The 72089-nt window shown below is 39.5% G+C and overlaps 2 protein-coding genes across 8 annotated transcripts in view; one reads left to right on the forward strand and one right to left on the reverse strand.

Moving 5' to 3' along the window:
• lmo7b (LIM domain 7b) overlaps positions 1 to 2515 on the reverse strand; it is a 24723-nt gene extending 22208 nt beyond the window's left edge. For 5 of the 6 annotated variants that reach the window (XM_047803420.1, XM_047803421.1, XM_047803422.1 and 2 more), the window contains exons 1-2: positions 2279 to 2515; positions 1647 to 1735 (exon numbers count right to left, since the gene is read on the reverse strand). In XM_047803420.1, coding sequence (XP_047659376.1) covers positions 1647 to 1715 — 69 coding nt within the window. In that variant the 5' untranslated portion in view covers positions 1716 to 1735; positions 2279 to 2515. The remainder of the gene's footprint in view (positions 1 to 1646; positions 1736 to 2278) is intronic. The other variant, XM_047803418.1, reaches the window with a different exon arrangement.
• Positions 2516 to 18431: 15916 nt separating this feature from the next.
• klf12a (Kruppel-like factor 12a) lies at positions 18432 to 41796 on the forward strand. 2 transcript variants are annotated; one of them, XM_027179029.2, is made up of 7 exons: positions 18432 to 18729; positions 22055 to 22153; positions 27976 to 28042; positions 30649 to 31240; positions 33365 to 33503; positions 39253 to 39410; positions 40116 to 41796. In XM_027179029.2, exons 3-7 carry the CDS (start codon positions 27977 to 27979, stop codon positions 40295 to 40297), a joined length of 1137 nt encoding a protein of 378 aa, XP_027034830.1. In that variant the 5' UTR covers positions 18432 to 18729; positions 22055 to 22153; position 27976; the 3' UTR covers positions 40298 to 41796. The 2 variants fall into 2 exon arrangements, with proteins under 2 accessions (XP_027034830.1, XP_027034829.1); XM_027179028.2 differs by lacking the exon at positions 22055 to 22153 and having other exon boundaries at positions 18445 to 18729.
• The last annotated feature ends 30293 nt before the right edge of the window (positions 41797 to 72089 follow it).

The raw sequence follows: 72089 nt of genomic DNA on the forward strand, positions 1-72089 counted from the left end.
AGAAATGGAGCTGAAGTACCGTAAATAAGAGAGTGTCGTATCAGAGAACCTAAACACAGTCGCTTCAGTCATCTACTTAACGTGCCACAACAGCAAGCAAGCAGAGAAGAGGTGCAAGCTTAAAAAAGACGAGGAGCAAATAGAAACGGAAACAAGTCTAAGCAGGAAATGACTTTTCACCATGGCAACGCTGCACCACAGTCTGAACCGCTGGTGTCCACATTTAACATGAACCTAAAAAAAAAATGGAACTAGCCTGTGAAGTGCGATTACAAGTTCAAAGGAGAAGCGGTTTTCTGCTCTTTACATAGAAATCAGGTCCCTTTTAGGTACCTTTTATTACTTATCAGCTGCTTCTTAACCGTCTCTTTATTAAATCATGTTTCCATCATTAAAACTCAGATCATACAACAGATCAGAGAAACACGCTCTGGATTCGCACCGTCCCTTTGTGTGTAGCAGCCGATATCAAATCAAATTTTATTTATAGAGCACCTTACAACAACCAAAAGGAGCACAAGGCGCTTTCCAGTAAAACAATAGACAATAAAATAAGAACACAATGAACATAAAATAGCAGTTGAATCAGGGGCTATGTGTTAAAAGCTTGTATGAATAAATGAGTTTTCAACTGCGATTTAAAAACAATCAGCACAGTGATGCATCTTAGGTGTGTTGGAAGTGCGTTCCACAGTTTTGGTCCCTGGACGGCAAATGACAGGCCTCCAAACTTTTTATACCTATACTTAGGAGTGACCAGAGAGGTATGTCTAGAGGAGCGGAGAGATCTGGCTGGTTGGTAGACCGTTATTAATTCGGCGAGGTAGGCCGGGGCCAGACCATTGATGGCCTTGAACACAAACAGCAGGACCTTATACAGTACTCCACCCTAAATTGCACCAATGTGTGTGAAAGATCTCCAAAGCCATAAACATCCACCAGTAACCTAACAAAGCTTAAACCCTGGGAACCTTGTGGGTGTGATGGCTAGAGTGAGAAACATGACTCGAGCACTTTTTCACAGGGTTAGAGAAACTGTGGAGTTTAAGAGCAGAGAATACAAAAGGCTCACTAAAGCCACTGCTAAACCCTGTTCAAACGATACAAAAGCTCCACACTGTGTGTGCGAGTGTGTGTGTGTGTGTGTGTGTGTGTGTCCCCGCAAAACTCTGATCAGACCCCAGAGATAATGAACAAGGCCAGAGTGAATCATGTACAGATTCAGCTGATAGCATCGAGTGTTAGATAAAAAATAAAACTCTACAGCGAATTCTAACTGATGCCAAGTTTCATTTATGGAGAGGTTTAATGTATATGGAAGGAGTCTCCAGTGTCAGTGCATTGTACAGACCACCGCCAGCATCCATAAAGAAATATATAAATAAATAATAAACACATAAAACTAGACTGATACTTGCAGTCAGTGGGTTTGTTTTTTCTGTGGAAAATAAACACGTGAACAAAAACAAGTGAACAAACAAACAAAGGAGTAAGAAATGAGTGAGCAGAAATGTGCATGAAAAAATGATTAGTGCATTCTTCTCTTGTTTCCTGGTAAACAGCCAAACAGCATGTTTTTACCAAGACAAGTTCATTTCGGTTGTGAACATGATGGATCTCGAGGCTGAAGATGAACTCTGTCTTACCTCCATCCATCTCTGTGCTTCGTTGAACGCCACCTCGCATCCGACTGCAGTCTGCTCTCTCCACTCCATCACCAAACCTGCTTTAAGGCCTGCACGATATATCAAGGGTTCATCATTATCATCATCATCTTTACAACTTTTAAGGGGATATGCACTCGGCAGCCATAAACACAACAAAACAGTTGCAAAAAATTACTAGATTCTACACAAGACTGTTCTCTTAACAAATTAGTGTTATTATTATTTTAACAAGTCTCCAGCCTAGATTATTTTGATCATTGTGCGTCACGTGACCACCATCACATATGGCGGCTACAATGTGTGCAATTTTACCGCAATAAGGCATTTTTGCGCAATTCTACAACCTGATAATGCGGTTATATTTTTGAAAGAAAGAAAAATAAATAAATTTTAGCCAATCCGAAATTATTGCGACTTTTAAAAAATATTAATAATTCAATAGTTTAATGTATAAAAATAAAAATTCTGTAAAAACAGCATGAGCCTTGAATTTTGTTACACCAATTGTTTGATGCATAAACCTTCTATAAGCAGAACTGCACAGTTTATAAACAGTTTCATGCTCTCACTTCTGCGCCCTGTTGACTAACTGATTTTTTTTTCATCCTCACCTTAAAAACGCACCTTTCCTGATTCCCCACCAGCATGTAACGATGCAGTCTTTCTTTGTATGCTGTTTATTCTGAACCTTCACACCACTTGTTCCTTCATGTGACCCGAAAACACGAGTAAAGTCCCTTAAAAGTGCTCCAAAATGCAAGCAAATGAAAGACGAGGACTGCAGGTTCCGCTTCAAACTTTTTTTTAGGTAGCGTGATGAGGCGCTACAACGAAGCCACGCCCCTGGTGATAAAGTCAGCACAGACCACGCCCCTTCTTTTTAAACCAAGCGAAAACCACGCCCTCGCTCATCAAGTCAATCGAAGCCACGCCTACGCTCATAAAGTTAACTCAATCCACGCCCCGGTTATTAAACTAATTGCGCTGTGCGGCTTCGACCTTCCACAAGGTGGCGCCATATTCACAGTTTCGACTCAGTAACGCAGGACAGACTGGTGAGGATTTCAGATATACTACTGAATCACAGTTAAGATATCTCTCAAAACAGATTATACAAATATACATGATCAGATTCAGTTTAATTAAGTTGTTCTATTACTTTAAGATGGGGATTATATTCAGTCTTGTATCTGATATGCTTAAAATCGCAGAATATATTTGTTGTTGTTGTTGTTGTACATTTTAATTCTCCTAAAAGTTAATGAAGGTAAACGTATTAGTACACACTGATGCCTGCTCTGATGATTTACAATGTTTCTGTTTATTTATTTATTTATTTATTTATTTATTTATTTATTTATTTTACTCCATCATGTGTGTTTAAAATAAGTACACAGGCAAGTTTTCCTCATACTTCTAGGGTTGGGGTTCGATTCCCACCTCTGCCATGTTCTCCCTGTGCTTTAGGGGTTTCCTCCAGGTTCTTCGGTTTCCTCCTGAAGTCCAATGACATGCGCTGTAGGCAGACTGGCATCACTAAACTGTCTGTAGTGTGTGTGAGTGTGAGTGATTGTGTGTGATTGTCCCATGTCCCATCAACTGGCAGGTTCCCTGTTACCCTGTGTAGGATAAACACTACAGAAAATGAACAGATGGATGAACAAACATTGATTAAACCTTAAATCATTTATTAAATCATTGATATTTTTGTCAGCACCATTCGACTCAGACCAAATCAAAAACACATGTAAATCATAAACACTGTCCTCTTCTCATCCCAGGATTAACAATCTGTATGAGTAAATAATTCTAGATTTAATCCCACTATTTAATGTCATCCAGGGAATGTTTTGGGCTCCTCTCATTTCATCTCAAAGAGATTTTCTACTCCATCCAAATGTGTAGTTCTGAATGAAATCCTGCAGCCAAACATCTTTTTTTAGACAGTCTATTAAACCCATGATGTTTAACATACCATAGGGTCGAATAAATCTTTTCTTCTGACTTCTTTAAATCATAACAGACTCCCCTCTGTTGATGTTATTGCTGCTGCACTCGCTCCACTGGCCAGCGGTAGCTGAACACATCAGATTCAAAACACTGAAGCTTCCCTACAAAGCCAAAAATGTACCAGCTCACTCTTACCTCAAAGCTCTTTTCACTCCTCACACTGCACCTTGCTCCCTCAGATCAACCAGCACTGCTTGACTGGCTCCACAAACTCAGGGTAAGAGGTACTGTACAGGTAGGTACACATAAAGAGTCTACATTGTTATGGCACTGGGTGGTGGAATGAATCTTAAACCGACAGGTGAAGACCTACATCTTGCTTAAACACTTAAACTAGCTCTTATTTTTCCTGTTTATTTTATTAAGATGGTAAGACTGAAACATAGTGAGCCAGTGTTAATGTATTCATTGTTAGAGGCTTCGGAGCACTTTTCTATGTTGCTCTGTATAAGACAGTTTATCAGCTGAAATAAACACACGAATGCATGAATCATTGGCCTGTCGCTCATGGTGTCCCTCAGGGCTCGGTACTTGGCTAGACATTACAGGTAATCCACTGGTAAATATTATTCCTACACGGTGTCATATGTCGATATTCAGGTGTAAAAAATATGTGTATATATAATATATAATATACAGTAATAATATCAAACATGATAAGATTGTCTCAAGTCAGGATGATATGAAGTTTTAAGAAACAAAGCTGTCGCATACCCCAGAATTACTGATGAGAAATAAAAACAATGATGCGTAATGAACGTGGTTGAGGTGATTTGTTTATTTATTCTGTCCTGGTTATTTTCTTTGAAAAACTTAAATACAAAAAAGAACCTAAATGTAGATTAATGACATGTTTGTGTGTGTGTGGTACAGTAGTAGTGCTCATGTTATGTTTTTGCTCAAACCAAATAATTTATAAGTCAATAGCCCAATTCAGATTATATATAGTATACATTAAAAATCTCTATATATATTTTTTTTAAATCTGTCTAATCTTCACAATGTACATTTTTTTAACTCAACCGTTGTATCTGTCTTCTTGTACACAATTCACTGGGCTCATATGCATAAAGATGAACAACAATCTGTTAACAAGCCTCTAATTCGGCCTAAGATCCTTTTATGTCAGGTGGAGCAGACACAGGAAGTGCTTCACCCAGTGACAGGAAGTTCTGTAACCAGAGCTGGAGCAGCATGCAAGACTGTCTGCCCACTGGTTTCCTGTGTGACTAGCCTGCTGTCTGATAATCATACAGTCAAACACACACACAAACAACTGTGTGTAACATTGCCCTATATTCTTATCACTACATGTGAGACAGGTCTTCACATCAGTTGCATGAGCATCAGTTACTCATTGTTAAAATAAAATGAAAGAAAATAAAAGATATTTTCAATCTGAATACACACCTGGTAAAGTAAAATGTGTGAAATAAATAATTAAATGCCAAATACTGATTCCATGTGTCTTTAAATCTGCTATACCTGTATAATGTGTTACACTAATCTGAAACATGCACAAAGAAAAAAAAATAAATGTCTAAATAAAGGTCTTTAAATTTCAGGCTTTTTTTCTCTTTTCTCCTGCACCACAGGTTTGAGCTTAGAGCTCTTCATATACACATCTTACCACAAAAAATATCATCTCTCTCTCTTTCTCACACACACATACACACACACACACACACTTTCTCTCTCTCTCTCTCTCTCTCTCTCTCTCTCTCTCTCTCTCTCACACACACACACACACACACACACACACACACACACACACACACACACTCACACTCACACACACACTTTCTCTCTCTCTCTCTCTCTCTCTCTCTCTCTCTATCACACACACACACACACACACACACACACACACACACACACACACACACACACATTCCCTCTCTCTCACACATACACACAAACACACACATACACACACACACACACTCTCTCTCTCTCTCTCTCTCTCTCTCTCTCTCTCTCTCTCTCTCACACACACACACACACACACACACACACACACACACACACACACACACACACACACACACTCCCTCTCTCTCTCACACACACACACAGACACAACCACACACATACTATCTCTTTCTCTCACACACACATACAAACGCACTCCCTCTCCCTCACACACATTCTCTCTCTCTCTCTCTCTCTCTCTCTCTCTCTCTCTCTCTCTCTCTCTCTGTGGGGAGACATACTGAGAGACCTGGCCTTTTTTTTTTTTGTTTTTTTTTTTTTTACAGCTAATCACTGTAACATGCTCCTCTCTCTCCCTTATAGCAAATAAGGCTTGAAGTGGGAAAATATCCACGCTTCATTTGTATTCAGGTATGTTCAGGGTCTGCGAGGGTTGGTGTCAGAGGTTTAGATCATACATAAGTAGTCTTCCTCATGGAGAGTCTTCCTTCACAGAACGTCTGTCCTTAATAGCCACATTTAAATATTTAGACTTTTTTTTATTTCCTTTTTCTAGGTAATGCAACACCAGTTAGAAAAAGCTTTTCATAGCAGCTGATACATTTCTCTGTCTAGCTCCATTAAGGGCCAGAGAGTCCAGGATCCTGTGAAAATACTACATGAAATTGTTCCTCATTACTTCTCGGTAACTGAAATTGTGTAGCAATGTAGCTTCAAACATACTAATGCTTACTAACATAAATATCTAGATAACTAATATAAGGCTAAAACAGCTAATTATTATTTTAAATATTGTTTCACTGAGAATCTGAGCAGGTTAGCTAAACATTAACAACTAGCTAGTTTAAAGCATAATGAAAAAACTTAGCTACTGTTACACTGAAACTATAGTAGCTAAACAAATTAATTAGCTAGCATCCAGTGCTATAATAGCTAATGGCTAATATTACACTAAGAGGCTGTCTCATACAGTTCTAAATTAAAATAACAATGCTAGGTGGCTAATGTTACACTGAAACTATAGTAGCTAAACAAATTAATTAGCTAGCATCTAGTGCTATAATAGCTAATGGCTAATATTACACTAAGAGGCTGTCTCATACAGTTCTAAATTAAAATAGCAATGCTAGGTGGCTAATGTTACACCGAAAGTATACTAGCTAAACAAATTCATTAGCTAGCATCCAGTGCTATAATAGCTAATGGCTAATATTACACTAAGAGGCTGTCTCATACAGTTCTAAATTAAAATAGCAATGCTAGGTGGCTAATGTTACACCGAAAGTATACTAGCTAAACAAATTCATTAGCTAGCATCCAGTGCTATAATAGTTAATGGCTAATATTACACTAAGAGGCTGTCTTATACAGTTCTAAAGTAAAATAGCAATGCTAGGTGGCTAATGTTACACTGAGGGAATGACATAAAATAAGGAAATAAACATAGCTATTGGCTAGTTTATACTGAGGGATTGACACTAAAGGGTGCTAACAAAATATAAATAACAAGCTAAGGTAAAGTGCTGTAAAATAAAGCAGTAAATATAGCAACCTGGCTAATACAGAATGGACAACACAGAAGTATGTTAGCCAAAAATAAACAGCTAGCTAGCGTATAACAATATTCTAAAATATCTAGCTACCATATAGTTCTATGAAATAAAAAATAAACATAGATAATGGCAAGTTTACACTGAGGGAATGACACTAAAGTATGCTAGCGAAACATAAATATTTCGGCAACCTGGCTAAAACTGAGTGGATAACAATAGAGAATTTTCGCCAAACATAGCTAGCTAGCTAGCTTCTAACAATTTTAATTTCAAACAAATAACAAAATAAATACAGCTTTTGAGAGATGGAAATGTAAATATGTTAGCTAGCTAGCTTAAAATAGCATACGGTAATGTTTTAAATCTGGATACTAAAGTGATTCTAAACCCTAAGCTTATTGTCTTATTGTGTGTCTAAGATGCATCTAAAATGCAGCACACAGCCACATTTTTCTTCCTCCCTCATGCAAGTAGTTATGAGCAATATTACATGTAAAAATCATCTACGAATTCACTATATATAAATAAATATATTAGACCAATTGTGACATGGGGGGGGGCACGGTGGCTTAGTGGGTAGCACGTTCGCCTCACACCTAAAGGGTCGGGGTTCGATTCCCGCCTTGTGTGTGTGGAGTTTGCATGTTCTCCCCGTGCCTCGGGGGTTTCCTCCGGGTACTCCAGTTTCCTCCCCCGGTCCAAAGATATGCATGGTAGGTTGATTGGCATCTCTGGAAAATTGTCCGTAGTGCGTGAGTGAATGAGAGTGTGTGTGTGCCCTGCGATGGGTTGGCACTCCGTCCAGGGTGTATCCTGCCTTGATGCCCGATGACGCCTGAGATAGGCACAGGCTCCCCGTGACCCGAGAAGTTCGGATAAGCGGTATAAAATGAGTGAGTGAGAATTGTGGCATTCTGATTTTAGGATTTTACTATTTAGGATGGATAGAAGAATTGGGACGCAGGATATAACCAAAGAGTCCAAAAAGTTTATTTTGGAATTTTCTCTGCTGGAAATTAGCGCCGTCATATCAAACCATCATTAAATTTTTTTTTACCTCCAAGGTAAAAGTGATTTGAGCAGAATGGCCGTGGTCAGTTTAGGTTGGGGGAGGAGTCTAAACAATACAAAAGGTTCCGTGAGTGAATTTGTTGTGTATGTATTAACGGACAAAAGCCGTCTTCTTTTGTGTACAGGGTGAAGTGACGGGATTGATTTCGATCTCCGAGCGAATAAACAGGTCTGTGTTGCGTGAATGAGTTCTGTGAACTTGCGTCACAAACATTCGGCGAGTAAACATTTGAATCCTGTGCTGCTTGCGAACATAATAAACATGTCGTATCTGTGGCCTGACCATAGCGCACTGTGGTTTGCAGGAGCTGTATTTCTTCACATCATTTCCACCGCTGTTTATCGTTTCTCCTTCATGCATGCTTGTCATGGTACGCAGACATTTGATCATGACTTCTTCAGTTGAAGTGCTGTGTGTAAATGCCACAGCAAGGACCTCAGGCGCGCGTGTGTATGTGTGTCGTCTCCCTTGTCACATTCTAGTGTTTGTTTCACCTGGAGCTGCCCAGCTGTTTTGTGTGTGTGTGTGTGTGTGTGTGTGTGTGTGTGTGTGTGTGTGTGTGTGTGTGTGTGTGTGTGTGTGTGTGTGTGTGTGTGTAAAAAACACTGTAGCTTTGTCCTAACCTGGCACCAAAGAACAACGGCAAGGGGGGCGGAAGGGGCCGTAACCAGCTGTGTTGGTGTAGCATAGGGCATATTCTGGTCTCTTTAACACACACACACACACACACACACACACACACACACACACACACACACACAGCATATGCCCTCCCTGTAACCAGACCCACCCTAGATTTTGGCATAACCTAATTCGAAAAATATGTGATGACAAGCACATAAAACTGCATGATTCAGAGTTGGTCAATTTTAGGAGCGTTATTTTCTTGATTTCTAGCATATTGGTAATCATAAATGATTGTTACGAGCAGTTGTTTAGAAACTATTCCAACTGCTCTTTTTTGAATTAGTGCATTGAGGATGGTCGTCTGTGTTGAGTTTCGTAAACAGCCGAATAGTCTAATCTCCAGCTGCGGAGCGTTTATTCCAGAGGACTGAACTGATCAGGAGACAATAGCTAGAATATACTCTAGATGGGATGCTAGTTAATGCTAGATGGAATGCTAGTATATCACTACAGCATGTATCATTGTTATCCTCCTAAGCTTCACAAACTACTGAAATGCTGCTGTTGTTATTATTGCAATACTACAGCAGGATGCTTCTACACTCATGAACATCTCTAGTGATGTCATACTGCAGTGATGAAGCATGGTGGCGGGTGTGTGTTGGAATGCTGAGCAGAGCTCGAGGTGCGAATGAGCTCATGGTTTCTAGCCATAAAAAAGAAAAGAAGAAACAAGCTCCCTTTCTGAACAGAACCACTCTGAGACAGGGCCGAGGGCCTCGCCAGGAACATCAGGCCTCGCCAAGCCTTCCCTCCTCTCCCCCAGATCACACACAATCGCCGCCAACCTTTTATTTATCACTCTTCCTCCTCCTTTTAACACCCCTGCTCCTCTATCAGCTCTGTCGCACAGACGGCACATGTAGCCTGGCCTCTTCTTCTCTTCTCTGTTCTTCTCTCTCTCTCTTTCTTCTTAATCAGAAGCTTAATAACATCTCAGCGCTACATATATTATCAGTGCATGTGTTATGTTTATCACAAGATGCTTCCGGTATGCTTACTTCCTGCCATCCAGGCTGATGGCCATTTCAGCCTACAACCATCTGGCTCTTTTGAATGAGTGTCTGTGGATGTTTCTGTATTATTTCTGTACCGTCCAAACATTCGGTGTACATTTAAGTTTCAATATTGTGTTTGGACTGATGCAAACACACAAAGCGACTAACGGTACGTCTGCTTTTACATGCGTCCGATCTGTGCGAACACGATTGTAAAACACACTATTTTTCCTCTGAATCATGACATGTTTCTCTCTCCCTCTCTCTCTCTTTTTTTTTCCACAGACCAGTCAGCACCCCCCTTACGCTCCACCACATGTTCTCATCGTCCGAGTATTCAACCCCGCCACAGATCAGGGCTGTCTCCCATTTTCCTGCTGCATGCTGGGGGCTGCAAAGGGGCCGAAACAGACCCCAAACGACGTGGCAGTGCTTGTGTGTGTGCGTTGTGTGTGTGTGTTGAGTGTGTGTGTTTGCTGTCCACACACACATACCCCACGGCAAAAGTCAAATAAAAATCTGATGGGGATTCAGGGTGGGAAGCATTTCCAATAAATGATGTCTGGCCACTTGGGTTTCTGGAGCGAATTAGCAGAGGATGCTGGAAATCCTTCATCAATGGCTTACTTGGTTAGGGGAGGAATTTCTCAACTACCAAACGTTCAATTTCAAAACCCATAATCAAGTACACACATATGCACGTTCACCAAGTGTGTCAGCGAAATTGGAGCATTATTGATTGTGAAGCACAACAAAAAAAATGGAGGTTGTGGGAACACTGCAAATGAGGAAATGCTGTCTTTCCTATACACACATGCTTTTATATATACACTCGCTGACCCCCTGCAGACTCTCTCTCTCTCTCTCTCTCTCTCTCTCTCTCTCTCTCTCTCTCTCTCTCTCTCTCTCTCTCTCTCTCTGTATGTGGGGGAGTTGATCTCCGAGAGCAGTTTGGCAAGAAGATGCCTTATTCTAAGCCAGGGGAGTAGCGCAACGGAGGAAAAATGCGTTATCTGAGAATTCCAAAAAAAAAAAAAAAAAAAAGCTGGGGTCCAAATAATGTCTGGAGTTTTAAACAATTTGTCTGAATTGCTCTGTTTCCATGTCTTGATAGTCTGCGTATGATTTCCTTTCTGTATGAACACCCTTCCATACACTAGGCACAGAACAAGTATTGATTTGTTCATGGTTGAGTCTAGGTGCCTATTGATTCACCCAGGTTCTAATGATTCACTTATACTGATAATGGTGGATGCTGGAAAGCGTAATAGTGCTGCGATCGAATCATAATCATTTGAAGGATTTTGGAAAGAATGGGTTTCGTGGTAGGACACGTCCTTGGGAAATCATTATCTGTATACAGTTATGAAGGATGCATGTATATATATATATATATGTGTGTGTGTGTGTGTGTGTGTGTGTGTGTGTGTGTGTGTGTGTGTGTGTGTGTGTGTGTGTGTGTGTTTGTGTAGTGGGGGGGTGTAAATATAGAGTGTACCATGGTTCATCCCCAAACACAAACATCTAAATTAGATCACCATGGCAACCCGTGCTCTGCTTGTCCAGTGAGGTTTCAACAATCCCAATACTCCCAGTATAGCTTTTTTAAAAAGATAAATAAATTCATCTTCCCTGTGTGTTCAGATCATTTTGGTGGATCTCACTTATCTAATATGTTTATTTTCACACATCTAGGCTGCACTAGTGAGCAGATTGAGAGCAAAATTAATCTGAAATGCAAAAATCTACCTTCGGCAGTCATTGAAATTTCTGCACTGCTGATGGTTGATGGTGTCAGATAGATTGCTGCGGCTCTATTATAGTTATAGATACACTACATGGCCCAAAAGTATGTGGACACTTGACCATCACACTCATACTGTATGTGGTTTTTCCACAAACTGTTGCAACAACGTCTGAAACACACAAATTTATAACTCGAACTAAGAGACTCAGACACTGTTCCAGCATGACAACTGTTCCGGCTTGTCTTAATAACACAAAGCCTCAGAGCTCCATGAAGACATGGTGTGAAGGTGAAGGTTGGACTGAAAGAACTCGAGTGTCCCGCACTGAGCCCTGACTCTGACTCAAACCCAGTAAACACATTTAACATGAATTGAAACTGGAGTCTCCTTAACATCAGTGTCTGATCTCACTAATGCACTTGTAGCTGAATGATAACAAATCCACACTCTATCCACGCTATAACATCTCTTGGAGAGAAGAGAAGAGAAGAGAAGAGAAGAGAAGAGAAGAGAAGAGAAGAGAAGAGAAGAGAAGAGAAGAGCTTATTACAACAGCAAAGAAGGAATAAATGTTAAATGGGATGTTCATACAGTATGAGTGTGCTCCAGTACTTCTAATCAAATGCACATTATCACTAAGTGCTTGCTAATATTATGAACAGCAGCTACGCTAATTTCTCTCCACTTGCTTCTCTTTTTCTGCCAATCCCGAGGCATCCAGAAATTGTGTTCTGCTTCATGAAGATTTCAGACCTTCAAAGAGAAGAGGCCAACCTTGTGAGGATTCCAAGGCATCTCGAGATGTACCAGCACCGGTTGGATTCTGCTTCATGAAGATTTCAGACATTCAAAGAGAAGATACCAACCTCATGATGACTTTGAGGAGAATGATCAACATAATAACATTAACATATGCTGTATCTCCATCGTTGAGTATTTAAAGGGGTTGGGGTTAAATCTACTATGAACTTAGATGATGAGCTCATTTATGAGTTTCCACAGACTGACTATATATGACTGTAGAAAGAACATTATTTATAATCACACCCTCCAGTGTTTATAGCGATTTCTAACCACACTCTCTGGTGTCACCCAAATGAGGTTGCCTTTTGAGTCTGGTTCCTTGTAAGTTTTAAAATTTATGTTCTGTAAAGCTGCTTTGAGACAATTTTCATTGTTAAAAGCATTATACAAATGAAACTGAATTGAATTGAAAATTGTGATGGTCAGGTGTCCACAAATTGGTGTCCATGTAGTGTATCTTATTATATTATTGTCAACGTTATAGAAATACACACAGCCCAAGAAGGGACAACAAAAAACAAGAATTTAAACATCAGTTTCAAATGTGAAGAAGGCGTCTCAAACAAAATCACCTAGAAGAAGTCCATCTAAGATGAAGCCTTGTCACTTGAGCAGGACCTCCGTCGTGCCACAGAGATAAAGCAGTAAATCAACAAAGGTTAACTAACAAGCATGTCCACTGCTTGTGTATACAGTACATTGCTCCAGATGACAGACAACTAGCTCTATCTCTGGCAGTGTCACTCAACCCAAACATATACTACTTCACAATCCTTTGTATTTAGGTCTTTTTCTACATGTTTGTGTAGGACTTCAGATCAGAATTTAGCAACACATCTAAACAGAGATCCTTATTTTTATTATCAGACCCATAATAGGTATTGAATACTGTGGAGACTTTCTCTTACAGATCGAATGTGGAACATTATCCTCCTCTCTTGTCTCTGTCATTAGTAGGAGAGGGATAACCGGAGTGAAAAGAAGGAAAGAAATGTGGCATGGGGGAGGTTAGAAGGTGTTCAGGAGTGTGATTATGGGGTTGCCGTGGTAGCAGGTTTGTCCTCCACACTACAGATAGATAGATAGATAGATAGATAGATAGATAGATAGATAGAGAGAGAGAGAGAGAGAGAGAGAGAGAGAGAGAGAGAGAGAGAGAGAGAGAGAGAGAGAGAGAGAGACTCCAACCTACTTTCAACAGGTGCCGAGGTTCAACAGCTTCCTAATAGCATACGGTGGTTACGAATGATTTACTACAACTAGTGAAGATCTGAGAGAGCAAATGAATCCCATCTGATATATCCGCAGTGCCAGTGTGTGTGTGTGTGTGTGTATGTATGTGTGGCGTATACTGTAATTATTAACGCTGTACTGCTTTTAATGCTTTGCACTGATAGCTGAATTTGAGTTTATATATGTAATAATGTAAGTATCTAAGTCACTTTTACACAGAGGACAAATGACTGTCTGTTCAACCATTCAACTATTCAAATGAGCACTTAGTAAATATAATGCAGCATCATAATAATTAATAAAAATAATCATGTGACACAAAGATCCTTTAGCCCAGAAAATTAGAAAACAATTAAATTAATAGGCTACAAGTGGAAAATGTCATTCTGACCATGCTAAGTATTGTGTGTGTGTGTGTGTGTGTGTGTGTGTGTGTGTGTGTGTGTGTGTGTGTGTGTGTGTGTGTGTGTGTGTGTGTGTGTGAATACAATGACAAATGCTGAGACGACATACACACACATACTTGTAATGATGACTGGAAACCTGGTGAGCAGATTTTCTTCTTTGGGATCAAATCAGCAAGTGTCTACGATCATCACCACCACTTGACACTGATACACCTCTAGAATAGCCTCAGGTTTTTATTCACACACACACACACACACACACACACACACACACACACACACACACACACACACACACACACACACACACACACACACACACACACACACACACACTCATGTTTTCCCCTTCATTAGCGCTGTGTCTGGGAGTTGAGGGCAGGTGTTAGAGCAGTCATCCATATGCTAGCCCCAGGCATTAGATTAGCATCACACTTCACTAGCTGTGCTAGCAACCTAGCTACACTTGCAGTCACTCAAGAGCCTTTGTTTTAGTTTGTTTTAGTTGTTGTTGTTTTTTAAGTCCAACATAACAGGATGTAAATGGAGTTTAAACTTAAGCTGTAAATTAATTGATATGTTTAATAATGTATCTAGATAGCGCTTTAACAGAGCTCTGGATTCAGCCAGAAATCATTTAGAATCAATTAGCATCAAAGCTAAATGTGAATTGAGCTCATTATGGTTTATGCAGTACATATTGGTATCAGTCCCTTTATGAGTCTCTCTCTCTCTCTCTCTCTCTCTCTCTCTCTCTCTCTCTCTCTCTCTCTCTCTCTCTCTCTGTATGTGTGTGTGTGTGTGTGTGTGTGTGTGTGTGTGTGTGTGTGTGTGTGTGTGTGTGTCACACAATTACAGGAGAATGCTAGGAAAGTAAGCTACTTGGTGCTAATGAAAAAGGAGAGTTTGCTGGTCTTTTCTCTAGGCATTATTATTATATTTTCATGTCAAGATACCTGCCTCAGTGTTTTTCATGCTAGTATTTCACAGTAAATAAATCAGAAGTTTTTTAGCTAGCCTGCCCTGAGCATTCATATAGCAAGAATAGCAGTCAATAGCAAGCTAGCAAAAAAGATAGCAACAAGATGTTGTAGTTTATATGACAGAAACTTTTAGCTAGCTAGTTACGCTGATAATAAGTTGGCCTAGCTAATTTAGAATCTAACACTTGGCATGTTAGTTAGGCAGATAATATGGTAGCTTGAAAACTAGCCATATTTCATGAAAGTTGCTATTTTAAAAGATAAGATGTTCAAGCTGGTTAGATGGGCACATATATTAGCTATAGCTAATTATGAATAAAACATGTTAGCTAGTTACTTAGGAAAATAAGATGTTAACTAGCTAGTTATGAAGATACTATAACTAGATAAGTATGCATATAACATGTTAGATAGCTAGATAGGATGATGCATTAAACAAGCTTGTACAATCCATTATTATTGCTAGTCGGTTATCTTAGTGCTTGATCACAGCTTAGCTTAAACTGAAGGCAAAACAAAGCGTAATTTTTAGCATAATTATATCTGAATTGAGAAATATCATCACACCGATCATCTGTGCTTTGTGACATCAGTTGTGTCATCACGGTGACAGTACAACTGAGAATTAAGCTTAAATAACCTTAAAAACGAGTCCTTATACGAGTCGTTTATGTATTCAGATGACCTCAAAAACATTTGACTCACATGTGACGTTTCGATGGATCGACTGACACCTGTATCAACTTTCTGGTAAATTATATCAGAAAATGAGTGAGTGAGTGAGTGAGTGAGTAAAGTGAAGTAGAGGAAAATGATTTCCACACGTCACCATGTGAGCTACTGGGCAAACTCTGAAATCCAAGATAATAAATATACATTCCGGGTTTTTCCGCACTTTCTGAATGTTATCACGGGAATAGGAAATTCAACCAGAGGACTTGACCGATCCGGGCCAATATCAACAGTCCAATCAGCTCTCTCGGTTATGTCTGATTGATTAAAATAAACTATGCTGCAATTTAAATACCCAGAGTCAGTGAAGTCTGAGTTTCATAAAGGTTGATTTTTATAGACTATTTTTTTAAACAGCATTCTTCTTTTATTTCATTTACTGCCTGTGTACTTAAAGAGGATAGATGGATACATGTATAAATTTATAATTGGTAAGAGTGTAAAATTGTACACTGGAAAAAGGATTTCCATTGGCTTGTGTTCCTGTAGCTTCATATTCGTGTTCTTGGCTAACAGGAGAGAACCTCGAAGGTTTGACATGTTGTGAGATGCTTTTCAGATCACGTTGGATGTAAAGAGTGATTATTTGGGTTCCTGTCAAATGTTTCTGCCTGAGATGGACGTTTTTGTTCTGTGTAAACTCTAGAGATGGTTGTGTGTGAAAATCACAAGATATTTCTAAAATCAGCCGTTCTGGCACCAATAATACTGCAGTGGTTGAGAGAGAGAAAGAGAGAGAGAAGCTTTTCCTCTTGTTCTGATGTTTGATGTGAATATTCACTGAAGCCCTTGATGTCTTCCTGCATGATTTTATAGACATATCCAAATTTTATCTCTGTGACCTGTTCATTTCTTCACTGCTTTCAAAGGCTTCCTGAAGAAGAAAGATAGAAAAAATGAAATGAAGTAAAAAAAAAAATTAAAAAATAAAGAAGTGAAAGGTGAGAATGAGAGAGTGGGAGACAGAAAGAAATAAAGAGAGAGAGTGAGACAAAGAGAAAGAGCCCTCCACCTCCATACACACCTCCACAAAAAGACGGACACAAGGTGGAAGGCAGGTCGCTATGGCAACTGACGAGTGGCCTCCAAGGAAAGTCACTCACTCACACATACACACACACACACACACACACACACACACACACACACACACACACACACTCCCTCAGACCTCCTCAATTAGCTCTGCCTGTGGCAGTCCCTCACTCACACACACACACACACACACACACACACACACACACACACACACACACACACACACACACACACACACACACCAGTGTGTGGGCAGTGAAGTGAAGGGGCTCACATTAGGTGAGCTGGTCATCAGCCCAAGGCAAAGCACCAACAAACCAACCAACTACTCAACTAGAGAAATGAAACCAGGAAATAAAATTCTTTATATTTCCTACACTGTATATGTCATTTAAAAATTGTTTTCATTTTTCCCCCCATTTTTTTTTCTTGCAATGTGAATAAAGGACAATAAAATAGAACTATGTGCAAAAGTATATAATGTGATTATAAAGTATGATATGGCTCACTATTTATTTATTTATTTATTTATTCATTCATTCATTCATTTATTTATTTATTTATTTATTAAAAATAGATAGCCTATGATTTCAAAGAAGTTATTCAAAACCAGATAAGGTCATGAACATTGGATGTATAAGATGGTACAGAGTGCAGCTTTGTTGCCTCACAGCTCCTAAATCACCGGTTCAATTGTGAGCTCGAGATCCTCTATGTTCTCCTGCTATTTCACAAAAACCTGTTTGTAGATGGATTGGAGAATTGTGAATGTGTCTGTGAGACTGGCATCTCATCCAGGATGTATTCCCTCCTAACCCCCAGAGCTCAGAGGATAAACTCTGGATCCACTGCTTCCTGAAGATACAATGACATGGTTATCACAGGTCCATAAACTGGTAAAGATGTAATAGTCTGCTCCATTACATTCATGTAGACAGGGTTGGCGGTTGTGATATCTGGCCCAGCGCTGACCCAGCAGCAGCCCAGTGTGGGGTGGTAATCTTTACCACAGTAGCAGTGCTGGACCGTGTACACCATAAGGAAATGCTCCAGGCTTTAAGCCCCAAATGGATTTTCCACCCTCCTGCTTCCAGCTGGAACACAGTCCTGGATGCAGGAGAGAAAAAAAAAAACGTGGGTTTAGCCATTCGTGCACTTGCATCTTTTCGCTTCTGTTTGTTGGGATGTGTTTTTCATGCACTCTATTTCCTGTTATTTAAAATTCCTCTACTGGAAATCAGATAAAAAAAAGAGGTTAAAGAAAGAGGTGTGGGACGAAAGAACGGTGGCTGTGATCTTCAAAGCTTTGATCGTTCTCCAAATCACAGGATACTGTCATTTGAATGCTTTTTTCTTAGATTGGCTTGAACAAACATTGGTCTGGTCCAAAAGCTGCTGCTTCTATACATATTTGCCTGTTTCACAATAATCTAACAGTTGAAGCTCTGAGGCAATCTCCACACACACACACACACACACACACACACACACACACACACACGCACACACATCACTACCACCACCACCACTGCCGACACCGCCACCTACACAACCACCACCAGGCTGGGGCTATATTGTCCTCGCCCCTGGCAGCCTAAGGTTCCACCCCCCTCTTCATTCACAATGGTCATGTGATGTGCACTTTCAGAGTACAACAGCTTTGTGAGAGCTCCCCATTCATTTCCTCCTGAGTAGCCTTTGAAGGAGGAGGGAAAAGACAGAGCGAGCGAGCAAGAGCGAGAGAGAGAGAGTGAGAGAGAGAGTGAGAGACAAGAGTCTGACCAGACAAGAAAACAAGACAGAGAGCTAAAAGGACGCAATAAGGATATCACTTCTTTATCTCACGTTCCGAGACTTCAAACAAGGTCAGTTCTTAAAATTGCATTGCTTGCTTTTCTCTCTCTCTCTCTCTCTCTCTCTCTCTCTCTCTCTCTCTCTCTCTCTCTCTCTCTCTCTCTCTCTTTCTTAGCTGTCAGCTGTCATTTCACCGAGTTGCCTGTCAAGACTTTTCGTTGCCGTCTTTTTACAGACTAACCTCAAACTTGAGTAATTCAAACCAGACCTTCTACTGACAAATGGCTTTGAATATTTTCACAATACATAAGAGGTATATTAGTGCTATTAGAAGTATTAGTGCTTCATTAATTAGTAATTAGGAAAACCTGAGTACCAGGTTGTCATTTTCAGCCAAACAAACAATTTGATATATTCGTAAGAATGTACATTATGACATATACAAATTTTGAATCGACAGAAAAAACACCTGTAGATCTTTCTCAATATAATACCACTCTGTTTCTATATTTACATATTTATACATTAACGTATGACATATCAATCCACGCTACCACACCGATGCATCCAATAGTTATAGACTTCCTTTAAACGCTTTAACACTCCAGTAAGAACACACCACCCATGCACATATGAAGCACATGGATAGCTATGTATATTTTATGCACTCTGTGTGAACCCCCGCTGTTCCATTCTTCCTTTCACTCGCTGGGTGATAGTTATGTTGGATCCACTCCAAATACCAAGAACGTCTCTTCAGAACAACAATATCTGCAGTACGATAAAGGCTGGCCTCTATAGCCGAGTCAGTAACAGTTATATGAGAGTATTGGAAACACTCTTTTTACCGCTTGGCCTTTGTGGATGGATACTCAAGCTTAAAGGGTCATTATGTGAAATTTTGAAATGCTTCTGGCTCTGATAGGGTTGCATAGTTCCATAAATGCTGTAGAAAATCTACAATTCCAGATATTGCAATGAAACAGATTTGACAAGCTTCTTAATTTCAAGCTTGTATTTTAGATTTTTCTGGCCCAGAATCCAGCTCTGGTCATAGTACAGATAGTAAACAAACAAACATTTTGGTCAGCAGGTTTGATAGATCTACTATGTTGAAAAAGTAAAAAAAATAAAATAAAATAAAAATAAAAACAAGCGCCTGAGGAGCCCGAGTGACAGTTTACACTTTTCTGGTCCAGAAATTTGCCCCGCCTCTAGCTAGGAAACAGCTGCCACTTTTTCAAAGATGGAAAGACATGATATGATATGACTGCAGCTTCGGTTTAAGGTTTAAAGGAAATGGCAAAGCTTGATTGTTTTTTTTGTAATTCACAATACAGGCAGCAGAGGTCTCTAACTATTATAAACCGTTACTTTAAATGATAGTTAGCGCACTAAGACACTTCAGTTGCCTTTCTTCTAGCGAGGTAACACTTGTCATTGTTAGGTAACGTTAGAATGTAGTATGGCACAAACACAGTCTGGTTAATAGCGAGTTAGTGTTATCTAATTTAGCTAATAATTATAATATCACAGCTTAGATTTATAATTTCTTGTACATATGGTACGAAACTTTAGATAGATGCTCTGAGCTTCATGACAACGTCAGCCCCGTAACGTTCCCCCTTTACGCCTATTAGCGTATCTGTACTGTCCTGTCTGGAGCTCTGAGTTATAGCCTTCAGTCACAGAGGGCTCAAGCTCGCTTGCTCTTCTTTGACAGCGTTACACATCTGAAACAGCTGGAACGTAAGCAAACATTCACTGTGTCTTGGACTCCTGCTGACCCTGCACTGGCCTAGTGTCCCTAGCTCTGGCGAGATTGTTGTCGTAGTTGGGTTGCACGTGTACAATGTAGAAAGAGGCTAAAGGTCAGGGAACATGGGATGAGTGCAAACACAGACATAGCAAGGGGGTTGGTCAGGTATGTCAACATGGCCAGGACACACAGACCAACATGGACCTTGTGCTCTGCAAAGCCAATCACTGATTTAACTCATTGTCTAAATATCAAACTCATCTCCACTAATTATCAACACAAGCGTCGGCTTTTGCTCCAAGGGTTCCCGGGAGAGGGAGTCTGAAATCTTTATTACGACGGGAAGGAACGCTAGGATTTATAGGGAACACAGTTTTATTTTGAGTTTGCTGCAGCTGTGGCACTGCTGTTGTGTAACCGTCCTTGAACTCAGATTCTTGTTTTTTTTTATATGATGCACTGCATGGAGACGATGAACTGCTCTTGGCTTGGGTTCTAAACATGATCTAAATATGATGCTTGATTTCTCAAGCTTTCTAGGCTTCAGACTGGTACTGCTTTGTTTTGGCACATCCAAATGATTCACACACACACACGCGCACACACTTCCACACACACACAAACACACACACAAACAAACACACACGTATCTTTGTAAGGAACTAATTATTAATGCAGCTGATTAATGCTATACTTAGCGTACCTCAGTAACCATAAGGAATATTTTTTAGTCATTTCAATTCATTAAATAAAAGCTGCAGCCTTTTTGAAGCAACTTTCCTCACAGGGAGCTGCCCACAATGTTACACCCATCAGATATTCCTATCCATGTGGGGACAACGACTTCACTCTTCTGTAAAAACATGACCCTTCCCCACTACTCCCCGACTCCTTTCCCAACCACTCCCACTCCTGCACACACACACACACACACACACACACACACACACACACACACACACACACACACACACACACACACACACACACACACTGTAGAAGCAAATGTGAGTCTATGACTCACAGACCTACTGAAACAGAGTGGCAGAGTGATTTGTGTAGTGTACGGGAAATAGGGGCTCTTCGTGGCGACTGCCAGGGCCATTAAACTGAGCTCTGGAAAGAGCCGGGGGCCAAAACAGCACAGCGGATGCACTTCCTGTGGCCGAACTTTGACCCCTTGACTCCCAGGGCCCTCCTGGTGTTTAAGTCAAATTGCACACATCACCCGAGAACAGGGGAGCACTGAGAGAGAGAGAGAAAGAAAGAGAGAGATCCATGTGGAAGGGGTTACTGGTTAACAGTCTGTTACTGATCAACAGCTGTGTTCTGCCGAGTTGGCATTGTGATGTGGTGTGGGCGCGTCGGTGTGAGTTTAAAGTTTCTCTCTGTCTGTAGCTCTCTGTCTTCACACACACAGACACATACACAGCGTAAAAGAAATCTAAACTCACTATTTCACTATCGCTCTGTCTCTTCCATACTTCTCTCCTTCCCTCCTTGCAGCTGCAGATCTTCCAGCAGTGCAGAGGGCAGAAGTGAGAAAAACACCTCTTGCCCAGGACTCTTAAGAGTTTGTGTGTGTGTTAGTATGTGTGTGGTGCTGAAGGAAAACACAGCTGTTTGACTCGTTACAGCTAGCAGCATGATAACGCTTGCTGGATGAAAAAAAATATGGTGAGACTAAAGGAGACAAGTTTTCAGAAGGTCTAGCGAAACTGGAGGTGTCACTAAAGGTGAGATTGAGTTCAGCAAGAATGTGTTGCAGAAACACTCTTTTTTGCTGTTGTTTTTTGTGTCTTGGCTTTTTTTTCTCTTTCACTTCTCTTCTAGTCTTCTGAGCCAAAAACTAAAGTTCCTCTCATTTTTTCTTGTGTTTGTCTCTTCCTCTTCTGTATGATTGCTCTTCTCTTCTCTTCTCTTCTCTTCTCTTCTCTTCTCTTCTCTTCTCTTCTCTTCTCTTCACTTCTCGGTCACTGGCATTCACAATGCCACACGAGTGTTTTCTGGCAGGGCTTTAGAAGAAGCCCAAGCTTTCCCACAATGCAGAGGACAGCTGTGGAGGGCCAGCCACTGCCCCCCAGAGCTTGATGAGAATGTGCACAGATCTCTTCCAGCTGTGCTAGCAGACCAGACCATACTCAAGCACCTTTTGGTCGTTTATGGTCATGCACAAAGCAAATATCTGTCCTCATCAAACAAGGTTATTTCAGATTGGGTCCTGGGTTTCAAGTCATTCCACTAATTATTAGTGTTAAAAAAACAAGAAGTCGACAGGGCTGCGGTATATAGATCGCCTCTAGAAATTGTCCATGGATTTCTTCGATGAAAAGCATGAGGTCACTTATTTAGCTTGAGTGAGTGAGTGAGTGAGTGAGTGAGTGATGTCACCACTTGAAGTATTCCTAAAGAGGTTGGTATGTTGTCTGGAAATTTTTTTTTTTTAAATCTGCCATTTCATGAGTTCCTTCTTGGTCCTGTTTGCACCATTGCACAATATCGCCAAACACTGATGTCCTTCAGCCATTGCGCAATCCCGGCCCTCTGATAATAAACAGTTTGACAGTGCGCGGTTCAACAGTTCAAGTCAAATTGCACACATCTGTCTTAGCCTGTCCAAGGGAACACTAAAGAGGCAGCCTCAGATCTTTCTGGCACACTGTCTTCATGCAAGAGCGTATGGCAAGAGTGCACCAGATCCAGCCTGAGCCCAGGAGGCCAAGAGGGAGAATGGGCTGTTTTTGTGCTGATCTTAGATCAGTTTCTGGCACGCAAATCATAAGTGTCAACTCTGGTGATAGTTCAGGTTGCGATAAAGAAACAAAATCTGGGGCGAAAAAAAAAACCATGTAAAAAATGTCTTGTTCAAGATTATTGGATCGATGACAGGAAAGACAGTCTTGTGACATTTTTTGTTTGCATGTGTCAGTCTGGAGCACATCCTGTCAGCTCTGATGAGTCTACTGCGAAAAAGAAAGTGCTATCGGTCTCACTGTACTTAATAGGCAGCATACACCTTATTAAAGCCTCCTGCATACTTCCAGGCTCCAGGAAGCTCGATCCGCTCTCAGTCTAGTTGTAGGGTGTCTGTGTGGCTACATAGACAGATAGAAACCGAGGTGTTTGGGCCATGCCCCAAATCAATAGCAGATGTAAGAAGAGAGTATGTTTTGGCTAGCTTTCTTTCAGAGAGAGAGACACCAGAGACACTGAAAGTGCAGAAGCTTAATTTCAGAAGCAACTTAGTAAATCTGCAGGAGATAGTCTCAAATATTTATGTAGTGTGTTGGACGACAAGCGGGAACTATTTAGACAGTGCTTTCAGTGTGAGGCAAAAAGAAATTATTTATATAGCGATACCAAGACCTGACTCTACTCTATTTAGCTCCAGGATATGATTATGTTTATTATTGTATTCATAATGAAAACTTTTTTTTAATCATTCCACAAGATTTGTGAATCCATGAGCTTATAGTAGAGGGTTTTACTAGAAAATTGTTGTCCCTGTTTTGTTGGCAGGATTCAGTGAGCCTTTAAAACCTAAAAAAAAAAAAGCATAACATTTTGATTTGTTCTTGCAGTTGTTATTGCTGTCGGTCGCATCCAAAAGCCTTTCCAGTTATTTCTTGGACATAACGTATTATCTTTCGTAGAAAACAGACATTGAAATAGTGCACCTCTCCTAACACACACACACACATATACACACACATACTGTGAGGCTGAGCAGCGTCCTGGCTCTGCCCGGCAGCAGCCCCCATCCGACTCGAGTCGTCCGCCAAGGAAAACTAGCGCCGCTGAAATGGAAAGTCTGAAGTCACTCTGGGATTTTTTTTGGCGAGGCCTGATTACGCAAAGCAGGAGAATCCAGCAGGAGAGGTCTGCATGTTCCTGAACGCAGGTCCAATCCGGGAAGTCCGAGACATCTCTGTTATCTGTCAGTGACATCAGCTTCGGACACTCCAAAATAGATGGTTAGGTAAAAGTTCGATATGGGTTCAGGGGGGGGTTTGGGAGGACCGTGATCTTAGATTAGGACTAGAAGATCCAGATCTCTGTGTCCTGGAGATGTTTTATGACAATCAAGTCTTATAGTCCTAAATAATAAAAAACATTACTCAAGGATTGTTTTGAGAGTGTAGTAATTCTTTGCTTTTGTAAACGAATCATTCTATTCTCTTGAGTCTATAAGGCAGTGGACGAACTCTTTGTGGAACCTTTCATTTGACTCTTTGGTATTTAAACTAAACCCTAGTCTAAACCCTAAAGGAATATACCATTATGCAAATGAGATCATACCAATTCTGAGGAAATAGGTTCTTCAAGCGTTCCTTGGAAAGAATTCTGAAAGAGAAAACATCTGTTGTAGGATTATATGTAGTGTTATATAATTCCCAAAGAGAAACAACACTACACTTGTACACTTGTATTATTTTTTTCATATCTTTTTACAGATCCATTTAAAAAAGAACTTCCATTCTGCTGTGGCCAGATCAAACACACGGTCCAATTTCCATCCAAACTCTTATCTGTCTCTTGCACCAGGGAGATTATTGAGTAGAGGTGGAGTAGGTGGTGTTTATCCAGGAGGCACAAAGCTCAAACTGGTTATTGGCGGAGCAACAGGATGGAAGGAAGTTGTGCTGACCGACTGAGGTCTTGAGCTCTGATGAAACCGACCATCTCCTTTCCAAAAAAGAAAAAAAAACATTGACTCAATGCTTTCTCGTCTTGTGCTTGGTTCTCTGCACTTTGGGCCAAAAGATGACTTGCAGAGTTTACTGTAAACTTGAGTTTTATCAGACAAGGATAAGGCGTAGTCCTGGAATAAAAATATCCTTTACGATAAGAACGCTCAGATCAGTTTACTGACAAATTGAGCACTGAATTAATATGAAGAGCTGACAACTCACTTGAGTCGCTAATTTGTGAGAAGCGTTTCTTAACCACATCTGAGGTTTGTCTGGTTCATTCTAGTAGGCCCCTGATCCTTCCCCCAGAGTGGAGGCTGAAGTGGATTTTGTCCATCTCTGACTTCCATCACTGACATGTCATGCCTCATTCTGTATGAGGTTGATGTTGGCCAGCTGTCCTTTCACCAAAGTTTCTCCCTCATCAGAAACGGGTGCCAAAGAAAATCTCTCCTTCTCACAAAGGCTATTTGATTCTGATCCCAGTCCCAACCTCAGCCTTTCATTGATCCCGTACCTTACCATTAATGAAAATCTGATTAGCCATTTGTAACCATTACAATGTCACCCTTTGCTTGTTGATCCTGTGGCTGCTTCCAGGAGAGCCTGCTTCCTGAACCCTCTTGCAGGGCAACAAAACCTTAAAGTGGGGACTTATTGATGCTCAGGGGTCCATTCAAGCCTTTTCTAGGTTGTTCTAGGTGTTACAGGGGCACAGTTGTCAAACATACGGCTCTCGATGAAGAGATGATGATGATGATGATGGCCTGAGGTACAGCGAGCCACCTGTAAATGGTATTCCTCTGGTGAATATTTTATGTATATCAGGAAAGATTACAGTCCTCCTAAAGCAGGTTAGGTTCTGGTTAGTTCACTAAACACATCCACATACACACACACACACTTGGAGCATGGGTCAAGGAATTCTAATTGTTGTGCAGCCATCCAAGACCCCACCCATTTCCTTTGACATCCTGTCTGCTTCATTGCTCACACACACAAAAATCCAGTTCAGCAGAGGCCAAAGCAGTCAGCATGTTCCTGCCCCGGGTCTCTCCTGAATCAGCGAGCTCGCCACAGAATTCTCAAGCGCCACCATTTATCAACATGCTACTGTATATGCTGAGCTGTAACAGCATAGCTAACCTGTTGACCCCCCCCCCCTCAAACTCTGAAGCTTGTGTGGCCAGCATTTATACGAGTGGCAGCTTCTATTGCGTTCCTGCCACGTTTTCACGTCCGTGACCAGCACACGGTCTGTTAATTTAATCCGAGCTACACAAAAAATAGTTCTGATTAAGAATACTGATTAAGATGGTTTGCATGTTCCTGAATTAGCGCATTCTTTGCGAGGAAGAAAAAAGTTAACAATTTAGAATCTTATGCTTTAGTTTATCTTTTAAGAGTTTTAAGAGCTAAGTAGAATTTTTTTATGATCTGATCAGACGCCGATACGATCTTCTACTATTGCAGCTCATTACCTCTGAGATCGATATGAGATGCCTTTCTACTCATCACAGATGTAACAAGTGTTTATTTGAGATACAAACCGTACCCTTCCTGTTAGATCAAATCAACTGAGTTGTTCTCCTCTGACCTTTCGCACCTTCTCATTAAGCCCTTGCCTGGATGTTTTTTCTCTCTCGCTTGTTTGTTTTTCGCACCATTTAGTATAAACTCGAGAGGCTGGTAAGTGTGAAAATCACAGATCAGCAGTTTCTGAAATACTCAACGCGACCGTCTGGCACCCACAAACATGAAACTGATACAGTCAATGTCACTGAGAACACGTGTTTTTTCTTTCCCCACATTATAATATTTGCAAATATGGCCTGTGGTCTGTATGTTTTCCTGTTCTGCTCTGCTGTTAGGTGATTGGTTGATTGTATAAACACATTTTGTGGTTGTAGTGTTAAAAGTGACTAAACATATAAGTCTTTAAAGTTTCTATGCAGAACCCTTTAACAGAAAGTGGTCCTTTTCCTTGTTTTAACACTGCTGGAGATTTTATCACAAATGTTTTATATAACAGTGATAAACCTGATTGAAAAATCCATTTGATTTATACAAATGTTAACGCAATCCTTGCATACATGTGATTCCAGAGGGGTTCCAATTGGTTTGGGTTCTGTTAAGATAATAAAAATCCAGGAATAAAAAGCCTTAATGGCAACAATAAATACCAGAAATAAAATGCTGCCGAAAGTTGTACATTCTTCATTTTACTATGAAAAAACATTTCCTAAAAATCTACTAGGAGTTTTTTTTCTTGCAGCCAAGAATCTCTTCCAGTATTAATAAAATAAAAAGAAAGATTAAAAAAAGAACTGATTTAGTAGGTGTTGGAGGAATATATTTGAGCCTAATGGCATTTTAGTTTTACATGTGCCAACACACACCTACATACACACACCTGCATACACACACAAACGCGTGAATAAAATCAGACTGGAACACACAACATATAAGCAAACTCAGTTGAGGTGGAGATGCTTAACTATCGAACCCTCTCACTGAAGCACTACTGATATTACGAGCAGCGTGACTGTCAAAAGGATTTATTACACAGTTCGAACGGTTCGTTACACCTTACCAGCCCTGCCGGGTCTGTCTTGTCACATACTGTTAAACTAAACACTCAATTTATCTCTCTATTAACCCACATCTTCTTGTTTTTATTAAGGTTGTTCATGTTCAAAATTTTCTGCTCAGATTTTCACATGGTCATTTTATCATTTGAACAGAAAAACTAACACGTCCCTTCTCTCTCTCTCTCTCTCTCTCTCTCTCTCTCTCTCTCTCTCTCTCTCTCTCTCTCTCTCTCTCTCTCTCTCTCTTTCTCTGTGTGTGTGTGTGTGTATGATCAGGATGTTGATGCTGGACGGGATGCCTGTCCTGCGAGTCAGAGCAGAGCCCGTGCAGATGCAGCGGAGGGTAAGCAGTTTCACCGCCCCAAAACTTTACGCCATGACGTCATTGTGTAAACATCAGCTAGCTAACAGATATCACATAAAAGATATCTGATAATTTTCTTTTTTTTATGAAAAGAAATGAAATACCACACTAAATGATTGCAAGTGTTATTATAAAGTCAGTTCCATTACAAAGTCTTTTTTCCATTAAAAATTTTCCTTTCATTAAAAATTCCTATAAACATTGCTAAAAAAAAAAATAGCTAAGATACACTTAATATAATGTTAGCACATTAAGTAGGATTATTTCATTCGGTTTGAAAACAAGCACGACTGTGTTACTACGTAACTTGTCTAGCTAGCTAAACACATCTTGGGTGGTTAAATAACTGTTAGTAAACTAGCTTACAGATGGATTTCACAATTTCTTATTAGAATATAATTTTATAAGCAAACTATTGTAACAGCAGCCAAACTACAACATTACAAGCAAGATTTACTCAGCTACATTATGCTAGCTTAACTTACTTACCTAGCTAGCCACCAATATAGAATACATTAGGTCTTTATTTATTTACCAGCGGCCAGATCTTTCTATATATATAAAATATAAGCTTTATAACTGTTATATGTGTGTGTGTGTGTGTGTGTGTGTGTGTGTGTGTGTGTGTGTGTGTGTGTGTGTGTGTGTTTATGAAATATAAAGCTATGTTAGATTAGTTAGACTACTTAGTTAGCCTGTGGTAATTTTACAAAAATTGATTTAACAGAAGCCAAACCTGTGAAACGTTATAGTATTAGATTAGGTACATTAGATATGTTTGCTAGTCGCTTTGCCTACCTAGCTAACTACTTCTCTACGTAGGTGGCTAGCTAGCTGGTAGTAAACAATCTAGCATACTTTTTATAGGCAGTTTATTTAATAGCAATCAAACTTGTGAAAATGTGAAAGTAACAGAACAAGCATGATTTTGTTCATCACAACATGAGGTGAATGCACTAGCTGGCTATAATAGCTAACTATAGCATAGCTAACCGCTAGCTCAGGTTTGTCTCAGTGAGATTTCAGTAATGAAAAAAATCTCTCACGCTGATTATACCAGAGGATTTTTTTCCAGTGATAGATTTAACTGCAGGAACGTGCACCAATCTGTTTAGCTAAATAACAATAACATTAGCTGACTAGTTTAGCACACAGCATCTGTGGCTAGTCCTCTGAACTGAAGAAATAGAAAAGTGTGAATTCAGTGAATACACTGTGTTTAAATACAATTGACAATTACTGTTTTATATAATCAGAACATAGTCAGAAATCATAAAGGTTATATTTAAAATTTTTAAAATGCTGATTTTTGTATTAGCATGTGGGATTTCTTTTTTTTTATTATTTTTTTTATTTTTTATCTTTAAATCTATTTGAGCCTCAATAATGACACTATCTCTCTGTCTCTTACTCTCCGTCTATCTGTCTGTCTCTATGTGTATCTCTCTGTCTGTGTGTCTGTCTACCCCCTCTTTGTCTTTAGATCTCTCTCTCTCTCTCTCTCTCTCTCTCTCTCTCTCTCTCTCTCTTTTACACACTCTGTCTTTATCTCTTTCTGTCTCTCTCTCTCTCTCTCTCTCTCTCTCTCTCTCTCTCTCTCTCTCTATATATATATATATATATATATATATATATATATATATATATATATATATATATATATCCGTCCCTCTCTGCCTGTATATCTCCCTCTATATCTGTGTCTCTCTGTCCCCCCCCCCCCCCCCCTTGTGTCCTATTGCGTTCATGGTTGTTTGCCTGAGGTTTTTTGTGTGTGGGCTACAAAGCCCCGCATCAGAAGTGCGAAATAGCAGAGCGGACAGTTGAAGCATGCATGTGCTGTTTGATCAGGATCGGTGCCAAAGCATTTTTTTTTATTATTTTCTTGGAAACTTTGCTCCCCCCCATGCTGTCCAGAAGCTTTCTGAGTTCGGAAAAAGAGAGGTAATCAACAGAAGGAACCCCCACCTTCATTTTCCCTTCCGAATAAGGGGTTGGAAACTGACTGTGTAGGGGGAGAAGAGGAACGATGAAGATGAGCAAATTAGATGAGAGAGAGAAAGAAAGAGAGAGAGAGAGAGAGAGAGAGAGAAAGAGAGAGAGAGAGAGAGAGAGAGAGAGAGAGAGAGAGAGAGAGACAGAGTTGAGGTTTCAAAACAAGTTTCATTTCAGTTGAGAAACCTCTAAGCCAGCCGACCGCAGGAAACACAGCGGAAAATTAGGGCACATTTTCTTTGACACTGTCTATAATGTGCATGTGAGCACCGACAAATAAGTAGGTTTTAGCGCACGTGTCAGGAGAATAAAGATGCCGTCTGGATCGTTTAAAAGCCTGTGAAGATTGGGTCATTTAAATCAAACTGTGTGAAAAATGATAATGGTTTGCAATTTTGTCATGCAGTAGATCTGACTACCTTCATCTTATCTTGTCTGTTGTTGTTGTTTTCTGGTCCTAGAAATCCTTAAATTAACTTAGATAATGACGTTGAAATATTTGTTTTCCTTTAAACAGAAATTTAAATTCATCCTACAAATGAAATTTATGAGTCTTTTTTTTTTAATGTTTTTATTCTTTTTCTTAACAGTCTCCTGAGATCCGTCGCTACGCAGACATGGGAGTGTTGGTGATGGAAAGAAGGTTTCGGACTCATTCTCCTGAAAAACGCTTTCCGTCAGACCTGTTCCAGATGCAGACTGAGCCTGTAGACCTTTCCACCAACAGATCCCGCTCTTCACCATCATCATCATCGTCGTCGTCGTCGTCATCATCATCATCATCATCACCCTCTTCATCTTTGCTGCGTTTTTCGCCACGTTCCCCTCCAGTGTCCTCCACCAGGTCTCCTTCATCCTCTTCTTCATCATCAGCATCATCATTATCTTCATCATCATCATTATCGCTGCCTTCGTCCTCGCCTCCGTCGGTCATAACTCCCGTGCCACGGTTAAAGATGTCTCCATCAAGGGTGACGTCTCCTCCCTCCATCACTCGCAGGGGGCAGCCATTCCTGCACATACCCCAGGTCATGCCTCCTTGCCCTAGCCCCATCCACATACACTCCCGTAGAGTCCCTGTGGTGGTACAGCCCATGTCAATGGTCTACGCCGGGGTCGGTTCTTTGGGACCTGGTGGTCTCATGGCCCCCATGCTGGAAGAGAGCAGGATACATAGAAAAGGTGAGAAAGAGTTCAGGCCAAGAGAGAGAAAGAGAGAGAGACGAGGTTTCAAAGAGAGAGAGAGAGAGAGAGAGAGAGAGAGAGAGAGAGAGAGAATGTATGCTTTTAATAGACAAACATGGCAGAATAACTGATGGTTCTCCGTATAGTTTACAGATTCTCGGCTCTTCCCCTTCCTTAACATCTGTACCTTTCCAGCTCTGGCACTAGCTTTGACATTTGTTCTGTTTCACCCTTCTCATTCTCTCTCTCTCACACACACACATACACACACTTCCCCTTTTTCTATCTGTCTTGCTTTCTTCGTCCCTGCAAACTCATCAGCGTTAATGACACAACCCAGAACCCAACAATGTCCCGAACAGCCACCGCTTGATTTTTTCAAGACTGTTCTGTCATATTTCTTCACAGTCTTTGTTCAGTTTATTTAAAGGTACCCATTTATATATAGTTTAACCATGCTCTCTGCCCCTGTAACAATCCTAAAATGTACATTAGTCAAAAACTGTGATTAACATCATTATCAAAATGGATCTGCTACATGTAGGTTTGTTGATTTCATTCTCTGGTTTGAAATTTTCTGGCCTGGAAAATAGCTCTATCCCTTTATCTGAACGTCTTACTAGGCGTTTGTACTTTTCATTTTCGTCTGAGGAGAAAGGTAAACACCTTTTAGTAAAAGATTTGCAAGACACTTAACAGAAGGCAGACGGCGCTAAAAAATTATGAACCGCCCCTTTAAATTAAAGTCCCGAGATTGTACGGTTAATACAGTAGCTGCTAGATTTTTTTAAACTAATATGTGCTTTCTATTGTGTAAGGAGACTGATATGTAGGCTTTCAACGCACACACACATACACACATGCACATATACACACACACATACACACACACTCAGACACAGACATTTCTCAGGGCAGCCTGTCTGCTTTCCTGCTCGAGCACTGTTTATAACAGGCTTAGTGGCAGTTGTGAATTTTCTTCTTCTCTTTCTCATTTTAACCTCGTTCTTTTGAAACAGAGCAGACAGAGAGGTTACCTAACACCAACCTCCTGTAACACACACACACACACACACACACACACACACACACACACACACACACACACACACACACACACACACACACAGCTCATATGCACTTCAAGTATGATCTGTTTAAAATAAAAAAGAAAAATGTAAAAATCTTAAGCGCCTATGCCCTCTACTGTGTCTAGAGAGGTTTCCATAGCAACAACAAGGCAAACGCAATTAGCCGTAACACTTCTGTAACTATAAAAGATCACTGTAAAATAATATCAATAATAAAAGCACAACTCCGCAGACAGACACATCCGGCTACAGTTGCACAGGATGTGATTTATACGCTTTTGTGTTTAGCAGGAAATCCTGTACGTTTCAGAGCGCTAGTCTTCAGATTTAGCATTAATTAAGCTGAGTCACAGAGAGTTATTAGAAAAACCTGAGGAAAGGAAAATCCCAGCATCTGATCGCTCAAATAAAACGTTCTTTATTTCCCGAAAGCCTTTTCTGTTTTTCATGTAAATATCTTTCCAGATAACAGCTTCGTTCGTTCCAGACAACAGTAAAAGGAAGGAAAAAAAAAAGATCAGTTAATCTTTGAACCAGGATTTGAGAAATCATTTCATATATATGTCACATCAGTAGACAAAAACTTTCTTTTTTTTTTCTCCACATGACTGAGGAACTTCAGACTAGTTCAAATTCGATTTAAAGACGTTAGAACAGTGTGAATCCTTACACATGATGTTTTGTGAGGTAATGTTTACAATAAACAGGCTAACTGCTAGTTAACTAGCACACGATTGTCATAGCCGTGAGGAAGATTTTAGTCTGTGTGTTATCATATTATCATATCCTCAGTCACGTATTTAAACAAACCTGCTCACATGTAATGTTTAACTAACACCCAAGATTTATAGATTAGCTTAGTTAGCCAGTAAGCTCAATTAGCATGTAAATTCTCTAACTAAAGTTTAAAGAAGCCACATCATTACCAAGTAGCTGTTAGGTCCATTTTTAGGTCAAACCACGCTCATAGTAAGTTTTATGTTTGAATGTTAAATTTAATTTTAAATTTTATCCTCATCCTCATCTCCAGTCACACACAGAGTACAAGATGGACCGTCTCCACGGCGATCTTTGAGTGACAGCGAGGATGATGACCTGCCCAATGTGACGCTGGACAGCGTGAACGAGACCGGCTCTACCGCCCTGACCATCGCCCGTGCTGTACAGGAGTGAGTTTTACACACACACACACACACACACACACACACACACACACACACACACACACACACACACATACACACACACACACACACACACACAATAAGTTTTATCTGTGTAATTATTTAGATCCTCAAGTTGTTAACGTTTACAATTCATTTTAGTAAAACATTTATGCACCTTTATTACATTTTTTTTTTATTAATGATATTATAGGTGGAACATTTTCCAAAATCTTTCAGGGCCAGAATGACAAATTGAAGAATGCTTTAAAATGTTAGCTAACTTTTTTAAGAAGAAAAAAAAAAACATTATTTTTATACACCGTTAGAGAAAACAGTATCTTATTGGTTCTTTACATGGGGATTGGTGAGAAACCTTCAGAAGAACAAACTGAAGAACCTTTAAGAGTGCTGGAGAACTATTTGGTGTTTATTTTCTTTGTTAGCTTGTTTGCTTGTTAACTTCCTTAGAATAAGAATCTCCAGGGTTCCTCGGACAGTTAACAGTTAACAAAAAGTTGTTGAAGTGGTTCTAGTTTAATGGACAGTTCAATGAGAAACCCTAGAAACTTTAAGAGTTTCCTATTGAGGCAAATCAAAGAACCCTTTCAGGTGTTAAGTGGAATCTCTTGTATGTACACTTTTCAAGAACAGGGAACAGAAACTTGGATCCTTTACTGAATGGAAAACTGTGTTTGATAGCATAGTGTCATCTATCGACTTTTTATATATTCCCTACTTTTCTTTTTAAGATTGTCAAACTACCTGTTTGTACTAGACCGGTTTCTTATGGGTTCTTTGGATGGTTCAAAATGATTCAAAATTCATAACCTAGAAGCTTTAGCGGTTCTCCAAATGAGAACATTAAGAAGCTCTCAGTGTGACATTTTGTGTGTAATAGTAATATTTTTCTACACAGTTAGAGAAAATTGGAAATCGTTGTTCTTGAAAGCGACGACTTCTTTTGTACAGTTCTACACAATAACTTTAAGAAATTCCTTTGATGGCAAATCAAAGAGCCTTTCTAGGTATCTCACGCACACACACACACACACACTCACAATACAAGAAAATTCACAGAGATCCTCAATAATCTGTCATTGTGTTTGTGTGTGTGTGTGTGTGTGTGTGTGCGTGTGCGTGTGTGTGTGCGTGTGTGTGTGTGTGTGTGAGATCCAGCTGCTTTTGTCTCTCAGTTTGATAGAATTTTGTGGAGACACTTTCCATGTCAGCATGAATTCATCATCATTATAAATGGGCACTTGTGAAGGAATGGCAGATGTGCAGGTGTGTGTGTGTGTGTGTGTGTGTGTGTGTGTGTGTGTGTGTGTGTGTGTGTAGCTCAGTCCAAAGGGAAGCTCATTAATAAAGGAAATCTCCCCGGAGGGTGACAGAGGCTCCTCCATATTCAGAATGCCCGCAAGGCTCGTGTGTTACGGTGCGGCTGTGCCAGCTGATGGGCACACCAGGGGGAGGAAGAGGAACATGGCTGCCAGCAGTGTGAAGCTCTGTGCCAAGCCTCAAGGCAACAATGTGTTTGACTGTGTCATGGGGTGTGTGTGTGTGTGTGAACGAGAGAGAGAGAGTGAGAGGCCGGATGAGCTGGCTAATGCACTCTGTCGTTTCTTAAAATCATTGTTTGCTCAGGTCTCAGAGGGAGTGTGTTTCAGGGACGCAGGTGCATGAGGCGAGCAGGTTCATGTCACATAAACCCAGTTCGCTTCTCCTGATCCCGGGTCAGCAGAACACACCGTACACCATTGTCCTGTGTGTCAGAAACCGTTACGAACTGATCCGAGCTCAGTGGCACTGCCATGCACGTCCTCGCTGCAGGAAAGCCCCTTCCCGCGCCTCCAGGAGGAAAAAATGTTTAAACAAAAGACGGAACAAAAGAACAAGTTCTACCGTTTTTAGATGGTGTTCAGCTGCAGCTTCCCTCTGCCTCATTCAGCCTTTGCTAAAAAAAATCAACAGCATGAAAACCTTTAGGACACAAACAACTCACACCTCCATCAACTCACACCTCCATCAACTCACACCTTATAAGCTCAAACCTCCATCAACTCAAACCTCCATCAACTCACACCTCCATCAGCTCAAACCTCCATCAACTCACACCTTATAAGCTCAAACCTCCATCAACTCAAACCTCCATCAACTCACACCTCCATCAGCTCAAACCTCCATCAACTCACATCTCCCTCAACTCACACCTCCAACTCAAACCTCCATCAACTCACACCTCCAACAACTCACACCTTATAAGATCAAACCTCCATCAGCTCAAACCTCCATCAACTCACATCTCCCTCAACTCACACCTCCATCAACTCACACCTCCATCAACTCACATCTTATAAGTTAAAACCTCCATCAATTCACACCTCCATCAACTCACACCTCCATCAACTCACACCTTATAAGTTCAAACCTCCATCAATTCACACCTCCATCAAGTCACTCCTCCTTCAGCTCAAACCTCCATCAACTCACATCTCCATCAACTCACAACTCCAACAAGTCACACCTCCATCAGCTCAAACCTCCATCAACTCACATCTCCCTCAACTCACACCTCCAACAACACAGCTTAAACCTCCATCAACTCCCACCTCTATCAGCTCAAACCTCCACAACCTCATTACTCCATCATCTCACACCTCTATCAACTCACACCTCCATCAGCTTACAACTCCATTAGCTCACAACTCCATCAGCTCATACCTCCATCAGCTCACACCTCCACCTGCTCAAACCTCTATCAGCTCAAACTTCCATCATCTCGAACCTCTATCATCTCACATCTCCATCAGCTCAAACCTTACTCAGCTCACACATCCACAACCACATATCAGGTCTCACTAATCAAGGCTGACCAATCAGGAGCTATGTTTTAAAAAATCACACTTGTTGAGTCTTTTAGTTTTTTTTAGTTCTTTCTTTCTTTCTTTCTTTCTTTCTTTCTTTTAAAGCTCATTAATTTAATTAAAGGGGATATCATTTCATCCCTCTATTACTTTTTGTTCCTGGCCCAGTGTACTGGCACAAAATGCTTTCATTCCTAACTCTATCTGTTTGCTTTGACCTCGACTCTACACACTTCCTCCTGCGTGGAGGCTGAAAATCTGCTGATGATCTCCAAATCCAGCATCAATAAGATTTGTGCATCTCCCGAGACGTGGTCATGTCAGAGCTTCTTAAAACCAGCCTGACGACGGCCCTCTGCTCACATCGCTCCCTCCGTCACATCTCGTGCTGAATCGTTTTCTCCTCCCTGTTCTGGGAGAGAATGAGAGAAGAGAAGATCTGGGAGTCGAGTCAAGCTTCTTTTTCCCCTCCATCTCCTCTAGGCTCCCAAAAGAGTTTGAGCTGCCAACAGCCACAGGTGGCCGTTCTCCCCTTTCCACATCACACACACACACACACACACACACACACACACACACACACACACACACACACACACACACACACACACACACACACACACACACACACACACACACACACAAATGATGTACCCCTGTAGCCCAAGAGAAACAGGAAGTGAGTCTGTAGGGGGTGAGGAGCAACTCCCAAACTTATCCAGATAAATCCTGTTGGACTAAAACCACTGATCCAGGATCTATGTGCTGTGGTGTGTGTGTGTGTGTGTGTTTGTGTGTGTGTGTGTGTGTGTGTGTGTGTGTGTGTGTGTGTGTGTGTGTGTGTGTGTGTGTGTGTGTGTGTGTTGTTCGTATGTACACAGATGAGCAGTTATGTTTATGTTTTATTGTGTGCCATGTATGACTTGTTCAGAGAGACAGAGACAGAGAGACAGAGACAGACAGAAAGAGAAAGAGAGAGAGACCATGTTCAGATGTTGTTTACTTTGTTTTGTTTTTCATCTTTTTCAAACTTTTATGTGGAAATCGTTTACGTCTCCCTGAATCTGTTTATGGATAAATACATTCCTTCTTCCTCTGGGATCAGAAACAGACTCAGGGAGGAGCTACGTGTTGGAACGTTAATAGTAGTGGTGCAGCTCCCTCTAGTGACCGGATTTATTATTACTGCTAATGTGGCTCCGTCTTTTACATTACAGTCCTGCGGTGAACTGTTTAATATTACAGTCACAACAAAGCCGTGAATCAGATCTGAGACACAGGGTCAGTGTACCGTACACACCTTCTCCTGATTCCTGTGGATTAAAGATTATTAATAACATCTCTGAAATATAGCTGTATTGCAGGAATAACAGTTCTAAAGTCTTTCATATAGAGATATATTATATCCTTCTTTTCTTCCCTTTATTTTTCTTCTTTCTTTTATTCCTTACTTAATTCCCCCTCTTTTTGTTCTTTCTTTAGTCCTCTTTTTTTCTTCCTCCTCCCTTTTCTTTTTTATTTTTCACTACAAAAAACTGGTACAAATAAAAAACTAGGTTTTTCTTTCACAATTACTTTCTTTTATTTTTTATTTTTCTTCTCTTTATTTTTTCTATCTTCACCGTCCAGTTAGTTACCTTCGTAAAAAGGTCAATGATTTAATTTTGTCCAATGCTTCACCTAAGTCATCACTCCATATTCAGGGATAGAGATGTATCTGGCGCCCTCACTGTTAACGTTTTAAGTAATTAACCGGTTAATTAAATAATTGGCGGATTGAGTGTTTGATGATCTGATTGGATGTTTGATGAAGTTTTGGATGATGTTTAACTTTAAGACCAATTGTTTCTTAGAATAATGTATATTGGTCTAATTCAGCACAGTAAACTACAGCGCACTTATATCATCGCACTTAAGTCAAGAAGCTTTTATTGTCATTTCAACCATATATAGCTGTTGCAGTACACAGTGAAATGAGACAACGTTTGTCCAGGAACATTGTGCTACATAAAACATAGACAGAGCTATAAGGACTTAGTAAGTTAGTCCTAGATACATAAAGTGCATCTGTGTGACCTGGTGCAAACAGGACAAACAAGACAGACAAGACAGTGCAAACAAAAGACAGAAAGACAGAACAGGAGAAAAACAGAAAGACAGTGCAGGACAAAAGACAGTGCAGGAGAAAAAACAGAAAGACAGTGCAGGACAAAAGACAGAAAGACAGTGCAGGACAAAATATAGAAAGACTGCAGGACAAAAGACAGAAAGACTGCAGGACAAAAAGACAGAAAGACAGTGCAAGACAAAAGACAGTGCAGGATAAAAAACAGAAAGACAGAAAAACAGTGCAGGACAAAAGACAGTGCAGGATAAAAAGACAGAAAGACAGTGCAGGACAAAAAGACAGAAAGACAGTGCAGGACAAAAGACAGAAGGACAGTGCAGGATCAAAGACAGTGCAGGACAAAAGACAATGGAAACAAACAATACAGGGCATTACACAAAAGACAATATACAAAAACAGCACAGACCAGTGTAAATACTGTATGTTCAACAATATATATTGGAAGAGTGTATATATGGTGTAGGACTGTGCAGTCCATACAGTGTGTATTTGTGTGTGTGTGTGTGTGTGTGTGTGTGTGTGTGTGTGTGTGTGTGTGTGTGTGTGTGTGTGTGTGTGTGTGTGTGTGTGTGTGTGTGTTGTGTGCGGTACAGTTCAGTTCAGTCATTAAGGAGTCTGATGGCTTGTGGAATTTCCTGTGTTATTATACTTCTTTCTGCACTTTACAAACATCAGCAGCGTTCAGCCCCTTCCTGCTTTAGTAACAATATAAAATAAGGTGTTTTTTTAATAACAAAAATTTGTATTATTGTTGTTGCAGCTCCATGTTACCGTTTAGCATCGAGAGCATGCGAAGGTCGAGACGACCCGAGTCTCCTGACACCAAGAGGAGACGCATCCACCGCTGTGAGTTTGAGGGATGCAGTAAAGTTTACACCAAGAGCTCTCACCTCAAAGCCCACAGGAGGACACACACTGGTGAGTCTGAAAGACTGAACACTCCTACACCAGACGTATAGTGACGTGTATTCCAGAAAGGTGTCATAAATACAAGGAGCAAAAACACAAATCTGTGCATCGAGCTTAATAACACAAGAGAAAACACACAGGAAAGTGAGTGTACAGAGTTTATCGAGTCTTAATTAGACATCTGTTGTAATTGGAGGAGCTTATGTGAGTGAGCTTGGTTTCTGATTGGGGATTCAGGGCCTGGTGCATTCCTAACACTTCTGCTGAGTATATATTTATAGATCACCGTTCTGTGATCAGCCGTTTTTGCTCTGATGCTCCACACAATAGCCAATCACAGGGTCTCATTCAGAAGGGTGACCCATTTAGATGGTAAAAATCCAAACATTTTGATAACTGGCGAATAGAAACGTGTTTGGTTCTGTGATGATGTACAGTCAAGATAAAGCTGTTTTCTGAATGGCAACGGTGCTCGTTTCAGGGCCAGAAAAAAAACAACTAGCAGATGGCTGACAATGTTGTGAGTCAGAAAAGAAATGGGAAACAGGACAGAATAAAAAATACAGACAGTATATTTAGAGTTTAAATGAACTGAACAGAGACACAACATCAAATTTCACATTTCAGATGGAATCTGAATATGAACACGGTTGCTCTCTCTCTCTCTCTCTCTCTCTCTCTCTCTCTCTCTCTCTCTCTCTCTCTCTCTCATAGGTGAGAAGCCATATAAGTGCACGTGGGATGGCTGCGCGTGGAAATTTGCACGCTCTGATGAGCTCACACGTCACTACCGCAAGCACACCGGCGTCAAGCCGTTCAAGTGCGGCGACTGCGAGCGCAGCTTCTCCCGCTCGGATCACCTGGCACTCCACCGCCGCCGCCATGCACTGGTGTGAGGACACACACACACACACACACACACACACACACACACACACACACACACACACACACACACACACACACACACACACACACACACACACACAGAGCGGTTTTGGGAGGATGTGGCCCGGGAGAGGCTGGACCTTTCCCTACCTGTGCTCATGGTATTAGAAGTCTAGTCCTGGATGAAGAGTAAGGAGTTATGATCAGTATTTAACCGTTTATATCCTCAAGAATACATTTATACATGTGTATATATCTATCTGTAAGGAGCTGATCATACTGATCATACTCCAAAATATTACAAAGACTGAGAGAGAGAGAGAGAGAGAGAGAGAGAGAGAGAGAGAGAGAGAGAGAGAGAGAGAGAGAGAGAGAATACCAGCGCATATTGCAGGGCATGTCACGTCGATCATATTCAGCATTTCTATGTTATTTCATTGCAATTTTAAAACCCACTTTGAGACTATTACACCAGTATATTTTAGCCAGTCAGAAACCCTGATGTAACTCGCTGTATGTTTTTTCCCCCCATCTGACTGTCAGTCGTGAACTGTGAAGAAAAAAAAAAAAAAAAAAAATCACATAATTTCTTCAAACTGTTGATTCGATTTGTTTCTCACCTCCGTATGAGGAGCGGATGACGTAATTCGATGGGGATTTTACTAAAAATAAAAAACACACACACAGATGGATAATTAACAGGGTATAAATCTCAATGTGAACAAGAAGAAAAACGCTATTTCATCTACTAAATTAATATCATTTTCTTAATAATAATAATCATTAAAAAAAAAATAGATAGATAGATAAATAAATAGATAAATAAATAAATAGATAAATAACGGTCAGTGATTTATTTCCTGATGGGGAAAAAAATGAAACTTTGCACAGCTTTGATATGGAGTGAGTGTTCACAGAGATTAGTCAAAAGTTCATAACAATCCTATTATTATTATTATTATTATTATTATTATTATTATTATTATTATTATTATTATTATTATTATTGAGTCCATGTACTGTGTTGCTACAGTGAGAGAGAGAGAGAGAGAGAGAGAGAGAGAGAGAGAGAGAGAGAGAGAGAGATTCATTTTCATTTAAACTGCATAATTTGTGCACAAACATAGTGTAGCAGATGTCTGTACATTTAAAAGAAAAAAAAGAAAAAAAATCTTAAGCTCCTTATGTGCATTTTAAGTCATGTCATGTATTTGTTCAGTATTTTTATTGCACCCTTTTTTTGAACGTATGTGACGTCACCATTTATATATAAGTGTTGTTTATATTGAAGCCCGATGATGGCCGGTCAGAAGCATCATCTGGGACCTTCCTTTAACCTTTAATCCTGTTTCTCAATTATGTATTTGTAAATGATGTTATTGTATACATTTCCTTTTTTATATGGATTGACTGTGAATTTATACATAAATATATAAATATATATATAAATATATGTTTAATGGATCAAATGAAGGCATGAATAAAGTCACTTAACACTTTAATTCCATCACAGTCTGTTCTCCTTTTATTATTTTTACTTTTTTTTAATTCATTAAAGACATATTCACAATTAAACAGTGAAGTGAGAATGTGAAAGTGAAGGAGAAGCCTGATAAAGAGCCCATTGAGCTTTAAACATTCCACATTTATACAACTCTGATAACATGCTGAAATCCTGAAGTAGGAGAATGAATAAAGACATCGCAATGCCAGTGATTACAGTCTCTGTTCTAATGTAATATTAATTAATGTTACCACTTACGTTATAGCAGATATAAACATTTGCTCCCTCACCAGCCTCTATATTGTTCCATGTTTACAACATGTTTGTCTTGAATTTCCAGGCCTGGGGTTTGATTCTCTCCCTTGCCTTGAGTGTGTGTGTGTGTGTGTGTGTGTGTGTGTGTGTGTGTGTGTGTGTGTGTGTGTGTGTGTGTGTGTGTGTGTGTGTGGTGGGGATTGTGTGTGATTTCCATGTTCTCACTGTACTTTTGGTGCTTCCAAAATTGTCCATAGTGTGTGTGTGTGTGTGTGTGTGTGTGTGTGTGTGTGTGTGTGTGTGTGTGTGTGTGTGTGTGTCCAGATCCCTGTCCCCTGGCTTGTGCACCTCGTAGACTTCAAGTTTCCTGTTTCCTGTGTAGGATAAGCACTACAGAAATGGATAGATGGATGGATAGATGGATGGTTAGCTGTTTAGATGGGTGGATGGATGGATGGATGGATGTTTAGATGGATGAATGTTTCTGGGTAACATTCATCCATCTAAACATCCATCCATAATAATAATAATAATAATAATAATAATAATAATAATAATAATAATAATAATAATAATAATAATAATCGAGTAAAACTCCTTATACAACTCTTCATAGCACACACAATGCACTATTTTGGACACCGGTTGTTTCATAGTTATGAAAACTATCCCGTGTGTCCATGAATGATGAGCCCTAGATGGTGAGAATATCAATAGTACACTTTGACATTTATAGGGAACATGGAGTAGAGCACTATTTTAGAAACATTGCTGGTTATCTTTGGTGAACAGGAAATATTCCTGCTCACATGCCGCTTTTGGGCAGGGTTCACTATGAATAACACTCATCGTATATCATTATGATACCGATCTCGATTTATACGTTATGTGGCTTCTGTCCACTAGGTGGCAGGATTTCCCAAGCCATGATTTCAGCACAGCCCCTGGGATCTTAGAGATGTTATGATGTGAAGAAAGAGCTCTTATTGATTCAGAATAAACCGCCAGGCTTTTCTCTTTACCCTTTACCCTTTAGGAGTTGTTTATTTCTTATTATATACCATTTACCTAATTGATGGAAAGCACACAGTGGCCTAAAGGGCTGACCTCTGACTTAAGCCTGGTCCTGAATATGATGAGCATGCTAGTCGTAGAACAGGATTCCTAAATGACTGCATGAATGTTGTTGTTTTCTTGACCTTTTCTGACCTTTGAATGCAATTAGTAAAATATTGGCTTTAGTGCATAACTAGGGCAGAGTAAAATGAACCAAACTATCCATATAGGCTAGGCTAGGCTATTCTAGGCTAATTAGGTGTGCAGCGATATAATTATTAAAATTTGTATCAGTTGTAAAAAATAATGTCTAATTATTCAATGTGACAATTATTGACAAATGACAAACAATTGGTCTGGAAAATGAAATCTATTTTTACAATTGTCATAGCGGCAAAATGGTAGGTTAGTAATTGATATCGAATCGAATAGTAATCACATGAAGCTGTCAATCGTTCATCCATTCATTCTCCATTGATCCTGGGAATATTAGCCACCTGGCGGCATGTTTTAAGAAGTTTTGAGGAAACCTGAGAATCCAGAGAAAACCCGACTTACACAACCAGTAACCTTAGGAGAGGAACGAAGCGAGGAAGCTGTGAGTCAGCATCGCTACACGCCGCACCGCCGCTCGGGTTTTTTTTTACTGATTATCTTATTAAAGCTTGATGGTGTAAGTTACATAAAGAGCAAGAGTTAAAATCTACATATAAATGCTAGAAGCCTATTATATAAACCTGACTTGCTGTCCATTTGTCACTTACTTTCAGTTAGAAAATAGTAAAACGATTAGACATAATTGCTACATGATAATCCCTGGTCTTAAGTGGATAAAAAGTGTATGGTGTTTGCTTGCAGCATTAAAACATCAACTATTTCAGCCTCTACATGTCTCTCTGAAAAACCGATTATGAAACATGAATCTGTGGGAATATGTCACGAATCAAACGTAATTCTGATTGCGGCGTTTAATGCTAACTTCGGCCGTTGCTTATTATAGCTAATTACCAGATGCATTAGCTAATGCTCTTCTGAGCAAACCGCACACTCCGAGTGCTTTAAGAAGAGCGGCCCGAGACGTATCGGGGCGAGGAAGTGTGTTTGTGTGGGTTGCAAATGGATCCTGCATGTCTCGATCGGTCGTCTCTCTCTGATCGTCCAGCGGAAGGAGATGAGAAACACCTTATGAAAATATTGTTTCTCTGTCAATGAAAACAGCGCAGTGGACTGTTGTTCCACTCGCCGCTGTCTTATAATCCAAACAAAGAATCTCTGTCATAACACAACCCCTGGGCTCTGCAGTGCTCTGAGGAAAAACAGGCTGTTGACAAGATGTTAGAGAGAAAGAGTGTGAGAGAAAGGGAGATGGAGATAAAGAGAGAGAGAGATACAGAAAGAAAAAAAAAGTGTTTTATTTGGCACCGTAATGCTCGTCATTTTCCTCCTGTGCACTAGCTTTTTATTTTCTCGTAAGCGCTTAAGTCACTAAGATCACAGTCCGTGCGCTGACAGATGAATGAAAAGCTACTTATCCAGCACAATGCTGGAGTCTGATGGAGATGATCGCTCGGATCGTAGCTGCTTAAGGGCTCGGGAGGCTGGGAAAGACAAAACAGCAACAGATATCTCTAAAGGACGTCAGATTATTAGTCACACGTACTGATACTTTATCGCAGTTGATTAGATATGTGATATTTACGATTGGAGCTAAAATTGGCTAAGTGAATAATTATCTAGAATATCAGTAACGCTAAATAAACATGTTAAATCAGGCGTAACAGTCAGAGTTAAATCTGTACGTTTTCCTACACAAGTCTTCAAGATGGAGGGATTCATGCTTTCTCTGTAACATGAAATGCTATGTTTTTATTTAGTTTTGTCTTCACATTATGAAAGAGAAACAAACCTCATGAAACTGTTTGCTAACAGATAAAGGCGTTCATCCTATTGAATAGCATTAAAATCGATCCAAATGATGAAGACTATTAGCTGACAGTGTTCTTGCATTCTTGTTTAGCTAGCTGACTGACTAGCTGACTGCTGCCAGATTGACAAACCTTTCTCTGTAAACTAACCTTGTTTTGGTCTTAACTGCATATTTAATTCATGAAAGAGCAAACATGAGACTGTAAGACTGTTTACATTAAGAACAGGAACGTTTCTCCTTTTTTCACAGAAGGTTCATAACATTAAATGCAACTAGAACCAGATAAAAAGTATGTGGTGTTGTTACAGACTGAGCTGTTGTGTTTAAAAAGTATGTGGTGGTGTTACAGAATGATTTTTATTTTTATTGGCTTAGTTTTTCTTGGACGTGATGAGACCCTCTGCTGGCTGTGAGGGAATAAGCAAAAACTAAGTATAACAGGTTAAACAAACAAACAAACAAACAAACAAACAAATAAAAATTAAAGCTATTTATTACCAACATCAACAACAGCAAGTACATAGTTTAAATTTTAATTATTCATTAATTTACTATGTCTTAAAGCTATTATACTGTACAATATCAACTAATATATATATATATATTAGAATAAAAACATACCTCTAACTTCTATACTAAATCTATCAACAACAACAAAAAATATACTAATACTACTAGTAGTAATATCTTTATATTTAAGATAGTAAACATTATGATCATCATAAAGAATTATTTAAACGATTCATCCTGCTTCTGAATCAGTATCATTTAAACAATTTACAGACATTTTTCAATTTTCTACATTTACATTTTAGAAGAAGCATAAAGTCTCTCACGTTGTAGGCAAAACTTAACTCAGGTATGCACACAAACCTGTCTGTTTTGTGGCTCTCTGAAAGATTCAGGTCAAACCTGGAGGCGTTGGGAGACGAGCCAACGGTGAACAACGTGATCGCTCGTCTCACACTTCCAACAAACTCCACAAAGTCTCCGCCATTAATTAATGACAATTACAAACAATTATACCTGAAGGCTTGGAGTACTGGTTAAGGGCATTTTACAGAATCTGATCTAAGTGTCCGACTTTTCAAACCAATTCCCGATCTAACCCTTCCAGACACAGAGTTCAGTTCGAACATGATACTGAAGAGAAAAGCCTGTAGCAATTCAGCACAAAATCCAAAAACCTGACAAAAAGAGCTGAGAAGGAGAAGATTAGATATTCTAATGATCTGTCTAGGTTGTTGTTGTACCTGTGTGAGCTGACGAGTTATTTTTACAGTGTCCTTGAAGAATATACTTGAAAAATATGCTCTCATCTAGAAAGGTTAAGAGAAGTAAAAAAGCTACAGAACTTTTTCCCAGAGGCTAAAAAAACGTCGTGTCCGTGTTCAGTATCGAACGTCTTTGTCATGTCTCACTCCACGGTGGTGTTTAATATGAAGCTCATATAAAAGTAGACACTCAGGACATTGAAAATTTGTAGTGTTTTGTAACTATTTCTGTTTTTATCTAGATTACCTGGGGCAATATATGCATAGAAAAGTTCTAAAAAAAAAAAAAAAATGGGTTTTTTTTTTCCCACACAAATCTTCAAAGTAAATGTTGATATCAAACCCGATTCTGATCTCTGAGATGCTCCAAGTGTTTTGTTCATAACATCTAAAATTTTAAGGTGTTTATCTCCAACTACTGAAATTCTGTGTAAGGTAATCAACATCTCAGCTAACTCACTGCACTGACTAGCTGACTGATCACCTGCTGCTAGTTCAACACATCAAATAAAAATAAACTTCATTTTGTTCCTTATTTTCCTCCGATGTCTACTACTACTCTCTTTTCTAATATAAAAACAAACAAAAAAGACAAACTTGGTTACACTTATTTAGCTAGTGCTAAAAAAGTAATAAATGCTGAAGGATAAAAAACGAGCCATAAGTTAGTTTAAGAGCTTTAAAAATCTTATCAGCTACAGATTTTCTTAACCTTCTTCAACATTCGGTATTCCTCAACATTCGAATTTGTGTGTTAGCTAAACTGACTAGCTGACTGACCGACTGCTGCTAGCATGACAAAGCAAATGAAAACCTACGGCTGTAGTTTTATTCACCTGTTATTTTTATTTGTTTATTAAATAGATTACATTGTGTAGCCACACTGTGCTTGATTCATTTGCGGGGCATTTTGCTCTCTCATAACTCCACACCTTTTTATTAGCTTCAGTTTAGTTACTGAATAATTCATTATCACTGAACAACGTGGCTGAAGGTAAATAACCTGATGAAAAATAATAAGCTGATGATTGATGAAAGCATGTATTAAATAATGTTGTATGCCAGATGTGTTATTACACCACTATTACAAAAAATAATATATTATTAGTATAATATAGTATTGTCATTATTATTATTGTTGTTGTTGTTGTTGTTGTTTTAATTTTTCCCTGTCGTGGACAAAGCCCCCTGCTGGCTGTGAGGTGCAAAACAGGAGAGTAGAAAGGGTCTAGTCGTGATCAGTCATGACACTACAATTATTATTGGGATATAACACCCAGCAGATCAAAGTGTGTGTTTAATAAATGCAAAGGTGTGTGTTTTAGTAAAACTGGTGACATTCTGTTTTGTTGGATTACCAGTTATGTGGTTGCAAGAACAGACATGAAGCTAAAGAGAGAGAAAGAAGAAAGAAAGACAAAGAGAGACAGGATTGGGAAGGAAGGTTTCGAGTGAGCTTTTGTTTAAAACACTATAATGCCCCAAGAATGCTTTTGAAGTTTTCATTATGTCACGCATTATGTCGTGCTTACGTTGTTGCTTCATCAAAGGCTTTCCACGTCCCTCGACAGAAAGTACAGACACAGGGTTGGTAGACCAGAGAACATGTCGTAAACCCTGGATAAAGTGTGTTACAGTTCATTGAAAGCTAGACAATCGTTGCCGTTTCCCACAAAGGCCGGCTTTTGAAAAACCTGACCTCTCGCTGTAACTGCTAACTGCTTTTACATAAGTGTCGATCTCCTTCAGCGCAATACGCCGGCTCAGAGGTTGCATCAGGGAACCAGGTGAGGTGAAGGGAGGAGTGACGAAATGGCATTCCTCCATGTCCGTAAACGTGTAGACGAGTCTGGTTCGAATCACGACAAACGAGTCATGAATCGTGTTATACAATCGTGTCCAAGAGTTAAACAGCAACGTCTTCTAATCCTCTAACACAGCACCATATTTCAACTGCACTCAAACACCTGAATCGAGTCAAGTGTGCCTGCCTAGAGCATGGAAAACTAGAACGAGAGCCTCGGATCAGGAATGGCAGTGATTGTTCTCGTGAAAGCGATTCGCCAGGAGGAGTTAGATTGTGGTCAGGATTATTTGACATTACGTACTGTCCTGAGATCAGTTCAGTCTTTCCAACAATCTACAAGCAAAGGAAGGAAAACAATACTGTAAAGAACTTGGTTCTTGAAAACAATCCCCTCGATTTTTATGTTTTTTTTTTTTTTACATATTACTGTACATTTAAACCAGAGAACTGTTTATGGTGATATTGTGCATGAGAAATAAAACATAATAGGACATTCTGATAAAATAATCAGTGAAAGAGAGACTGTGTACTTCCTCCGTGAAGAATGTAATTCCACTGCTGCGGTTTTAATTTTTTACTGAGCATTTAAATTTATGACCTGTCTGTGAAACAAGTTTGTTTCTGTTATCATTAACGTAACAGCAGCTGTAAACAGACGCTCCCTCACCGGCATGTCTTGTATTCTCTATTGTAAAAAATAAGAAAAAAAAAATGAAAACAAATAAATAAGTTAATAAATAAATAAATAAATAGATAGATAGATAGATAGATAGATAGATAGATAGATAGATAGATAAACAGATAGATAGATAGATAGATAGATAGATAGATAGATAGATAGATAGATAGATAGATAGATTAATGTTTTTAATACTTTTTATATGAAAAGATCGTTTCCCATACTAGACCGTGTAAACCAGGGTTTGTATAATCCTTTATGCTATAGTCAGAGCTGCTGTTTTGTTAAATGACTCAACACTTTCTGCTTTGAGAATTCAACAGGAACTTGGTTTAAGGAACATTATTATTTTTAAGTGTAGGTGGGACTGGAACAATACGCAAAATGCTTTGTATGAGTAATTCCTTAAATACACAGAATCTGCCCATCTAGACTTCCACTCCTTACTACTGAAACTACTCACCTTTCTTAATAGTTTCACTGTATCTTATGAATAATTTATAAGTACTTACTAATTAAAATAATAATAATAATAATAGAAGTAGAATTTTCCTTATGAATCAGAAAAAAAGTGATCTGCATGTTAAAGCAGTTAATTGCATGACTTTGGATTATATTTTAGCAGTTTAACGTAAAAGTCAAAGCCTGTGTCTGATTTGTACACTAATGAACAAATCCCAATAAAACGAGTTTACATATTTAAACAGATTTTCTTAATCAGGATAACACCAAATTTGGTTGTTTGATGAATTTAGCAGGATTAAGTTTTCAGAGACAACATGACACACTGTCGGAGTGACTTCCGTCATCTTCACCTATCAGTCTTTCTGTCCTTGCATTGATTACCGAGGTCTCGGCACCATCATATATATATACTGCCTTCATCATACTGCAGAACGACTGACCACGGGTCTGCATCTCAGAGAAAGACATCTTTCACTGGCCAATAGGAGTACCTGGAAATGCCGTTTGGCCTTACCAATGCACCGGCAGTGTTCCAGGTTTGAACGATGTTCTCTATGAGTTGCTCGACGTGTGCATTTCTGTTTACTTGGACAGCATTTAGATTTTTTCCCGCTCCCTCGAGTAACATGTTCGCCATGTTCGATCCGTCCTCCGGTGGCTCCTACAGAACCATCTGTATGTGTAAGCTGAGAAGTGTAAGTTTCACATGCCCTCAACTACCTTCCTGGGATTCATCCTTTCAGCCAGTAGTACACAGATGGACTGGGACCGCATCATAAAGGCGAGGCCCTGACCCGAGTCTCGCGAGCGGCTACAGCTCTTCCTCTGCGTTTTAAACTTTTATTGGACATTCATTAGGGGATTTAGCTCTATGAGGGCATCCCTCCATCAACTAAAATTCTCCCCAACCCCACCCACCCCACCCCCGATTATGACCCTGTCAGACCAAGCCCTCAAGTTTATTGTGGAGGATGATGCTTCGGACACGGTGGTGGACACGGCTGTCCTTTCAAAGAGGTCCCCTAAGGACAATTGCCAATTGCAGTTTCTGAACCTTGCCTGTGGAACATCGTCACTTTGATTCTTCTTTTGAATTGCCGCTTGATATATTGTGGAACCCGCGTCAGAGGTTGGTGAATGAAAATGAAACCATATTTATTACAAATCAATGTAGTTAGCCATAAAATATTAGCCATATTACTAAAGAAATTACAAGTATGTGACTACAACTGTGGACTGCCAAAAGGGTCACGTTTCCATACGAAAGGAGTAGCAGCAATTTCTGACGTCAAAAATTGTTTCAAATTGATTTTTTTTCTATTAAATACAAGTAAAACAAGTACAATTCTATATTTTGTGACAGTGTGACCCTGTTCATGTTCAACATACATGAGAAATTTGAAATACTGAATCGTTTGTGCCTTTAACTTACAAGTTCTCGATTGAATACAATTTTGTGGGGGGTTTTTTCTGGCTTGTGCTCACTGCTTTAAAATCCCACAGCTCATATTATAATGACCCTATAAAGATGTTTGTGATTTCAGCAGGTAGAAGTGTATAAGCAGGAAGTCAAGTGTGTAACAGTTTCTGGTGAAAAAAAACAAATCATTCCTATCTCAGGTGATTATTTATAAGACTTAAGCAGTCGTAACCTTGGCGGTTGTCATGAATTGGACTCTTGTTAACCTTCTGATCAGTAGGTCAGAACGCTGACCGCTCAGACACCACTGCCCACATAGTTCCTAATGTGATCTAACTTAATGGTTTACATTAATGGTTGACGTGCAGCTGATCAGAGCAGATAAGGGTTACAGGTCTCTTTCTCTCTCTTTCTCTCTCTCTCTTTCTCTCACTTTAAAAACCCCAGCAGTGACAGCTTAGCGCTGCTGGGATTTGATGTCTCAACCTTCCGCCCACTGAGCATCACCACATGTTTAATGCTCACTGGCTTACATTAGGCTTTTTTTTCTTATCAGTATCTATCAGTAAGGTTTCTTAGAACCAACGAGTTAATGTTAATGTTATTCTTGTTCTTGTTTTTCCTGTAAAGGTCACAGAACACAATGAGGGCACTTGAACTTAAAACTTGTCCGTGTTTCCATAGTAGCAATGCATCATCTGATTTAAATCCTTGTCTTTTCTGATTGCTTTATAGACCAGGATAGTAGATTATAGATCTTGGTCTATAGTTGGAATGAAAAGAAGAAGCCTTTATTGTGTCACTCCTCAGAGACTTAGCTACTTGAGTCACCACTGCTCTATGCAAAAGTTTGCACAGTTAAACCAGTGTAATCCATAAGCACACATTTCAACAGGTTTGTTTTGTGCTTCCTGGTTTTAAACCTGGTCTGTTTATTATGTATGGTTAAAAAATTACCCTGCTTTAACCTTGTTCGCTTATGTTTTGGTCACGATCCCTATTAGACCACGACCACGTCTCTACGTTGGGTGACTCAATAGCATCAGTTCTATTTCCATGTACGCTAGCATATCAATTCATCAAACCATCACTTCCCCGAGGTTACTTCTGTTCCACTTTAGCTTTCATTCATTAGCGATTAAGCTACTTAGCATGTTGGGATGAAATGCTCACATTTGTGCAGGACAGATGGCATGACACTGAAGTAAATAATGAGACAAATCTCATATGTCCTCAGTGTTCACTTCCTGAGCAGCACACGTTCCTGCCTGTTGGTTCAGTTTCCCACGTTTGGTCCTTCGACCATATGATTCTGTTTAATCCTCCTTCCTTTATTCTCAAAGACTGTTCCATATCTCTAGAAAACACACACCCAGACTTACACACACTCAAACACAGCAGGAATTCCTCGGCACAGACCCACATCGATGATCGTGTCTCCTAGGTAATAGCAGCATGGAAAGTTTACACACCCTTGCCATCATCTGCGTGTAGTCATTGTCACAGCTGACTCACTGTACTCCACCAAACCTGATGAGCAGCCCTTCATTACAGTTACATCTTTTTCAGATAATTCATCAGCGGTGTGTTAACAGTAAAAATCTCCAGCATACACCATAAGGATAAAAGTAAGGACAACTCAACCTCACACCATCTCATTTAACATATATTACTTCTTGCAGTACTTAATGAGTTCCACTCTTCTCTTCTCTTCTCCTCTCTTCTGTGAAGGATTTCTGCTAGATGTTGGAGCATGGATGTGGGGATTTGGGATCATTCAGTGTTCATACCAAGAGCATTAGTATTAGTGATCAGTGATCAGTTCATCTCAAAGGTGTTCATAGGGAGTTGAGTCAGGGCTCAGTGCCGAACACTTGAGTTCTTCCTGTCCAACATTTATCTCCACACCAGCTCAAGGGCAATGTGTTATTCACAGAAGCATTTTCATGCTGGAAAGGTGTCTAAGACTCCGAGTACAATTGAAGGGAAATTGTAAAGCTACAGCACACAAAGACATTCTAGACAATTGGGTGCTTCCAGCTTTGTGACTGAAACAGTTTGGGCATTAAGCATATATGATGGGTCTAAAAATGAGGTGATGATGTATGTAGCTGTAGTGGACATGAGTTATGGCTTCATTATGAGAGGACAAAGGAACCACCAGTTCTCGGTGTGTTTTTGTTTGAGATTTGGTCCTGCCTCCTACTCTGTCCTGCCATTGCTTGACTACCTCATTGTGTTCACCTGTTCTGTGTTCATCCCTTAATGACTCCCTGTAACAAAGTCTTGCCAATCGCATCCTGCAGACCATCGACCATCGATTCTCCATGTATTGAAGGATGGATTCTCCTTCGTGATGTGTCTTGACCTTTATTAGCGACTATAACAAATCTAGATTCTATGCATGTGCTTCCTAAAGCTACATCACGAACGTTAATGAAAGCTGACATAGTTTGTAGAATTCTCATTCATTTGTTTTATATAATCTTGAGAAAAGTTCCTCGGCTTGTGTTTAATAAACCATAAACACACACAGGCTTGACTCCGAAAACGGTTATATTGTATTAGAACTGCAATCGACAAGGAACCAACTTCCAAAAAAAAAAAAAATATGTTTCTTTAAAAATTTTCCCAAAAAAATCGAAAGCCTCTTTGTTAAGATGAAGCTCACGTTGCTTCATTTTAAAAGATCCTTAACATCGTTGAGGGAAATTTAGTACGCTAAATATTTTAGGCGTTATTTTAAGTAAGCATTTTACTGCTAAGAATTTTTTGAAGTATGTCGTACATTTTTACTTCCCCTCTGACCCTGGCCTTTAAATGTTCGGCTTTCTGAGTGACGACGGTCAGAAAACACATTACAGCTTTCACACAGAGAGATTTGCATCACTGATTACTGCTGCTCTCCCACCACCTTAGCCTGAAGGTCATTCTTGACTGTCTGAGAGGGAACAATGTCACTGCAGCTGCTGCCGTTTGTGTCATGTGTGTATATTCATGCAAATATGCATTTCTGTAACAAAAACAAGTAATGCCTGCTTGAAGTATGTCCACAGAAACAAACCAAAGCCTTTAAATCTGGCCAAGAAAATAACAAAGATTTTTTTTGGTGTAGGGAATTTTGCTCAGATCCACAAATAGATCATCCAGTGGCACAAAAATAAGGTTTTAAATAAGTCTCGACAAATAAGAAATTGTTTTTCTTTTTTTCTTTTCTTTTTTCTGCCATCCATAGAATTCATGACATACGCATAGCATACACTGTGTTTATCCATTTGCACCAATGCGACTGTTAAAGATGTTTTTTTTTGTTTTTTTTCTTCTAAAAGACATTTTACTCAGGTCAAAAGACGCACTTAGTAGATCTGTTATAAATGCTCGTTTTGTTCACGTTGTGTTTCCGCTGATCACAAATACGATACGGTATAATAAATACGTACTATTTATTTATACAAGAACATTTATTTAACTCTTTTTCTCCACAGGCTAAAATATAACCGTCTCCCGCTGAACGACTCGTTTTAGATCAGACTTGTGGAGATAAAAATGTTTTGTTTGTTTAAACTTTAATGAAAATGTCTCATAAGTTCATTTCTATCGTGTCGGTGTAACGGAGCAAAGTTCAGCACACACACACACACACACCAAACAATTAATAACGTGTTAAGGAGTAGACTTTGAAAAAACACCAAAATAAATAAAAATCGGGGCTCAGGAGGAGAAAAGGATCAGAGTCTTGATGCTGCGCTGCTTGTTTTCTGTATTTAAAAAGTGCACGGGGTTTGTTGTTACAGTCCACGTAATAATGTGTTAGTGATCGTCTTCGGCCCCGATGTGAAGCGTTAATTAGTCCATGCTATTGTGTGTGTGTGTTGTTGTCATTTCCTATGTGCAGGGTAGAGGCTTGTTTGACTGATGTTAACTTTCCAAAGGAGCCAAGAGAATTGTTGTGGAAAGGTCCTGAAAAAAAAAATCCTGAAGTGCTGATGGAAGTAATTGAGGAACATCTGTATCCTTGCAGAACATCATCCCACTCAGTGTGTGTGTGTGTGTGTGTGTGTGTGTGTGTGTGTGTGTGTGTGTGTGTGTGTGTATGAAGCAGAGGCGGGAGGTTACAGGGTCGACAGAATAATGCAGTTGTTGGGTTTTTATAATGCTATTGTGTCCCAGGTCTCCCAAGTATAATTAGAAAAGGGAGTTCTGGACTGCTGTGTTCCATCATCAACACGATGGAGAATGTGGAGAATGAACGCTTCACAGCTGTGTGTGTGTGTGTGTGTGTGTGTGTGTGTGTGTGTGTGTGTATGTGAGAGAGAGAGAGAGAGAGATTTAGAGGTTTTTATCCATCAGTTGGACCACCTTTGTGTATGTATGACTGTGTGTCCACGTGTGTATCGTGTGCATGTGTGTGTGTATGTGTTAAAAGGGAGCATGGGAAAAAACCATACAGCTCCCATTAGCAGGCCTCCAGGGCAACAGTGCAACAGCGAGAAAAAAAAACAGAGAGAAGAAGTAGAAGGTCTCGGAGCGATTGTCCACCTGCGCACATGTATCTATACAATAAGCTAACAATAAGACAAAACCGTGGGCTCCGACATTTCCGATATCCTCACCTCCCACACGATATCCCGAGTCCAACTGGGGAAAGACGAGTGCGTGTGTGGATTTTATTTCTTCTTGTATTAGACACGGTCACAGAGAGACGGAGTCTCAGCTTGCAGCACATGTTCCTTCTAAACTGACTGGTTTAGTGTTACAGGACAGCTACTTGCTCCACATCGCCTAGAGAAAGGAATTTAATTACAATGCACACACACACACACACACACACACACACACACACACACACACACACACACACACACACACACACACACACAAAGTGGCATTTGTCCCCTTGCTTATTAAAGTTACACTAATGTAACATGCTCACTGATACACACTAAGGATGTTCACGGTTCTGACAAAGTTCTCGCCTTGAACTGATTCCGCATGTCGACGTGTTTCTTTCGAAGTGCTTGATTTACACAACCTTTCGATGATTAAAAGCCTGTTTGCTTTTCATTTTCAAATATTAATATCCAGATATTTTTATTTATTAATACATATGAGAATATGATCCAAACCTGTGTTTTGTTTTGTTTCATGCATTGTTTATTTTGACTGAACTTTCGTGTCACGCTAACGTGGTCAACACGTGACACACTAAACACTCACACGTTACGACTTGAATGTTCTCCTCGTGCCTCGAAGTACGCTCCAGTTACTATTCTACCGCTCTGCTTCTAAACACACACACACACACACACACACACACACACACACAAAAACGGACTGACAATCTATCGGCGTGAAATAAAATTTGCATGGAAAATGTTTGTAGATTAAACTAAAGGTTAACTTCAATTTCCAAGCTAGGATTATTTTAAGTCATTAATATATATCAACAAATAAATAAATAAATAAATAAATAAATAAATAAATAAATAAATAAATAAATAAATGAACATAATTAACTGTACATCAAGCTTACTGAAACTTTTAAGCCAGTGTGCAGCTCTAATACCTACGGTTTAATTACTGACTCATTTCGTATAAATATAACTAATTAACGCCTCTTTGTATGTTTTATCCGTTTATAGTTGCATTTAATGTTGTTAAAGCTTTAGTTCTCCTTCCATCAATCTCCACACTTCAACATATCAGTGTCTAGATGTTTGTTGTTGTTGTGACTATAAAATAAAATGATAAAGAAAATGAATCAATGCCTTCTGACCAATCAGAATGGAGAGAGTTTGATTGTTTACCTTAATAATAAAAGTCAACACTTGAAGGTGTCCCAGTGATCCAATCATTATCTCTGCAGCACCAGCAGGTTTTTTTTTATTATTAAGCGCACTTTCTTTTTTGAGAAACAGACACTGAGAGCATGAGCGAGCATGCGCGCACGCACACACACACACACACACACACACACACACACACAAACACATACACACACACTAATTCCTGCTGTCAGTTAAAGTGCGTGGAGCCCGGAGGAGACACTTAGACACTCAGACGTTTCTTTCTGCAGTCTCTCTTTCTCCTTGTCATCCTCTGTGTGTCATCCACACACACACACACACACACACACACACACACACACACACACACACACACACACACACATATGCACCTGTATGGGGGAAAAAAGGATTGTCTTTTATTGCTTTTGCTCTGAGAAAAAGCTGTTAATAATCTGTAACGTTTTCTGGTGCTGGAAAATCAGAATTAATTAATTAATTAATTTCTTTGTTGAAAAAAAAAATCAATCGATCGATACGTAACGTGTAAATATCAGGATAATAATTTTGAAAATACTCAAAAGAGAAGTTAGAGTTAAAGTGTATTATAGTTTGATCTCCCTTCCTAGCTCCCTGCCCTGTGTTTGTGTGTGTGTGTGTGTGTGTGTGTGTGTGTGTGTGTGTGTGTGTGTGTGTGTGTGTGTGTGTGTGTGTGTGTGGCAGGTGTGCAGCTCTCACAGAACAGCTTCTAAGGCATAAGAAGTCATTTCTTCATTAGTATTAATGACCTATTTGAATTGTGGTTTGGGACGTAGCCAGTCACATTTACACACAGATGAGTTTTACCCATCGACGGCGAGCGCTCAGTCGGCACAGACAAAGGAACTAAATCCTGTTTACGTCTCCTTTCTTCTGTGCAAGTCTTCTACACGAGCGCTTGCATTTTGTTGATTTTCTCGAGAATATCCTGAGAGAACAAGCCACCAAATGACAAAAGCTTTAAACGTTTTCTTGTGCAGTAAATTCCTGTGAAATACAGATTATTATTTGTTTTCATTCCACAACATTCTGATTGGTCAGAAGAAGGTGTTGATAAATATTCTGTCAAAGCAGTTGCATTAATCCAAATGTACGGTAATACGTTATTGTTTCTATAGTTACGACTCATCCGTGATCGGTCAGTTAACTTTATGTGACAGTGAACTCTTCAGGCCATGGACACAGGAGTCAGGGCTAGACGTAACCGAGCTGAAGATGTTGAGGTTCTCTTTGGGAGTGATGAGATTGGACAGGATTAGGAACGAGTACATCAGAGGGACAGCTCGTGTTGGACGTTTGGGAGACAAAGTTAGGGAGGCCAGATTGAGATGGTTTGGACATGTTCAGAGGAGGGAGAGTGAGTATATTGGTAGGAGAATGTTGGACATGGAGCTGCCAGGCAGGTGGCAAAGAGGAAGGCCAAAGAGGAGGTATATGGATGTAATTAATGAGGATTTGAAGCTAGTGGGTGCAAGTGTTGAGGATGCAGAAGATAGGGATAGGTGGAGAGAGATGATTCGCTGTGGCGACTCCTGAAGGGAAAGGCCGAAAGAAGAAGAAGAAGAACTCTTCAGGCCATGACAAGCTACATTTTCTGTCTTATTAACTTCAACAGAGAGTCTGGTGAGTGAAAGACCTCTTAGAGCTGCTGTAACATAAGTCATAACAGGAACCTATATCAATCTCTTGCCTTTAAATGTAGCAATAAACGGACAAAAATCACTCGATGACATTCGGTAATAAATTACAAATGGTTGTGGTGTAAGAGGAATAAAATGTGATGATTTAGATAAATAAATAACTCTTTTTGTCCAGTCACATGGATTAATATCCTTACAATCTTAACTACTTACTTACTTACTTACCGTCGATCTGATATAGAGTTATTCATTTGACACAAGTTCAAATAACAAATTCTCAAGAACTGTAAGTGTGACTGAGCTGAAATTTGGTGTCCAGCATTGCTGTGCTCATCTGTAACTGTTCATCTAATAATGACTTCATACTTTACCCATGGAACACGCATGACCTTGTCATTATGTGCAAAAAGTGATTGGACCCCGCATATCGCTGCTCGATTCATATAACTAATAATAATAATATGAGAGAAATTCACTGCTTTTATAAGTTTAAAGCAGTGTGTTTGACTATCACAAGGTAAAGTTTCAAGTGTGTTTCTAGAGCAGTGAAATTTGGTTTGTGGGATGTTATCATAATGACAGTATATTAGACTTAACTGCAGTCTACAATTTATCCTAATTTGCCCTCTTTTTTTCTGAAAAACATAGGACGTGTTGAAACTCAACAGTCACTTCATCTTTACAGTGGAGAACGAACAGAGTAAACGTTCTTCATTCTTGCTTTCGTGATTACTGTCGCCGGACAAAACTCGACTTTAGAGCCGAGATCATGGCTCGCATCCTGGTTATCGAAAACCCGCCGTCGGCTATGAAACTTCAGGGTAATTAAACTAAAAACTAGCCTTTCACCCCAAACAGAACAGTATCTAAATCACAAGTCATAAGTCATAGAGCGATTCTGTGAGAAAGAGCAGACAATTTGTTAGGCTATTTGCAGAGGGAGGAGGTGTGCTGAAACTGAGCTTCCTCACATGTTCAATATTAGACAAATAGCCTTAAATGCACTCGAGTGACCTATAGATATATAATGTGTATATGTTTTGTGTCTTATCGTACTTCTGATAATAACTATTCTTACCGATTTCTTTCGGAAAAACAGCTCGAGGGAGATTGCGGACACTTAAGAAGGCACTTGGCTGAAGTTTGTATTTACAGAACCATCGGCTGATAACACGGTAACTCATTAGTTTGTACTTCGAACAAAGTATCAGTGAAATCGATACAAAACTATAATTTAATGTTATTAATAAGGTTATTGGAGGGGCCGAGGGTGAAGTGCCACCCACCACCAATTGACTTTACCACAGCATAACGCACTAACTTATGGACTTATAGTCTAATTATATCTGTAGTTTGTCCAAAATTGAGCAAGATTGAATAGGGGGTTGTTCTGTGGAGCGAGCGCCCCTCTTGAACTTCTTGATAAGACTGTTTTGATTAGATTGTGGTGCAAAATCTCTAATGTTAAATATGACCTGATTCTTAAGTGAGGCATTGTAAAGGCATCCTGAAGGAAACTGGAAATTGGAACACTGTCGATTCTAAGCATGCTCAGAACGGAGCTCATCTCAGCACACATCATGTCAGTGATGGCAAGTGTGTAACTGGGTAATGCTTTGGGAAACTGCTTTGTTGATGTAGCAAAAAGGGCTGTAGGTCTTGTCCTCCTGATGTGCCTCTAAGCTAGGCAATTATCCTCAACTTGCTTCAGTGCTGAAATACAGTCACTGTTCCTTTTCTTTAGCTTAATTATGATGTCTGAGGAGGGGGGGGTGTGTTAAAATCCCAGAAACAAGTCCCTGCTGGCTCCAAGCTGAATAGAATTTTTTTTTATAGTAGGCGATCACCTAAGCAATTTGTGACTTCGTTGGAGAAGAGCCAAAATTTTTAATTAAGAAAGTTTTACTAACCCTAACCGTAACCCTAACCCCTAACCCCTAACCATAACCCTAACCGTTTACAAAAATGCATGTGATGCCTAGATCTGTAAGATCTGTCTTCCTTCTGACTTTTAATCGTGAACGTCAGCCACGGTTAGCCATGCTTAAAAGCTTTTTGTGCTATGGAAGTAGATGAATCAGAAAGCAGAAGGACGTCATCGTGCAATAGAGCGATACGGAAGACACTGCTGGAGAAACTAATTTACACTGGATGGCTGTAATCAGCAGCTGGATGTTAGTAAAATCTTTATCCACGTCACCTTCTGCCATCTATGTTGAGGTCATTACCTCAGAGAAATGTCTTTTGTAATAGTAGACTTGCTCTGCACTGCAAATGTGTATTTAGTGGACAATCTTACGATGATCATAACATGGGCAGTGAAAGAGTAGATCCAGGGTAGAGGAGAGAAAGTCATCACTTAGTGCTTAGGCTATTGGGAAAAGCATCAGGCTACTGATTGAAAGGTTGTTGGGATTTTCCATGTAAACAGTATACTTAAATCTTTTTTTAGTGATACATGTACTTCCATAACAAAGACTTTTAAAGGCAGGGGTCTCCGGTTTTTGAAAGCCAAAGTCGACATCACCAAAACAAACACGCCCCTAACCCAAATGGGTCCCACCCCTGTATCGATAGCTCCGCCCACACACACATACGTAACCCAGGCAACTAATGGAAAGAAATGTGTCTATCATAGCTGAAGGGAAGAACAATACGATTGTAGATAAACAAACAAGCAAAAATGCCACACAAGCATAATCATGTAAAGGACAAAGGCATATATTAGTTCTGTGTAACAAAGCAAAACCAACGTTACTCACCTATTGAGAAGGAAAAAAGCGCCTCGGCGTCTTAAGTAAAGTCGGCCACATATTCACAGGTCTGGGTTTCCCGAGTCAATAACTCCTGGGCTAAACGCTGTTACTACACAAAACGCGGTTGTAGCTGCCTCTCTACATTACTACGATAGAAAAGAGGTGTTATTTGTGTAGTAACAGCGTTTAGCTCAGGAGTTATTGACTCGGGAAACTCCAACCTGTGAATATGTGGCCGACTTCCTGCTCCTTCAGTTCTCTCCAGCGCTGGAAAGCTGATCCTATATTAACACGTCCTACTTCTTGCCTTATCATAAGACTTTCTTCACTTTCTTTCTTTGTTTTTATCCTCCATGTCGATGTTAAAACCGCTTTCTGCTAATGTCACACATGCGCACTGAACACTCTCTCCGCCGCATATTGACAAGCCCCGCCCCTTTCTGCTCATTGGCTACACGTTAGTTTTGATTTTTGTTTTGATTTTTGTTTATTATTCAGCCCGACTCAGTTTTCTGAAGCATTTCTCAAAAATCATAGACCCTGCCTTTAAAGCATGGGTAACCGGCTGATGATCTCAACTGACAGATGTAGCAACTTCGGCAGGATTTCACTTCATGAAGATTTCAGACATTTAAAGAGAAGATGCAACTCCATGTGGCCTCTGAGGACAATAACCTCCTAATCAATACACAACTGTAAGACTGTATCTGATTTTAGAAAGGACATTATTCATAATAACACTCTCTTTTGTTTATAACAGTTTATAATCACACCCTCCGGTGTCACCGAATGAGGATGATGTTCCCTTTTGAGTCTGGTTCCTCTCAAGGTTTCTTCCTCTTCCATCTAAGAGAGTTTTTCCTCACCCAGTCTCCACAGACACCTCAGGCTTGTTCATTGGGAATAAATACAAATACAAATCTACATCTATGTAAATATAAGTCTAATATTAGTCTCGAACATTCATTCATTCATTCATTTTCTACCGCTTATCTGAACTTCTCGGGTCACGGGGAGCCTGTGCCTATCTCAGGTGTCATCGGGCACCGAGGCAGGATACACCCTGGACGGAGTGCCAACCCATCATAGGGCACACACACACTCTCATTCACTCACACACACACACACTACGGACAATTTTCCAGAGATGCCAATCAACCTACCATGCATGTCTTTGGACCGGGGGAGGAAACCGGAGTACCCGGAGGAAACCCCCGAGGCACAGGGAGAACATGCAAACTCCACACACACAAGGCGGAGGCGGGAATCGAACCCCCAACCCTGGAGGTGTGAGGCGAACGTGCTAACCACTAAGCCACCGTGCCCCCCATAGTCTTGAACATTTTGTATTTTATTAATAGTAGCGAAAACAAAACACACATGGTTGAAACTTAAACTAAAGTATTCGCATGTTTCCACTGTTTAGTTGTGTCGTGTCTCTATCGGTAAAGCTCACATGTCGAGTTACCTCACTTAAAGGAGCAGGACTCGTACTCAAAGTTACGAATGATTTTTGGCATGAACAAACAGCCAACTGACAGATTCTGAAGAGTCCAATCATTGTTTGGGATTAATCTCACCTGATCAGCATATTTCAAAGCAGACTAATTGAGACGTTTAGCTGAACGCAGGTACAACTCTCATTTTCCTGGGTGCTGTCACAAATTCACACCCTCAGCTTGTTTCACTGTGTAACAAACTCTGCTCTTGTATTGGTTTGTTATGAGTTCATTTCATGTGCTTTTGCCTATGGTTTGCTATATGCAGGTCTTGACCTTTTATTGATTCATTATCACATTGTGTTCACCTGTTTTGTGTAAGCCCTTGCTCTAGTTAGTGCAAAGCAAACTCATTATGTGCTGTCACATAATATATCTGTAAACCTGTACAACTAGGCAAACTTGAGCTGCCTTGTCCAGCAAGAGCATTCACACTGCTAATTAAAAAAAAGGTGTTTCTCATTTAGATCTCACTTTCAGTGGACACGAGTCATATGGAAAAGCCCAAAAATAAACGTTAAATTAGAAATCATTTACAATGCCACACCCACCGTAGTCACGTCTCTCATTCTTAGTGGTGAAATTACCAATTATCATTTAAATAATATCTATAACACAGTACCACAGAGCAGGAAGGTTTAAGGGCCTTGCTCAAGGACCCAACAGTGCTGCTTGGCTATGCTGGGGTTTGACCCATGATCTTCCGATCAAAGATCCATTGCCTTAACCATTTGAATATGTACAGCAATATCTTTTGCCTCACTGCCAAACTGCGTAGGCCATATTCTCTATTTCTTTAGGATGTTCTGGATCCCAAAGGATGTCATTTCTTGCCGGGGTCCTGTGTTCATGCTGTAGGTTTGGAAGGTCAAAGTTGACCAGCTGGGAGTAATAATAACGTTTTGGGGCATCACCCTGAAATCCAACAGGCAGATGGAGAGAATAAATCAGGAAATAGCAAGTCTTCTATACATGTCATGACCAGTAGACATGTGGGCTTGGTTACTCCTCTAGGCCAGAAAAACCTGCTATAGGCCAGAAACGCCTACTGGATAAATGCTTACAAAAGAAGGAGTGCATAAAGGAAACTGTCCAGTTTAAAGAAAAAAAAACAATCATCTCCTAGGGTCCCTGGATATAGAATGTGGCATTTGAATGTTTTTTTGGCTTCTCTGTAGATTTGCCTGAAGCTTCTTGTGGTACTGCTACCGGTATTAGTAATGAGAGAGACGATGGGAACGTTTGTTACCATTTGAATGAAATCAAAATGTGGGTGAACATTTGAAGATATTTGTATATATGTGGATTTCTCAGCATTCATTTTCTTCAGTTTTAAATAATCTGTTTATGAATATGGAAAAATAAAAATAAAAAACACAAAAAGCTGTCTGTTTGGAAATGGAATATCATGCCATAAAACTTTTTATTAACCTTTTATTTATTAACCGGATAAATGTAAAGAAATTTACATTATTATTTTTTTCTGTAAAGCTGCTTTGAGACGACATCCATTGTTAAAACAGCTATATAAATAAAATAAAAATCTAAAAGTATAAGAGTAATTTTATAATTCTGAGAACATAAATCATCCCGGATTAATAACAAGTAATATTTTAAAACAACAGTCCGATGTTCCAAATATACACTCTGTCGTTGTGACAGTCATGTTGCTTTTCTAGCAGCTCATAATGCCATCTCATTGGGACACGTCTTCCATTTTATTTTCCTAACGCACTGGTGTGAAAGTGTGAAGAGACTGAATCATGCCCTGTTGCTCAGCAAGCCAATGAATCATTCCTTATTTAGCACATACATGTGTAGCTTACCAGCATCCCAGCTGCTTTAGCAATGTGTTCAAGCCAAGCAGGGGGAAAAAAAAAGTTAGCGTTTTCCGTTCATGCTCCGGATAAATTTCAAAACTTATCTTCTACTATTTAAACATCAACCATGCACAACCACAAATAAGCTTGAATAATCAGGTTTAACATCAATAAAATACATTTAGAATTTTCACCCCGAGTTTCCTATAGGGCCAATCTTCAGATCCAGCAAACTTAGCTGGTGTTTGAAAAGGGAAAGTACCCACTTGAAACAGTTGTCCATTAAGGCATTATGATGGTGATTAGAACCATAAGCGCAAGCCACTGTGTGTTCGCTCACGGCTTGTTATGTTTCCACAGTACGCAGAGAACAGGTCCTCCTCCACAAATGGCCCATGTTGTGCAAGCACGTGGGTGGTCTGTAAAGCTACACTGGAAAAATCCCACCAAAAACAGCGTGAAGCACCGGCCCCAGGCCAGAAGCCCAGATGTGACAGTAATTGTTATTAATCTCCTCCATAAGCCAGTAGCTGGTCCGGCTTGCGAACATAGAGGGAAGGCAAAGTGGATCCAAATAAGTGTAATAACTATCATTTGATAACTGTTACAAATCCAGCCTGTTAATAAATACGGAAAGTTGAATATCCAGTTAAGCAATGATGTCTGCAACTTGCCCTGGAAATGGTTGTTTGTTTCATCAAAAAAAAAATTCATTTCATGACCGAGCCTGCGGTTTGTTTGTTTTTTGGTTCTGGGTTGTTGTTTTTTTAAAAGTAGGACAAGCGCAATCACTATTCTGTTGAAAAGAACAATTGTAATTGAAAGTGAAGCTTCATTCTTATCACTCAATACATCATCGTTAAAAGCTCTTAAGGTGACAGTAGATGCTTTCTTAACTGTGCGGCTAAAAGTAAAGGAATGATAGTGTAAAAACAATAATAATTACATGTTGTAGTGTGTTGATATTTATTTGGATGGTTGACAATAATGTGCCCATCCTTTACTGTCAATTGCGAATTAGCATTATTTTATATCAGCGATTGCAAAGTAACAGCACCGGGAGAGCGGCGTTTAATGTTGTGTTACAGAAGAAGTGAGCAAAAGAGCATTCAGGAGGCTTAAATAGCACGGTGTAAAGCCAGTGTGCGTGTCCAACATCAACTCACTAGATCAAATCATGATCAAATTTTCATTATTCCCTTTGTGCAGTCTACAAGCCGCTCAACGGTGCACAAATTCTTTTGACAACTTTCGGGGTCGTGCTTTTGTCCTGTTGTGGCAAAGCACTGCTCCTATGTATTGATCAAACTGGGCCAGGTTATGAGAAAGTGCAACGAGTCTCACTCGAAAGCCAGGGAGTGGGGAGAAGAGTTAGGGGCCTTCAACTTTAGAGCAATAATGTTCACCCTGGGGGTCTGGAGCTGTGTTGTACGGAAAGGGGGAGGACGAAGGGATGAAAAAAAAAATGAGAGGGAGGAAAAAGAGAAGACCTGTAGGAGGAATGCCCATGAGCAACCTTGAAGAACCTCCTGATAAATTCCAATGGAGCCTCCATTGTTTGCCTGCTTTTGACATCTGAAGTCTATTAGGGACAGGGGCCGAGGTTCGTCCTGAGAATCAAACCAAGAACATATGAGAAATTCCCCGTCTTGTTCGGAGCAATGAAAGCATTTATTTTCCTTTGCCGTGTTTCCTGATCTCATATCAAAAGGAGTATTGTTTCTCTGCTCACAGGGGTTCCTCAACGTTTTGGCAGCTTGTAATTCGGTTGCACCCCGAGAGAGTACCGATGTCTCATAAAGCAAACAGTGCAATCAGCAAACAACGTCCGTCCGCAAGAGAATGAAAAACACCAAGAGTCCCAGAACCTATAGACGGGGGCTCGGAGGAAAGATCATTCCAAGATCTTAATGAGAATCAAATGGAACTCGAAGATGCAAGTTCCTGTTTCAAATTGGAAATGATGAGGCTGATGGGTTGAACAACTCGCATTAACAGTTTTGGGATATTGGGAGATGGTGGATTTTTTAAATCACGTGTCATAAATCCATGTGGACCGCACAACCGATGGCCGGTGCAATACAGCCGTAGTTGGCTGGGGAAAAAAACACAAATCTGTGAAGAAATTAAAAAAAAAAACTCCCTTCAGATGAGCTCAGACTATGTTAATGCTTCTGTTTAGTGCTGTTAAAGTAGATAAAGTAGAGTCTGGATATTAAATATGCAGATAATACACTTTGATTAGCCTTTAATTCCTGGGGAAGCTGCACTACAATTGGAGGTTGTGAATACAACCATTTTGTAACAGATTCAGTTCTGTTCTAAAAATGTTAATGATTCTAGTATAATTGTACTCTATGATAGGAAAATCTGAAATAGGCGTATGTTCAGGTTATAGCATACCGCTATAGATAATACGGTACATAAGATAAGACTTGTTCCTTGGTGTGTGCTTTAATGAATATTGCGAAAATGAGCCGGTTGTCCTGGGCCACTCGACAGCCGTTATGTCGATATATAAACGGATCCGAATACAATATTAACTTTGAACTAATACCATGGGAAATGGAGCTAAATTAAGAGAATCTGAATACAGGGACAGACTCAGACACTGGATTACTGTACACCCCTATTTCAGAGGTATAATATCCAAGCACAGAATGCAGATGCACTGATGAGGTATTAGTGAGTTATGAAATCATGAAACGCATCACATTTGGCACTCATTAGCAAGTGAAGGACATGGCATCGCTTAGAAACTTTGCACATTGAACAGTGCCTACAGACTTGTGGTTATATAGGTATATGTACTCAAGTTTTACCAGTGGCCCAATGTCCCAGAGGCTCATGCAGGAAGGCTTCTTCCCTGTTCCCAAGTAGTTCCACGATGAACCAAATCATCTAATGTTCAACTTCATTCAATTGATTCGTCACACATTACACACAATTCTGCAACTAGACCCCAGACTCATGGCTTATGACCCCTAAATGGGATACTGGTAGCCTTTAGCCAGGTTACATGCTAGTGGAACCTGGAAAAACTCCTGAATGTAACAGCACATTGGATCTGCATGCCCTTCGGTCGAGAACGTTTTATGAATTCACCATGGGTCCTTCAAAGCCTAGTGTAGAAACTCTCCCTTGTGTTGAAGCTTTTCTTTATGAGCCCTCGCAAGATACTGAACAACAACGGGTATTTTTAAAAGCTGTTTTTTGGGATGTGGTAACTTAGTGGTGTTGGACTACATCTAGGAAGGGTATGAGCTTGAATCCCAGGTCCACCAAGCTGCCACTGCTGGGTCCCTGAGCAAGGACCTTAACCCTCAATAAAGCTGTATAAAATGAGATGGAAATAAAAGTAAGTCACTCTGGATATGGGCCTTTACCAAATGCCGTAAATATACTGTAGGTTTTGGCTAATATAACAAAAAAGAGCTACATGTAGCGTGGTGTAAGAGTACAATTTCTCATCAGTTCATAGTTGGGGTGAAATAGAAAGCTAGTTATGTAACTGTTTTTCATTTTGAACTGATCTGTTGAGAAGCTTCCAGGTGAAGATAGCTATATGACAGAAGGATTTATTGCAAATACTGCGTCATAGATTACTTTGTTACTCTTTTGGAACATCTCGGCATGCGTGCATGCATGGACAGGAAGGCATCCGTGTGATTCTCACTGCCTCTGGCCGTTATCCAGGGTTCATGGAACCACAGTTACACAAATACCGTTTCCTTTTACCTGTGAACCTTTAAAAAGTTACACAAGTAGCGAGATTTATCCTCTTTCTTTTGTCAACCATTGGATCAGATATGTACACCGCCATGGTGTAAGTAATTTATACAGCGCATCCATTTCTACTCTGGTGGTTGCTTTGTCATGGCCTTTTGCTGTTTTTTCCCCCTCATACTTAAGAAACAAACAATGAGAAACGATTAAAAAAAAAAAAAGTCAGCATTGATTAATTAAAAGCTCCATATCATGAGCAGCATCATTCATTTCAGAGGATGTAAACATGCAGAAGACGGTGAATTCGGATATCGACCAGTTCTTCTGTTCAGACATGCCTGATCAATCCTGATTCCCTATTTCTGGTTGGAGTCTTATTACTAAGAAAGCACTATTTGCTGCTAAAATGACCTCCAACACGGAGCCTGGAGAAATCGCCGTTGATGGTACCACTTGGAAACCATGAAGACGGCTTTAGGGCTGCGATTGATACGATCGATTTTACGCAATCAGTGAACAAAATGAAACTAGAATGAATTTCCTGTTCATGTAAATGCACTTTGGTTCGCATGTTAGAGAAGAGGAATAACTTCTAATCACACACTCTGCTGTCACCCAGATGAAGATGGCTTCCCTTTCGAGTCTCTCATGGTTTCTTCCTTGTGTCGTCTCAGAGAGTTTTTTCCTCAGCACCGTCATTAGGGATAAATTTATATCCTGAATTAATATATTTCTGTAAACCTGCTTTGTCAGAAGGTCCGTTGTTATTACATCCTTAATACAAACTGAATTGAATTGTTTACAGTGTAAACGTACAGAAATAGATTTACTCTCAGGTCAACAAATCAATAAATACTTCCACTATATATTTTAAATATATTTTTAAGTATATTCAAATATACGACTTACGACTTATTTGTTTCGGAGGACTCGTTTGCGTTTTGCGTTCTCGTGATGTTTTTTTTTCCTCCCCTTTTAAATCGGTTTCCTCTCAGATGCTGGTTTTGTAAACAAAGTTCAGAAAGTCTGTCCTTGTTTGACCGTGTAGCTGAAAGCCTAAACCGGTGGAAATGCCGTCCCACAGAAACCTTTGTTTCTGCTGATCATCAGATATAGGAACACTCAAAAAATAAGAAGTCTTATTAGCAGGTACGATAGGCTTCATCTCATGTTTAATGTCTTGTGTTTTAATCTATATACGATTAAATTCTTGAGTATAGAGTTTTTTTGTTGTTGTTTTTTTCTTTTTTACAAAAAGTAAAAAGTGAAATATTAGTAATTATATATAGTACTTAATAAAATAAAATACAATACAATACAAAAATAATTAGAATTATAATACTACTACTACTACTACTACTACTACTACTACTACTACTAATAATAATAATAGTTGTTGTTGTTGTTGTTGTTAGTAGTAGTAGTAGTAGTAGTATTGTTGTTATTATTATTATTATTATTATTATTATTATTATTATTGCAGCAATTCTATATCTGTTTTATTCCCCATATTAATATAAAGTATATTTAATATTTATAAAGTATATCTCATTTATATATATATATTAGAATATCAAAAACTATCAGTATAAAAAGTCATATTTTGAAATGTGAAACTGATAATTGGTCATTTTTTACAAGGGAAAGAAAAAAAATCTTGACCAAATTTACTGAATGCAGTCAGGCTTTCCTTTTTACAGCATTACAAGAAACCAAATCTAAGATTATTAATCCACAAAATTTTCCCACACATTTTAATGACACATATCACAACTCGTTCTACTGGTGGATTTCTTCGTTATTGAATGTCTTTGTCGTGACTCACTCCACATGGGTGTTTATTATACAACTTATGAAACTTATGAAAGTAAACACTCAGGACTTTAAGAATTTGTAGTGTTTTATAACTATTTCTGTTTGTATCTAGACCCCTAGAGACGATATGTTCATAAAAAAAGTTCCAAATAAACAAAAAATGGTCTGTTTGTTCAGAAACATCTCAAATTTAAAGGTGTTTATCTTCAACCACTAAAATTCAGTCTCACACTGTAAAACACACGTCTCACACTGAAAGACAAAAGAGTCCTGACTCATTATAGATCAGACTTGTGGAGATAAAATTATTTGTTTGTTTAAACTGAATGAAAGTCTCTAATAAGTCCATTTCCAGAAGTCTGGTATAGTAATAAAAAGAGTTAAACAGAACCAAAAATCTATATCAGGTAATATATTGTGTATATACTGTGTGTGTGTGTGTGTGTGTGTGTGTGTGTGTGTGTGTGTGTGTGTGTGTGTGTGTGTGTGTGTGTGTGTACTATGTGAACAGACTGTGGTCTTTTTGTCCCGGTGTACAGAAGGCAGATCAGTTTAAGAGATGTAAAAAACCACAAAACGTGAAAATGTCACTGATTTTTTTTATTATTATTATTTATTTATTAGTTTTTGTTTCATTCAGTTGGCAAAAAAAACAACTTTTGTCAATTTGAAGACAATGAATTTAGAAATATCATCTGAGAATCTATAAAATAGGTACAAAATAAAAAAAAAATAATAATTGACACACCACAAAAATGCAGTTATATGTTGGTGCCCCTCAATTTCATTAAAAAAAAAAAGGCAACAAAATAAATCAACGAATCAAATAATATTTACAATAAAATGAAGAATATTTACAATAAGGTAGTTTAGTTACATAAAGAAAAAAACAAAAAACAAAACAAACAAACAAACAAAAAAAAAGTCCCATTTGTCAAATTTCGCTTCATGAAGCCTACGAAATAAATAAGTTATTCTTTTTTTATACAGGAAGAACAAGATAGCCCTCTTTATCGAGAAATTATATAGGCTGCAGTCGTGGGTAACCGAATCGCTGCCAAGAGTAAACATTTTTTTTTGTATTGTTGTTCTAAAAACTTGTTGAGAGAAAGAAAACCCCAGAAGGCACTTGAAGATGAAATACGTTCCTGTGGTGGAACTCGGACAGAACAGTCTGTGTGGTCTTATACATTCAAGCTAATGCACCAGTAACAGTAAGAACAAAATGGTCGGCATGCTCGCGTGTGTGTGTGTGCGTGTGTGTGTGTGTGTGTGTAGGTCTGTACAAATCATCCAGCTGTCTGAATCACTTTAATATCCCTCTCGTTCCATTTATACTCGCCGTTCAATAATTCAGCTCGTAATTGCAGCTCAGTAGCAGTACATTATTATCCCTTTCTTTCAGAAGCTATAAATACGTCAGCTCACAGTCGGGGAGAGAGAGAGAGAGAGAGAGAGAGAGAGAGAGAGAGAGAGAGAGAGAGAGAGAGAGAGAGAGAGAGAAAGAGAGAGAGAGACAGACAGAGACAGACACAGAGAGAGAGAGAGAGACAGACAGAGAGAGAGAGAGACAGACAGACAGAGAGAGAGAAAGAGAGAGAGAGAAAGAGAGAAAGAGAGAGAGACAGACAGAGACAGACAGAGAGAGAGACAGACAGAGAGAGACAGACAGACAGACAGGGAGAGAGAGAGAGAGAGAGAGAGAGAGAGAGAGAGAGAGAGAGAGAGAGAGAGAGAGAGAGAGAGTGTCTCGGACTAAACAATGTGATTTATATCCAGTTTAAACAGTACTTGATCCAGTGATAATTGAACACATTTCCAGTTCGATTCGAGTGCAAAACAAAACAAAACAAATACATTTTGTTCTGTAATTCTGGCTAAAACAGAAGGGTCTGTGGAAATCGGCATTAGATGAGAAGTCGGAGAAAATGAGGAGAAAGGGGATTTTTATGTATGTATTTGAATATGAATATGTTCACGCTGCCAGGGAAAAGCTTTTAAACATCTGGAACAACTGCTAGTGTCCAGATGTGGGTTGTAATAAGATAAATAAGAGGAAGGATAAATAAGTGCTTTAGTTATTACACAAAGGGCAAATCGGTGTGAGCTCAGAGTTTGGTCCAAGTTTATAATAATAATAATTATTATTATTATAATGATTATAATAATAATAATAACATTAATAATTATTATTATAATGATGATAAAGGTTATGCCTAAAAATAATGTCTTTTCAATTTGTTAAACTTCAGTGTCAAAGATAACAAAAGAAGGGAAAAAAAGGTTTTAATAATAGAGAAATAAAGAATTGTTATTGCACACTGAATTTATT

The sequence above is a fragment of the Tachysurus fulvidraco genome, chromosome 18, assembly GCF_022655615.1.
Source record: "Tachysurus fulvidraco isolate hzauxx_2018 chromosome 18, HZAU_PFXX_2.0, whole genome shotgun sequence".
Taxonomy (NCBI): Eukaryota; Metazoa; Chordata; class Actinopteri; order Siluriformes; family Bagridae; genus Tachysurus; species Tachysurus fulvidraco.

What these genes read in the sequence shown, in the direction of transcription:
- klf12a (XM_027179029.2), top strand. Translation starts at nt 27,977, where the DNA reads ATGTTGATGCTGGACGGGATGCCTGTCCTGCGAGTCAGAGCAGAGCCC. An exon ending in CCGTGCAGATGCAGCGGAGG is followed by an intron (nt 28,043 to 30,648) that starts GTAAGCAGTTTC and finishes TTTTCTTAACAG; the next exon opens with TCTCCTGAGATCCGTCGCTA. An exon ending in CCACAGGAGGACACACACTG is followed by an intron (nt 39,411 to 40,115) that starts GTGAGTCTGAAA and finishes TCTCTCTCATAG; the next exon opens with GTGAGAAGCCATATAAGTGC.